Source organism: Hyperoodon ampullatus (genome assembly GCF_949752795.1).
Source record: "Hyperoodon ampullatus genome assembly, chromosome: 19".
Taxonomy (NCBI): Eukaryota; Metazoa; Chordata; class Mammalia; order Artiodactyla; family Ziphiidae; genus Hyperoodon; species Hyperoodon ampullatus.
Window position 1 is genome coordinate 36710059 of NC_136932.1, and position 60948 is coordinate 36771006.

The window sequence follows — 60948 nt, forward strand, 5'->3', positions numbered from 1 at the left end:
TCCCCTTTCCACCCTCCAAGCCCTACTCTCCCACCACCAGTGTCCTCACTCCTAAAACCTGCACTGGTCCTCAATTCCTACAGCCTCCTCCCTCTAACTTCTCACCCTGCTGCCTTAACTCCCCCCTCTATATTTTACTTGGTCTCCAATCACCAGTCACCCTCACACTTTTCCATTAACAGGAGCACATTTGTGACTTTCTTGACCTCAACTTGTCAGTTACCTACAATTCTGAGCTTCCAAATCACTGTTTTTGTTTCACAGAGTGTTGATACAATCTCACTATTACTGTGGGCACAAAACTTTCCCCCTTGAAACGCTGTATTTTCAGTAGTCCATTTTGACAGAAAGTGGCAGAGTGTCAAGGGCCATCTACTACATTTCAATTACTTTAAGTGGACATTTAAATGAAGCCAAAAAGTCATAAACCTAAAGTGTTGAATTTAAACCACATTGGGAAGGAAAAAGGAAAAGCTAGTGGTAACTACCCTTGATAGAAAAAACTCATTTTTTTGAGAATCAAAGAGCAAGATCTTCCCAATTTCCAAGTTCCTTTCTTATATTCAAGTTCCTTTCTTATCAAAACTTAAATGCTTAGAAAGTCCCAACTACTGGCATAGGTATTTCTTGAGAAGTAGAAATTGTAACCATGGTGACCATACTGCAATGAGATACTTAATTAAGTAACTTAAGTAAACATATCACATATTCACAAATGGTGCAGTTGCTATGGAAAACAGTATGGAGGTTCCTCAAAAAATGAAGTCAGGACCTCAAAGATTGTATTTACACTCGCATGTTCATTGCAGTGTTATTCACAATAGCCAAGATGTAGAAACAACCTAAATGTACATCAATGGATAAATGGATAAAGAAAATGTGTTTTATTCATACAACAGAATATTAGTCAGCCTTAAAAAAGAAGGAAACTGTGACACATACTACAACATGGATAAACCTCGAGGACATCATGCTGAGTGAAATAAGTCGCAAAAGGATAAATACTGCATGATTCCTCTTGTATGATGAACCTAAAGTAGTCAAACTCATACAAGCAGAAAGCAAAATGGCGGTTGCCAGGGGGCTGCGAGGAGGGGGATATGGGGAGTTACTCTTCAACAGGTACAACGTTTCAGTCATGCAGGATGAATACGTTCTAGAGATCTGCTGTACACCATCGTGTCTATAGCTAACAGTACTGTATTGTACACTGAAAAAATTATTAAGAGGCTACCCTCATGTTAAATGTTCTAACTACCAAAAAAGAAAAAAACTGACACTCACCAGACTTCTTTGGCTACTGCTGAAAGTCAAACAAACAAATGTCAATGTTTGCTATTTTTCCGATAACTAGATGTGCTAGGGTGAGGATGTGCACTTATGAATAAATGTACGTATACAAACAGCTGGCCTAGCCCCAGAAGCCAGTGCACCGTTAGAGGAAAGGGAACAGGAAAGCGCCAGACAATGGCAACTGCCTCCTAGTCCCCAGTCCCAGCAGAGGCCAGGCAGGGTTAAGGGAGCCCAGGACACTGGGGAAGTGTCCTGTCTACCTCAGTTTGGCCATATGGTCCCCTAGTTTAACAAAGACTTCAGCAGAAACAACTCCCATGACCTTTCAGCCTCCTATCTCTTCCCTTCCAATCCTGCCCTTTCCCATTCCAACCCTCAACTGCTTTTTCTACCCTACCCCAGAAAAAAAGAAAAAAACTATAAAACTGTAGCTATCCACCGATGTTTTAAAAGACAGGTACCATAGCCATAAGCACACGCCCCACCCTCCATTTACATAAGCATACATACGCTGATTGGAATGAATGAAGATAGATGGATATCAGATCTGCATAGATACAAAACAAAAAAGGAAAGAATTAGAACAATGAAAATGAATATATTGATGCTCTATAAAAATATAAAAGTAGATACTGGGAACTAGATACTATTGACATTATTACTAGTATAAAATGAGGTGAAAAGAAAACTGGTTTCTCCAATAATAATCACCTTTAGAAAATAATCACCTTACAAAGCTATTAATAGGTACACTTCGCTCACAGAGCACATTTATAAAGTAGTATCCTAAATCAAATTATTAAGGTCAAGTCCCCACTGTTTGGCCAACATTTTGCTTCTTTGCTCACTCATCATTACTTAATAAAAACTCACGTCCTCTACTTCTCACCAATCTACCAGTTCATTTGACAGATTCTGCTGATGTACCAAAAGAAGAAAATTATGTTTATGAGCAATGCAGATTTTTGCTTAAAGATGTGGTTTTTAGGAGCAAAGCATTTCTGAAATCAGAGTTCTCCAGCAGTGAAATACTCACAGAACCAAGTTAACAGTTTACTCTAAAACTGCCATTATGTTATTTCACAGGCAGACTACTCCTATTTGTTTTCTGTTTTCGTAGCCTCAGATCCAAGCTGAGTTTAAACACTAACAGATTAACACAGAGAAGGGGATGTGGGGTGCAGGTGATGTTCTGTTTTTACCTGGATGCTTACCACCTGGTATATTCAGTTTGTAAAATTTCATCAAGCTATAATCTTATGATATGTTTATTTTTTGTATCTGTGTTATACTTCAATATAAATTATATACAAATACAATATAATACAAATATACAAAAGTTTTGTATATTTGTATTATATTGAGTTTTTAAAAGTAAACATGTTATCTTCATATAAAGATACAGGAGACCTAGACAGCTCCATGGATATGATTTACCAGCAGCCTATCTGGTCAAACTATTGTAATGGAGGTTGCTGCTTTTTTTTTTGGCCGTGTGGCACATCATGCAGGATGTTAGTTCCCTGACCAGGGATCGAAGCCGTGCCCACCCCTGCAGTGGAAGCGTAGAGTCCTAACCACTGGACTGCCAGGGAATTCCCATGGTTGCTGCTTGAAACCAAGAAAGGGTAAGTTCAGGGACCCAATCTTATGCCCTGGAAGTCCATTTTTATTTGTGGGGGCATGTACAAGCATAATAAACAACAACATCTTTTTTCCCCCAGCTTTACTGAGATACAATTGGCATATAACATTGTGTAAGTTTAAGGTATACAATGTGTTGATTTGTTACATTTATGTACCCTAAAATGATTACTTCCATAACCTTAGCTAACCTCTCCATCCTGTCATATAATTACCATTTCTTTTCTGTGGGGAGAACATACAAGATCTACTCCCTTAGCAATTTTCAAGTAGATGATACAGAATCATTAACTATAATCTGTACATTAGATCCCCAGAACTTATTCATCTTACAACTGGAAGTTTAGACGCTTTGAAGAATATCCATTTAATAATAATCCAACAGCTGGGTTTTGCTCTCATGTTGCGTGGGGGTAGGGCTATGGCTAGACCTTGCAGAAGAAAACTGCTCTGTTACCACAGCAATCCCCAGGAGACTCTGCTCAGCCATAACCAGCTGTGCCCATCCAGCTATCACGCAGTTCAAGTTCACGGACGTCAGAGTTAGCTGCTACAACCTACTTACAAAGCCACACACCTGCTGTCTCTCTCTGTCTAAATCCCTTCCCTTCCTCTCCTCCTCCAGGATACCTCAGCTGGACCTCTAGACCCCATTTCACCACTGGTTCTTCCCTTCTGCCTTCAAACAAGCACATATACCCATATTGACTCTATTGACCTTTCAATTGTCTCTGCCCTTATACTTTTGATTGCTTGCCTCTGAATCAGCCAATCTCTTTTGACCCATCCCAATATTCTCCGGTTTTTGTTTGGGTATCTAGACAGTTCCAGGGAAGGTGATTCCCCTCCTGCTACCTCCAGGGATGGATGGGGCACATGGCCTGAGCCAAAGTTGAAGCCATGATCAATTTTTTGTTGTTGTTGATGTACAACTGAAAGAATTTTGAAAAACTGTGTGTCCCCTCACACATTTTTAGGTTGACATCTAAAATCTTTCATTATCAGTTTAGATGACTGCAAAATAAATCTTTTTTTTTTTTTTTTGGCCACACCCCACGACATGGGGAACTTCCTTGACTAGGGATCGAACCCGTGCCCCTGTAGTGGAAGCATGGAGTCTTAACCACTGGACCACCGGGGAAGTCCCAAAGATTTTTTTTTGGGGGGGGTCATGTCACGTGGCATGTGGGATCTTAGTTCCCCAACCAGGGATTGAACCTGTGCCCCGTGCATTGGGAGCCCAGAGTCTTAACCACTGGACCACAGGGAATTCCCCTCGAAAGAAATATTCTTGTGTAATTTTTGACATTTTAAAATAAAATTGTTAATTCATTATTTTATGTGTATACAACAGAATCTAAATACAATGGCAAGTGGTTTCCGACATCTAAAATAGATGAATGAGCTCTTCTATAACAGGCCAAATTTTCCACTATTCTTCTTATCACTTAAAAATTGTATTTCTATCCTATTTCTTCCCCAGAATTTGATCACAATGTAATGTTCTTTTTGCTATTATTAAGTAAACTATTATTCATCTGTGCAATAAAATGTCTATTATTTGAGATTTGTTGTGACTGTAAGGCTTTTCTGCATTGCTATTACTACAATGATTGTTAGTAAAAATTTGATCAAAAAATCTAAATATGTGAAAGGTTTTGATAAACAATGACCAAACATAAATAGTAAAGTTGTATTGGAAAGGTATTTTTTAATGAGATGGATGTGGCTTTTTTATATTTTAATGAGTTCATAAATCCATGGATAAGTATTACTAATTTTGAGAAATAGTTTCCAGAATTAAATCTTTTGTTATTTTTTTATGCAAGTGCTGAAGCTTCATTCATATAAACAGAAGAAAAGGAATTTCATCATAGAAATTAATATTTTATTATTATGTGCACAAGTTATATGCCTAAAATCACACAGTGGTCTATAAAAAACTATTTTTAATGATCGGTTGGTAGGTCAGTTAGAGTTGTTCTTTAATTTTGTTGGAAACAAAGACTTGGAAATCACATGTCCTGCTAATAGGCTTGTTTCCCAGTTAGAGTCATTTACTCTCTCAATTTTGGGGAATTATACCAAAAAGTCTTTACCCAGATAGCAAGTGACTATTAATTATACTAGTTATTCTTTCTCAGAAAGATACTTTTTTAAAACCTGATATACACAGAAAGGGTGTAGAAAATAGTGCTAATTTCGATAAACCATTACCAATATATTTTTTAAATAAAATATTTATCACATGCCTTAAATTTATTTCATAGAAACCTTGGAACAGCAGATTTTACTCACTGAATTTATAGGAAATGTCTGTCATATAATCATGTTGCTTCCTGAACCAAGGTCATGAGTTCCTCTGGGCACTTAAGGTCACAGTGAATTCACCAGATTCCCCTTTTCCCACACAAGTTGTAGGTCACTCTTCCTCCACAAGGTCCCTCTATTAAAGAAAATATTTGTAAAAGGGGCCCAACCCCTTTTCCCCATGCGGTCTCCACCATTTCCCACTGACAGACCTGAAATGTGTCCTTTTAAATCCTTTTTGCGATTGGCACGGTCACTCCACTCTCATGCGTTAATCGTTCCTTAGACTCTCTCAAGTGTTCCACCTTCTGATCAAATCAAATTGAATCTACCTTCTAAAATCTAATATTTTAGATCCTATGACCACTGTACTTATCTAATTAGAGCTGACTGACCTTTTAAGCATTTTTCCCCCAAAGGGGAATCCTTGATGAATTACACTTCTTTTGAATATCTGATCTTCACAAGAAGCTCTAAGTTTGGGTTCCACACATTTAAGAGTTTGTATTATCAGATTAATCAGTAGGAAGAATTAATTATGGGACTGCCCTGGCAGTCCAGGGGTTCAGACTTCCAGTGCAGGGGGCTCAGGTTTGGTCCCTGGTTGGGGAACTAAGATCCCACATGCTGTGCGGTGCAGCCAATAATAATAATAATAATAATAATAATAATAATAATAATAATAATAATAATTGTCCCACTGTTTTCAATAGAACATAAGGGAGAGAAGGAATCATTTTCTTCACATATACAAAGACCATTCAGTCATGAACAATTTAACTAAAAGGAAAACATTAACTTGGGTTTGAAATATGTCATTTCTCTCATTCCTGAAACACAAAGGCCTAGTTCCCTGAGATCAAAACTCAGAATGCCATTTTTCTTGATATTGGTCTATTATATTTTCCATCTTTGTCACCTACATGGGCTTTTTGTTGTTGTTGCTTGTTTTTATCAAAGCACCAGCCTGTAGACTAATATGAAGCTTCAAATTCCTATACTGTCTCTAATCTCAACATAAACCTAAGATTTCAGAGGGTGAGTCAGTGCTTCCCTAGCTCTTGATTTTATTCGTTTTGATTGCCAAAGATTAGCCAGAGGAAGATTACTGTGAAATTTCCTTTGAAGGTCAACCCATTTCTTGGGTGACCTGCTCAAAAGAAGACATATGGATCATTCAAATCCAATAGCTCCCAGAGGAAAGAACTTTTCCATAAAATAGCCTGGTTTTTCAGCAACTATCACACGAACTTTTCCAAGGGAGAAAACCCAATTTACTAAGAATTCTGACAATTTTGAAGGAACAGTTGCCAATGATATAAACTGACATAACTGGACATAAAAGAATGTCTTCTGAAGGTTATCAGATATGCATACAGATGGTTGAGGTTCACAGGTGAGAAGATGACAAGGTGATTTAAAGTGCTGTAATAGTAATCCTGACAAATAGGAAAAATTCTTGAATTCATTCCCCACCCCAGCTAAGGTCTAAATTTTGCTCCTATGACACAATACATTATTTCACAAAATAATAATTTTTAAAATTTTTATAAAAAGCAGAATGATCTCTCAAATCAACAAATATGCTGCATCTGAATTCCCAGGTTCATACTGACAGCCAAGGGGACTGCTCTGAGCACCTTTGAGCTAGCTCTAGACTGTAACTGAGTCAGATATTGCAATGTAAGACTTTCTTTGGTAAGACAGGTATAAGTAGTTACTGGGCTTTCAAGCTATGGATTTAGGTACCAAAGATGAATCAGGAAATGAAGAACATAAACTTTAAAATTCTGCAACTAGGAACCAGAGGAGCGGTGACATTTGTTGTTAGTAATTGGCAGTTTTATCAAAAAGAAGGTGAAGGTGATGATCTCAGTTTTAAAGTGAGATGGGTATCCTGGCAAAGTCTGCACATAACTGGGAGTCCAGGAAGGAAGAGGAGGTGGAGTGGACACAAGCTTTTTGTCTGCCCTGAATCTCTTTAGGCAACTAACCCTCCCCCATTCCCAATCCCCATGATTCAGTAACTAACTCAACTCCCAGGATTCAGGAGTCCACCATCCCCTTGGTCACAAGTGACTGGGGTAGGGATGGGGTTGCCAAGCTTAGCAAGTAAAAATATACAATGCTCGCTTAAGTCTGAATTTCAGAAAAATAAAGGATTAATCGTTTGGTAGAAGCATGTCTCAAATATTGCAGAGGACTTTTAAAATACTTTTAAAATGATTCTTCGTTTATCTGAAATTAAGTTTGAACTGAGAGTCCTATATTTTATCTGGTAACCTTACTTAAGGAAGAAAAGGTGACATAAGCCAGCCAATCAAAATTGGTACTGGGACTCCTGGGCAAAGGTTTTCTTTTTCCTCTGAGCTCTCTAACCAGAAGGACAATAAAAAGCTAGCGCTGTCTCTGGCTACATTTCCCACCACAGAGTGGGAGACTGTCTAGGTATGAAGCCAATACAGAGAAAAGCATAGCCAAGAAAGCAAGAAAAAGGCACATTCCTGGAGGCATCATTTGAATCCCAAAACTGAACCATGCCTGAAGTCAGATTCACTCCCTTAAATTTCTGAATAATACAGACCAACACATTTTTTTTGTTTGTTGACATAAATTAATGCCAAATTAGATTTGCATTTCTTCTACAACTTGACAGCTAAGAGTTCCAACTGAACAAGGCTGGGGATTTTCACAGGCATCTATGTTGATGGGACCTGCCAGTTACGGCAGGTTCTTGAACTGAAGGACCCCCTTGAGCTTCTAGATCTGGGATAGTCACATTTTGGGAGGCTTATGGTTGATCCTGTTATAGCAGGAAAACTACATGTTTCAGGCAGGCTTCTTGTGAAGCCTGAGCATCTGTTTCTCCTCCCTGACTTTATAGCCCTGCTCTGTCTTAACCTCCAGCTTTTGGAGACTTGCCAGCTTCCAACTTCTGACCTGGCTTTGACTTGCTATTTCATCTTGACCTTCTGCCTCAGTATTCCCTGCATATAAACTGTCTTTTCAACTTGCTTCAGATTCCTCTTTCTATTTTTTTCCTTTTCTATTTTTTGCCAGTCTCCTTATCCTGGATCATTGCTGTTTTTTATAAATCCACCATTGCCCATAATCTGATTCTGTGAAGAATACTAGCCCTAATTCAGGGACAGAAAAGGATTCTAGAGGTCCAAGCACTGAAAAAATTAAATGTCCCTTCTATATAATTCAAGATAAAAGGGGAAATAGAGGCCACCTAATACAAGTCTATTCCTTTTTAAGAAGTTTTGTTTTGTTTTGTTTTAAAGATCTTTATTTTATTGTGGGTTTTCTTTTTCTTTTTCTTTTTCTTGGCGGTGCCGCACAGTTTGTGGGATCTTAGTTCCCCGATCAGGGATTGAATCTGGGCCATGGCAGTGAGCACACTGAGTCTTAACCACTGAACCGCCAAGGAATTCCCAAGAAGTATTTTTAAAGGAAGGGTTCACACAGAACTTTTTGAATCCCAGTCTTTAAAGCTGGGCAGCATTGAGCAAGTTACTGAACCTTTCTATGTTCCAGGATCATAGAGCAAAAGTGAAGAAAATAATTCTCCCCCTGCATAGTGAAGATGAGGGGAAATATTGGCCATGAAGAGCCTACTCTCTGGTAGCCATTCAGTAAACGTTAGTTTGACTTCTGTTTCACAACTTGCTTCAGCTCTAATGGTTTTCCTTCATTTAAGTGATTGTTCCTTGCAAAATGTATACATGAGAAAGAACTCAGTACCCAGAAGAGATTAAGAATGCCTACAATTCATTAAGAAAAAACCAAATCACTCAATTTTAAAAAACAGATGAAAGATCTGAATGAGAACTTCCCAAGAGAAGATATCCAAGTGGTCAAGAAGCACGTGAAAATACACTCAACTTCATTAGTCAACAGGGAAATGCAGATTAAAAAAATAATGTGATACTTCTTTACACCTCCTAGTTAGTTAAAATTTAAAAGACTAACAATTTCTAGTGTTTGGGGGATATGGAGAAATTGGAGCTCTTATACCTTACAGGTAAGAGTATAAAAAGGTAAAACCACTTTGAAAAGCTGTTTGGTACTTTATTATGAAGTTAAACATACACCACCCTACAATCTAGTAATTCCACTCTAGGTATTTACACAAAAGAAATAAAAATTCAACTCTGTACAGAGATTTGTAGACATATGCTCATAGAAGCTTTTACTACAATAGTAAAAAAAAAAAAAAAAAAAAAGGAGACAACCCAAATGTCCATCAACAGAATAGATAAGCAACTATTATATTTTTACAAAGATGGATAAATCTCAAAAACATTATGCTGAATTAAGAAGCCAGACACAAGACTACAAACTGAAGGATTCCATTTATATAAAGTTTCAGAACAAACAAAACCAATTTGTGGCGAAAAATAAATCAGAAAGTGGCCACCTTTGTGATTGGGGCTGACTGGGAAGGCACACAAGGAAACTTTCTGAGATGGTGAAAAAGTGTTACATCTTAATCTCCATGTTAGTTACATAGGTGAAATTCCATTGACCTAATTATGCCTCAATTTTTACAAAGTTTAAATACTATGATATAAAAGTCAAAATTTACTTGTGTAAATCTTAAGTAACCTATTTCATCAATACTAAGATACATTTCCCCACATTTTAACATTTCTGAAGTCAGGATGTGCCTTAGACTCAATGGCACAGCATAGTTTATTGGCAGCACGTTTTCTTTCCTACAAATATATAAAACAATGGTACACCTTAGATTCATTGAAAATTGGTAGCTTCTTTCTATATATATATACATATATTTTTTTTTTTGCAAAATTCTTGCTAAAGTCATCAAAATTAAACTTTTCTGGGCTTCCCTGGTGGCGCAGTGGTTGAGAGTCTGCCTGCCGATGCAGGGGACACGGGTTCGTGCCCCGGTCCGGGAAGATCCCACATGCCGCAGAGCGGCTGGGCCCATGAGCCATGGCCGCTGAGCCTGCGCGTCCGGAGCCTGTGCTCCGCAACGGGAGAGGCCACAGCAGTGAGAGGCCCGCATATCACAGAAAAAAAAAAAAAATTTTTTTTTAAACTTTTCTTACAGACTCACTACTTTGGTAGTGCACATACTTACTTTAGTCTATTCAGTAATCTAGAAATGCCCCAATTTTATGTCCTATGAAATGACATCCTTTAAATGTCACCTACTTCTTCAAGTAGTTTGAGGACAAATGACAGAGGTTGCCTGGCTCCAGCCCCATGCGGCTCCAGCATCCACAGCTGGGGCTCCAGCCTCCACTCATAGACTCAGCCATGTCCCAGCCTGAAGGCCTCATCAAGCCGAGGGCAGTAACACATGACCATGGCCATAGCTCAGCAAGCTCAGCTGTTCCTGCTGCCAGCTCCACTCCGTCCTCGTCCAGTCCTGATGACTAGTTTCACAGAATGGAGAGAGGTACCAAGAGAAATTCTTCTCTTCCCAAATTAGTGTGAAAGACACTGTATGATGGCTTACTTAACAACTATGCCCTACCTTATTATTCCACGTAATCCTCTATTACAGAGGTTGGAAAGCCAAACGCTTGCTTTTCCAACTTCCTTTGTTACTTGTGGTAGCCACGTGACATAGTTCTGGCCAATGAAACACATTCAGAAGTCTGCTGGTGCAAGTGAGGGAAGGAGGGGTCTGGGAAAGCTGATTGCTTGCTACTCTGCCTCCCAGTGTCTGGCCTTGAATTTTGATGTGATGGCTGAAGCCAGAGAAGCTCTCTTGCAACTGTTAAACAGCAAGATAAAGAACCACACGCCAAGGAGGGCAGAGTGGGAAAACAGAAACAGCTTCCAAGTTATAGTTACATTTTTAAGAAAGGTTAATGATATTGTGGCTACTTTTCTAGAAGTCCTTATCTTTTAGTGATCCATACTGAAATATTTATACATTAATATTGTGATGTCTATAACTTGCTTCAAAATAGCCCAGTGGGGGCTGCTGGGAAAGTGAGTATAGGTATAGATGAAACAAGATCAATCATGAATAGATAACTATTGAAGACAGACAGACATGCATCTTCTCTCTACTTCTGTGTATGTTTCAAATTCTCCATAATAAAAAGACTGAAGGATTTAGCAGACACTGCTTCTGTGATCAAGTTCAACACTACCAGTTGACAATCACAAGGCTAACACCACCGGGATTAATCACGGTGATACCATGTACCCCCCGATCTGACGCAGTGAGAAGGGCACTCCACCTCAGTGGTATCGTCCCCCAAACCAAAACTTCCAGGCTAAGTATGAGAAAACACCAGCCAAACCATATTGAGGAACATTCTGCAAACTGACTAGTACTCTTCAAAAGGTGTCAGGGTCATGAAAAACAAGTGGAGACTTAGAAAGAGACAAGAGGATCCTAAGGAGACGTGAAGCCTAAATGCAATGTGGTACCCTGGACTGGATTCTGGAACAGGACTAACACATTACTGGGAAAATTGATAAACTTCCAAATTCCAAAAAAGCCTGTAGTTTAGTTAATAGAAATGTACCGATTTCTTACTTTTGACAAATGTTCTTTAGTTATACAAGACATTAATGTTATGAGAAACTGGGGGAAGGGTATGTGAGAACTCTTTGTACTTTCTTTGTGATTTTCCCGTGAATCTAAAATTATTCCAAAGTAAAAGGTTTATTTTTTAAAAAGTCTAAAGGAGTTTGGATTCCCAATGGTATTACTGAAGCAGTGAACCAACACCAGCAATGGCCTACCTCCAGATTTCTTGTTACGTGAGAAAAAGAAAACACATTTTAAAAAGTAAATGTCACTTAACTAGTCTGTTACTTGAGCTGAATAAATATGAACTGATAAAATGTGTTTACTGTTTGTCTGATGCGATTCGCTCTTGAACCCCACAGCTGAGAACAATGGCATTAAGTACCTCACAGCACCTGGGGCCAGTTCCTGACCCTCAGCGATGGCCAGCATCTGTCATTTCAGCAGAATTCACAGCACCAACACCCCACTCCACTCCCATCCCTAGTTTACATAAGGGAAGGACAGGAAGTGAGAGGGAAGGAGTTGTCTCTGGGAACCTGCCTGAAGAAAACAACTAGTAAGACCCTTTAGTAAGTAGTTATGACATAAGATCGACACACAAAAAACAACAGCTTTCTTTTCAACTACATTCATCAACTATAAATGAATCAGTAAATATAATGGAAAACAAATCTCACTAAAGTATCAACAAAAACTCCAAAATATCTAGGAATAAAACTACTAAAAATGAGCAAGATGCATATGAATAAAACTGTAAAACTTCATAGGACATAAAAGAGTTGAATCATTTAAAAAACACTATCCTGTTCCTGGATATAAAGATGCTACATTGTAAAGATCTCAGTGCTTCCTAAATTAATCTATAAATTAAATACATTGCCAATCAAAGTTCCAATGTAAAACCTAAATCATATATACTGCACAAAAAGGATTTGTAACCAGAATATATAAAGAACTCTCAAAACTCAATAGTAAGGAAAAAAAACACCATTTTTAAAATGAGCAGGGCTTCCCTGGTGGCACAGTGGTTAGGAATCTGCCTGCCAATGCGGGGAACACGGGTTCGAGCCCTGGTCTGGGAAGATCCCACATGCCGCGGAGCGGCTAGGCCCGTGAGCCACAACTACTGAGCCTGCGCGTCTGGAGCCTGTGCTCCGCAACGGGAGAGAGCGCGACAGTGAGAGGCCCGCGTACCGCGATGAAGAGTGGCACCCGCTCGCCGCAACTGGAGAAAGCCCTCGCACAGAAACGAAGACCCAACACAGTAAATAAATAAACAAACAAACAAGTAAGTAAGTAAGTAAATAAATAAATTTAAAAGGTACAGACGATTTGAACTCTTTCACCAAAGAGGATATGAGGACGGCCAATACGCACAAGAAAAGATGTTCAACAACATTACTCATGAGAGAAATGCAAACTAAAACCATGATGAGACACCACTACACATTGGTCAGAATGACTAAAACAAAAAGTACTGACAACACCAACTGCTGACGAGGATACGGAAGAACCTGTACTCTCATACATCGCTGGTGGGTATGCAAAATAGGACTGCCGCTGGGGAAAAGAGTTTGGCAGCTTTTACAATTAAACATAAACGCAGCATGCAACCCAGCAATCCCACATCTTGGTATTTAGCCAAGAAAAGTGAAAATTTATGTTCATACAAAAATCCGTACATGAATGTCTAAGATAGCTCTCTTTATAGTGTCCCCAAACTGCAAACAACCTAAATGTCCTTCAGCAGAGGAGAATGAATAAGCTGGGGTACATCCATGCCATGGAATACTACTTAACAGTAACTCAGGAACATGGGTGAATCTCAAAGGCACTATGCTGGGTGAGAGGTCAGTCTCAGAAGGCTACATTCTATATGATTCCATGTATACAACATCCTCAAAAAGACAAAACTATAGTGACAGAGAACAGGCAGTGGTTGTCAGGGGTTATGGCTGGAGAAGGGTCTGACAATAAAAGGGCTGATAAAACTGTTCTGTATCCTGGCTAGGGTGCTGCCTACACAAGTCTACACACATCAACGCTCACAGAACTCTACATTCCCCCCAAAGTTAGTTCTACTATATGTTAATTTTTAAAATTTTCCAATGTAATTTTTAAAATGGAGCTTGAGAAGCTAACACCAAAGCTCAGCCAGAAGAAAAAAACGAACAAGGATAATGAAAACATTTTGAGAACAGTGTTTGAAGACCTGGCCCACCAGATTTGAAAACTTCCTATAAGATTATCCTCACTGTATGACATGGAACGTATGGTTGGTACAGACAAATAGATCTGCAGAAAGACAAATAAATCACCAGAGGAGTCAGAAGCAGGTATATGTGCAAATTTAGCTCAGGATAAAGTTAACGTCTTAGACCAACAGGAACAAGATGGGCTATTCAATAAATGGTTGGGAACGAATGGATATCTATTTCTTTCAAAGTACAGTTACATCACATTATGTATTAAAATAAAATTTAGCTACATTAAATAACAAATTGTATAAAACAAGATTATAAATGTTCTTCAGAAATCTGTATGTGTATGTGTGTGTGTGTGTGTGTGTGTGTACAAGAATGTCTGCTGGGAGGATCATTTGTAACAGCAAAGAGAAACAGTGAGAAAGAAGACAAAGGAAGAAATATCCATCAGAAGTTAAACGATATACATTCATACTATGGAATAGGTGTATCGACATATACTGTGATATGAAAAGATCTGGAAAACGTAGAGCAAAATGTACAGAAAGATGTCTTTATATTGAAGCTGCACGTCAACTGGTCTGGAGGGCGTGCTCCAAGTTACGGGGGGATAGAAGGGACAGGAGGGAGGGCGTGGTTCGTGTTTACTCTGCACACTTCATTTTAAACAGTTTATCGCTCCAGAGAGCGACGTATTATTTACTGTTGAAACAACGAACTTCACCAGCGTGCAGCTGCAGGAGGAAAGAGGTCTGAGAGAAGAGCCTTGGAAGTCTGGAGACAGGCTCATCAAGTCTGCGAGAGGCTGTCACAAGAGAAGGGACGTTTGTGCCAAGGGACAGCCGGATCCTTCCTGGCCAGCAGGACTTTTTGTTCAGGCCAGACCTGTCCCTTTGCCATCCAAGGCCCAGTTCCCCCAGTAAGAAGTAGTTGTCAAGGAATAAGAAGACTCTTCTTGCGAAGATCCAGGGTTAGTAAGTGTTTACTAATTTGCATTTCCCAATACTTTTCACAAGAAAAAGAAAAGCAAGAGAAAGAAAACCAAGGTAGTGTTAAACTGTGAAAAGAATGCTCTATCTTGTGCTCTTCAAGATGAGGACCAGTCATAGTCAGTGTTACTAACTGAGGTTTAGAGAGTGAATAGCAAGTTCTAGACCCACAGAAATCCCTTGATGAGCACCTCCCAAGGGATTTATAAAAGCAAACCATTAAAGAACATTGGCAGAAATAACTTACATGTGTATATTTAATAGTTTACATACATGTAATACGTATGTATACATGTATATACATATATACATATGCATGCACACATACGTACATATAGTGTTATACAGTTTTTTGCCATTTACAAAACCCTCTGCACACAACTTTGTATGTGATCCTTAAAGAAGGACAGGTGTTATTATCCTGACTTGACAGATGAGAAACCAGAAGCTTGAAGAGCTTCATGATCTGACAGTTCTCTCACCAGGTCTCACGGCTGTCCCAGGTGGGTGCCCTGGCATAGGTGAGGCACCTGCACCACCAGAAGGTGCACCTCACAGAACACACCACCGGGGACTTTGAAGCTTCTTGGAAAAACACACAGAAAGGTCTATCTCACCTCAGCAACGGAAAGAAACAGTTTGAAAAACATGGCTCTGAAAAATGCTATTTAGTGATTATATAACACATATATTTATGCAGACACATAAAAACTCCCTTTGGTAGAATTACTGAAGCCTCAAATAATAAGACTAGAACTTGAAATTACTTCAACAGAATAAACAATAATATTCTCAAGGTAAATTCAGCCCTGCCTTGTGTTTTAAACTTATTCTCAGTCACTTTAATTTGATGTGTAAAACACCTTGCCTCAGGAGGGAATTCCTTTAGCTGCCCTCCTAATCTTAAAGTCCTTTAATATTGCTGGAGTAAACTGGAGTCATATTTGGAAGTCATGGTGAGTTTAATTATCACAAGTTCATTGAGTAAAATTTCCTCTTATGACACAGTTTACCACTTGAAGTGAGCTAAATCAGCTTTCTACAAACAATGACAAGAAAATTTTTTTTAATTTTTTTAAATTGAAGTATAGTTGATTTACAACATTGAGTTAGTTTCTGGTGTACAGCAAAGTGATTCAGATATATATATATTAATTTTTTCAGATTCTTTTCCATTATAGGTTATTACAAGATACTGAGTATAGTTCCCTGTGCTATACAGTAGGTCCCTGTTGTTTATTTTATAGATAGTAGTATATATCTGCTAATCCCAAATTCCTAATTTATCCCTCCCTCCCCATCCTTTCCCCTTTGGTAACCATAAGTTTGTTTTCTATGTCTGTGAGTCTGTTTCTGTTTTGTAAATAAGTTCATTTGTATAATTTTTTTATACTCTTTTTTTTTTTTTTTTTTTTTGTGGTATGTGGGCCTCTCACTGCTGTGGCCTCTCCCATTGTGGAGCACAGGCTCCGGACGCGCAGGCCCAGCGGCCACAGCTCACGGGCCCAGCCGCTCCACAGCATGTGGGACCCTCCCAGACCGGGGCACGAACCCGTGTCCTCTGCATCGGCAGGCGGACTCTCAACCACTGCGCCACCAGGGAAGCCCTGTATAATTTTTTTAGACTCTACATATAAGTGATATATGATATTTGTCTTTCTCTGTCTGACTTACTTCACTTAGTATGACCATCTCTAGGTCCATCCATGTTGCTGCAAATGGCATAATTTCATTCTTTTTTATGGCTAACATTCCATTGTATATATAATTTTTTTTTTTTTTTTTTTTTTGCAGTACGCGGGCCTCTCACTGCTGTGGCCTCTCCCGCTGTGGAGCACAGGCTCCGAACGCGCAGGCTCAGCAGCCATGGCTCACGGGCCCAGTCGCTCCGCGGCATGTGGGATCTTCCCGGACTGGGGCACGAACCTGTGTCCCCTGCATCGGCAGGCGGACTCTCAACCACTGCGCCACCAGGGAAGCCCTATAATTCTTTTTGAATTAGAGTTTTCATCTTTTCCAGATATATGACCAGGAGGGGGATTGCTAGATCATATGGTAACTCTATTTTTAGTTTTTTAAGGAACCTCCATACTGTTCTCCACAGCGGCTGCACCAAGAAAAAAAATTTTTGTAATGTATATAGTTTCTTATAAAAACATTCATAGCTTCACAATTATGAGTCAAAGATCCTTGGAACTAGCAAAACACATTTTTAAATATTACAGGAAATCTCTTTGCTCATCTTAATAAAGAGACTTAGACAGAAATTAAACTTCAGCAGGACAATGCAGAGGGACTACTGATTTATCTTAAATCTTATGTAAATATGTGCTGATCTTTTTCTTCTGACAGCATGTGATGACCAGGTGAGAGCTCGTTTTCTCACAGCCCCCCATCCCCTTCAAGTTTTTCTTTAAAACTGCCACCCAGGGTCTGTAGTTTCTGTCTTCAGTTATAGTTTCTAGTTAGGGTTCAATTTAAGAAGACAAAGCTTAAAATGTTCTGTTTACATAACCGCTAATAATTACCACGCATTGTGCTAAGAGCCTTATCTACATTATGTCCTTTAGTCCTCACAGTATTACAGTGAAGGAAGCAACAGAAACTGTCAGAAGTTAAGTAAATGTGGTCAAGGCCACATGGCAGTAAATTTCAGAACCAAGACTTGAACCTCTCAGAGCCATGTGAATCCAGAGTTTGGTGAAAATAAAGACCCAAATGTGGGATCTAACACTTGAAAAGTGGTAACTCACACATTTAACTTTGTATTTTCTTTATAAGCATTTCACTAAAGAAACAGTTATTGTGCCCACCAGGGTCAAGGAAATACCCTAACTGCTGGTCAGATACAGTGGTGGATGAGATTCTTGGAGCTTACGTTCTAGTGTAAAGACACTAGACAATAAACTCACAAACAAGTGAACAGATAAATAAACAAAGAAATACGCTGGATAAGGGCTCTGTGGAGCACTAATGAGGGTGAGGAGGGGTTCTAGTTGTATTCCTGCTCCACCTTCTCTGCTGGGTTTGAGCTTTTGGAGACTAGGAATACATTTCAGATTTCCCTGATTGGTCTTAAACAATGATTTGCACAGAGTAGGATCAACACGTCAGTGACACACTATTTTTTTTGTGTGTGTGACACACTATTTAAAGAGCAAAGTATACTCTCTGACAACCTTTTATTTGAATGTAAATTACGGTTTTTATGGAAAGTATACCCCTTTGTAGCTTTAGTTTATTCTACCTATATCTGAAGGTGGAATGCAGAAGGATTTTCCTCCTTCATTCTATAGGGTACAAAAGCTCATATCATACTCACTGTAGTCAGAAAGATCAGAAAACCCCAGAGAGTTTGAAACGAGCAGGACCCTATGGGGCCTTCCTGGGGAAAAACCCCCACCCTCTGTCCCTCACCTCTTGTTTGTAGAAAACCTTTAGCCTCCTAGGCCTTCCCCTGAGTTCCAGAGAGCAAATTTAATCAGAGAAGTAACAAAATGCAAAAACAAAGGAAAGCAGTCAAGTAAGACAAAACGATAATAGTTTAGCCATAAAACAAAGTCAAGGAATCTTAGTTCCTCCTCAAGGGCTATAGATAAAATCCTGAGCCATATACTTGGGTTGTTTTTACAGAAACCAAACCCCCACCAGATGAAAACTGCTGACCACTAGCACACAGACCTCAGAAAGGTTGGAACCAGAAGGCTGACTGAGATTCCTGAAACATCACCCTGTTACCTCACCATCAACCAATGAGAGAATTGTGCATGAGCTGATCACACACTTGCGACCCCCTCCTTCACACTGTCTTTAAAAACCCTTTCCTGAAAGTCATCAGGGAGTTCAGGTCTTCGAGCATGAGCTGCGCATCCTCCTTGCTTGGTGCCTGCAGTAAGTGCTGTCCTTACCTTCATCACAGCCTGGCATCAGAAGAGTGGCTTTGTTGCACGTCAGGCGATGGACCCAGTTTGGTTTGGTAACAAGCTCAACATGGCAAGTTCTCCTGATAGAAAAAAAATAATGCAAAATTTAATTTAACTTGCTGCACACTTTTAATTTTTAAGTCTTGTTTCTCAAAATTCTCCCACAACTTAAATCAGTAGCTACAACTGTTAGATGAGCCACAAGTGCATCATTTATTAAACAGCTGATGCTGCCCTGCAATAAATGGCAGGGAGAGAATATTCATCTTCCAAAAGGCTTGCTCGACCTAATTTCTATAAAAGCCCCCAGACACTAAGACATACAGCTGTTCATTACTTAATTAGTGGGCTTCAAAAACATCACATTTCTTTCTTTTATTTGACAAATAATTTTGAGTCCTGACCATATGTCAGGCACTGAGACAGGTACTGGAGAAAGAATGGTGAGCAAAACTAAACCGTACCCTTCAGCTCATGGAGTTTACTGAATAATGGTACTTTTTTCATACAGTTTCCTGAATTCCAGCCCATACTTGCTGAATCAGAATCCCTAGGGCAGTGATTCTCAAACTTTAGTGCAAATCAAAATCAGACTGCTGTCCCCTCACCTCCAGAGTTTCTGATTCAGGAGGTTTGGGGTAGGGTTCAAAAATCTGCACTTCTAACAAATTTCCAGGTGATGCTGATGCTGACGCTGCTGGTCTGGGGACCACACTTTGACAACCACTGGCCTAGGGCATAGGCCCCAAGCATCTGCACATAATTCTGATGTGTGTCCAGGTTTGAGAACCACTGGAGTACATCTGCCCATCACCAGGTTGGTTGCTGCTTAAGGAATTTCAAAAGCAGCACAAGTCCGGTCCCTGCTTCCAAGAAACCTACACTGAGATGGGAGAGATAAAACACAAAGTCGAATTTTATGAAGAGCTGCAGTGCCTTGCTGGGTGTTATTGTTTTATTTACACAAAAACTCCAGAAATGTATGTTCTCAGTGGAGGTTGGAATGGGTGAAAAAATCTGCTGGGTCTTGAAAACTAAGTGGTGTTCGGACAGGGAGTCAGAAATTGGCAAGTTAATCATGGAAAATTAACTTAGAGTCCATTTCCTTCAAATATGGTGACAAACCCCACTACTAGTAGCAGTACGTGTGACTTTGTCACCAAAAGAATTTATAGATATTTTCATATCATACTTCAGTGGTTGTAGATATTTCAAAATATTGTTTATAGACATCACCACTTTGAAATTATAAGTTACAGATCTGCCTCTAGATCTTATATGAAGTGCAAATATATTTGCTTCTTTTAGCAACACAGCTTTCAAAATATTTTGATAACTATTTCAGTATAAGTTTCTTTCAAAATTTTACGTATTTCACTGTATGCATTTAAAAACATTCTGAGAAGGGGTCTATGGCATAAAAATAGGTGAAGACAGCATTAGCAAGGCTTGGTGGCTGTGAGAACAGAGCACACACAGAAGACAGGGAAGCAGGGTGTGGAGCTGGGGATAAAAGTAAACTAAGTTTGGACTGGTTGGGTGAGGGCTTAAAAGCCAAGGAGAGAATCCATAAGGTATGGCGGATTGGTTGTCATTAAGACACGTAATCGTCAGCCTCAGTTCTGACTGAACAGCTGCCCTGGGGCTTCTCAAACTTTAGTACAGATAAGAATCCAAGGAGAGTTTATGAAAATATAGATTCCTGGGCCCCACCTGCAGAGATTCTGATCCAGTAGGTCTCGGGGGCGGGGGGGGCAAGTCTGCATTTCTAATTAGTTCCCAGGTGACTCTGACCACATACAGCGGTCTGTCCACACAGACTCCCCTTTGATTACCGCTGATGTAATTAACGACATACACACAGAAAAATCAAGTTCAGGAACAGCTATATGTTGTGTAAATACTTTCTGCCATTAGCAGTATGGTGCAAGTACAAAGTGGGAAGGAAAAAAGTCTCATAGCTAAATAAGTATATGAAAAACTTAGAACAATAAAGTCACACTTATGCTAAGAGCCTTCATCCATGCCAATGTGCACAGTTACTCTTCAGGAGAAGGACATGGAGGGTTTATGTGACCACAAAATCCCTTTCTCTTCAGTCGTGCTGGACTAAGGACACATTTTGAGTAAAGCTGGTTGATGGTACCTTTGGAAGAACTTCCCCACAATACCAGAGATGGTTAAAAGCAGTCTGCAGATAAAGAATTTTTGTTCATAAGCCTTTGCCCACGGGTCCTGAGTAGCTCAACAAAAATCACAAGATTCAACTGAAGACAGTTCCTAGAAGCTCAATTTCCTTATTTCACCTAAATTATTGATTTTCCTGAGTGCTAAGTTAGAATCATTTGTTCTAGTAAAACCTCAGGGGAGAAGGCCTGTCTAAACACCCAGCTACCCTGTGATGCGTCTTGAACAGCTCTCATTCCTGCCTTTTTCCTGACTGCACAGGGCACTTTTTATTAAGCACAGGCATGCATGCTGGGTACATGTAAACACACAATACACCCACGTGTGTACACACACAGCCATCCAATCTTCAATCCATCGTTTCCTCACATAATTTTTACTTTCAGGATTGTTCAAGATTGGCCAGCTAACACGTTCCATGAGGATATGATGTATCTTGGGGGTTTCAATGGTTATTTTTATTCTTATTGCTCAATGGGGAAAAATATAGAACATGAGGCTTCAGTCTCCCATGGGGCAATCAAAACAGAGCAAATGCCCGTGTTCATGGACAGTTTATAAAAGGGACAAAGAATGAGAAAATCCACTCAAACGTCTGCCGTCAAGTTTTTCGGATAGGCCAGAAGAACAACTGAGTCTCCTCCACAGCAGTCGGTCTCTCAGTGCTTGGCCTTTGGCTGCATTCCTTTTGAAGTATGCTTCCCGAGTCCTGCCAAATGCCAGCTTCTGCACAAGACTAGTGCTTTGGATGACATTATCATCCTTTCCTTCAAATAAAAAAACCTTCTACCTCGAGACCTAAAAATACTCCTTAGCCTTGGAGCTCAGCCTTGTTTTCATCAACGCCTGTCCACTGGACCAGTTGCTCAACTGGGACAAGCCAAAAGCAAATAAAAAGCAGCAGTTTTGAGGAAGCTGAATCACATTAGGTTCTCCTTGAAATGTCCAGGTCACAGCAAGAGCAGAAATCTTTCCTCCTCTGACCATGAGAATTCCATTCCCACCCCAAACTCACACTCTTTTTTACATTTTCTTTTTGGGGGATTTTTTTTTTTTTTGAGGGGGATGATCTTGGTAGGACAGAATGGAAATTATTTTGATTGAGCTTTGTTCCTTGCAACTGGTACAAAGGAAAACAAGATTGGGTTAACTGAATACGTTTTCCATTCCTAAAAACTGACTTTAAAAATCTTTTCACAGTCAAATAAAATAAAACTTTCTCAGAGAAACATTGGGTAGATTTTACTTTAAACCATGTGTGAGATGATTTTAGTACTCACTGGTACAGCATTCTAAATTCATGGAGTATTGTTTTAGTTAATAGCCCCATAGTTGGGGGACTAAATATCTATTTTATTCAAGTCAAACTCTTGTGTCTAGCCTTCAAGGCCCCTTGCCGTCACATGCTGTGAGTGGGTTTGAGAAGACAGCGTAGGAGCTGAGTAGTAGTCACAGCTGTTTCCAGCTCTGAGAGGCCTCAGTGGGTGGAAGGGCCGTCCCTAGTCAAGGGAGAGGGTGAGGAGTTAGGTGTCCCAACAGTATAAGCAAGCATGGTCCAGGGAGGAAGAGAGCAAGGGCAGCTCAAGGGCAGAAGGGAGCCCAACAGTGAAAGGCTAGTGTGGTGAGTATGGAAATGGGGGATGGAAAACCAACCACAGCACAGAACTGAATGAAAAATAAGGAAAAGGGGGGGGTGCAGGGGATTAGTGGTCTGGGGACAAAGGCAGAAAGCTCCTGCAGCAGGTGCTCTGGTCAGCCTCATTTACAGTTTGGGATTAAAAGACATTTCATTCTGAATGGGTTAGGCACAGAAACAGCTTCTGACAAAACTAGTCTCAGTTTGTCTCCCTCAACGTCTCCCTTCCACATCTGTGCGGCTGTCATCAGACAAGACAGCTCCCTCGTCCTCAGACAGGCTTCAGGCTTCCCCTCTTCCCGCCTTTGTTCTTTCCGTTTCTGTTCTGGCACCCAGAATTTCTTTCTTCCTGGATCTCCACCTGTCAAATCCTACCCACTCCTTCCTGGACCATCTCAGATGTCAATTCTATGAAGCCTTCCCTCATTCCTCTACCAGATCCCATCCCTGCACTAAAGAAATGTGTGTGTACTGTTACAGTCAGTGCACTAGCTTCCAGGTGACTGAGAGAACAGGGTAGCAAAGGGTTGGGGGCAAGGACTATTCCATCCCATCTCCTCTGGGGGGGCACACTTAAAATTGTCTGCATTCCAGAATAATTACTGGTAAATTTATATTAGTATATCATCTTACCTTCCCCAGAATGTTGTAAGATGTCTGGTGAAGGCTAGCAGTTTACTAACTTACATCCTAATAGTCCACCTAAAGGAGTTAGAGCAGTTCTAGAATGAACAGCAATCAGAGTTACATATATTAGGTATTAAAAGCAATGGAGAGTGGAGCAGGAAATCTTGATCTGAGCTCCACTCTGCTTAGGCAAGCCATTTCACACACCCTCTGAATCGTGGTTCTTCAAATATAAAATGAGGAGAGTTTATCTGCCCCATCCACATGCCAGAGCTTTGAAAGACAAAAGTAAGATAATGCCCATAAGATGTTTACAGGCTGTAAAATGCTATGAACATAGTGGCATTACCAAAGTAATGTTCGTTTATTTTTAATCATTTGACTAACATGAATTGATGTCTACTATTTGATAAACAGGAGAATAATTGAGACCAAAATATACTTATTACAACTCTTAATTGCATAATTAAATTAACCTGATACAAGTTGGTAAGTGAATGTTGAGATGTGCAGAAGTGAATACATTTTTCTCTAATTCCACCATTAAGAAATTATCTTGACTTTCATTCTTTTGTTGTTCTTTTTCCAAACTTCTAGAATGTCCACATACCTATATTACTTTTGTCATTAGGAAAACAAACAAACACTGGTTTCGTCTTAAGGGAGTTAGTTATTCTTCTCTGAAATTTCTCCACGAAGGGTCACCAAACGCCCTTATCCACACACAGATTACATGCTCTGTGCTGGTGGAACTGCTGGGTGTCAGGCACCAAATACAGCCCACCTTCTTCTCTGCTAAGCGCTTAGTAGGATGCTTTGCATACAAGCCTTTGGATTCCTGCGTTTTAGCACAGCACAGTTCCCGCAACTTCCTGAACAATTCTACCCATCAATGCTCACAAATACAAACTTTCCCTCTCCCACACCTATTTTATTTTATTTATTTATTTATTTTTTGCGGTATGCAGGCCTCTCACTGTTGTGGCCTCTCCCGTTGCGGAGCACAGGCTCCGGACGCGCAGGCTCAGCGGCCATGGCTCACGGGCCCAGCCACTCCGCGGCATGTGGGATCTTCCCAGACCGGGGCACGAACCCGTGTCCCCTGCATCGGCAGGCGGACTCTCAACCACTGCGCCACCAGGGAAGCCCTCCCACACCTATTTTAAATTAGGACTAAGTAATGTATTATTTCAAAACTCAATCCCCAACTACTAAAAAGAGCCATGTAATACATGACAAAACCAAATTATAAACGGCTTTTGAATGATCCTCACCATCTCTCTCAGTAACTTTGAATTATGAGCACTCCCATAGGCCTCTTGATAGCCATTTTCTTTTTTCTTTATAAAGCAAATTCTCAGGGAATTCTATGACTAGACACTTGGAAGTGCAGATTTCTACTGATGGGACTTTACACACATGTGGGTTGCTAGTACAAAGGGACCAATCTGAACCAGAAAGCCAACACATTCCTAGAAAACAACCTCAACATCCAGTTTTCAACATGCTGATTGATGGAGTCTAGTCTACAGAAAAGAGAGAGAAGTGGTCACTGGACACTTACCTCTTGGATCTCGACTCCTCTGTCTCTTATCTCTTTAATTCTGTGGTTGCACTTCTTTCAATTACATCCTTTCTTTGTTACATTTTTTAGAGGGATCCTCTTTTGACAAATCATCACTTTTTATTTCTAAAGCAATTAAACATGCACCCACAAAAATTCAAAAGGTATGAAAGGTATAGTGTGAAACCTCAGTCTCCCTTCGGCACTGCTACCAAACGTTAATTTCTCCTCCCGCAGAAAAGCACCAGTTACCCAGTTTCTTGAGCATTCTTTCTTTCATTTCTACCACCAACTCTCTAGACTGGACTCTCATTTCTTCACAACTATCTTAATGTAACAGTTTGTCTCTTTCCAGGCCAAACTACCCTTCCTCTAGCAGGTAGGATAGCTGCAAAAAAAATGTCTGGGTAAGTCCTGAGCTGGATTTTGATTATACATGAGATATGTGAATGATACAAAAGAGAGGCGGACATGCCATGGTGGCAGTGGGGAGCTTACCTAAGAGCCTGGCATATAGGAATTTTCTGAAAATGTTTACTGGGTAGCTGAAATAATCAGTGAAACAAGCATGTCTTGTTCCATACATGAATCAGAAAGGAAACTACTTCACTGCAACAGATAGCTCACAGTAAGAAGTTAACAAAAGATGGGGGCATAGAAATCACAATTGTTAATATCTATGGAATTAATAATGGGTGCCAGACACTGTTCTAAGTTTTAAGGCATTGTATTATTTATTCTTCAAACAGCTTTATGAGGTATCACTTCATTATCCATTTTATAGATCAGGAAATGGAGTCTACTGGGGAGGTTTACTAAATACCCAAGGATACCCAGCTTGTGTGTATTCAAGTCAAATCCAGATTCCAATTTGTTGCTGGGAACAAGAATGATCAGGTTAAAGAAACTTGGAACACTGGGAATTTGTAAGCTGGAATCGGGGGGGGGGCACTTTCTATATGTTTGCACCATTCTAGGTGTTGATGAAGATCACACAGATGCCTAAAATATGGCTCCTTCCCTGCAAATAACTTGTACACTGTACTTTTAAACCTGCAATCACATTGTTTAGAAGGTGACCCAAGCCACTTCACTATGCTTTTTTAGTTTCCCAGCTAAATTATAACCTTCTGAAGACAGTCAGTGGCTGCCATTCCCTTTGGACCTTCTTTAAGTATTCACTCTTGAATTCCTTCTATTCCTGAGCTGTCACTATTCCTAAATGTGACACATATCCCAAGGGGTAAGCAACAGAAAGTCAAAAGCTCCTGACTCATTAGAACAGTGGCCAAAATACTGGTGAAATCAAGAAAAATTCCAGAAGGATATGTGTGTCCTTGACTTGTTTACAGAATGGAAAAGCAGATTATCCTGGCTGACATATTCCCTAAGCCCTAGTTCGCAGAGAACATCTACCAGGAACAAGTCATGAGCCACATAGCAAAGGGAACAGTTAGAAGTATTTCTCAACCAATGGCAATGAGGCTTTGCATTTTCTTCTTTACATTAAAGTATATATGTTAGACACTTCTGTGAATAAATATGGTATCTGCCAAAGGAGTTTACAAACCGAGGAAGCAGAATATATAACCATGACATGACTTAAAAGTGGAGGGCATTTTGTAAACGACATAAGACAGGAAATATTTAATAAAGCATAGAGAGAATGCCCACAGGCATCAGGAATAGAACAAGACATATCAAAATACTGGTCTGAGCAGTAAAAATGGCTGCTTAGTATGGGGAAATAGAACCACAGCTCACCTCAAAGCAGAGCTGCCAGCCAGTGAACCTTAGCATCAAAGAGGTTACCGATGTGCCATGAAATGTTGATCCCATCAGTCACAGGGTGGCTGATGGGCAGAGAGGCCAGTGCCTTGGGAGGTGCTCTCCAGCTGTGAGAAATTAGCCAGGGGTTCCTCAGAGGGTAGCCTGGGCTGACTTAGAGTTTGACAGCGTACTCTACAATCCTCAAAGCAGGCAAGCACAGTGGTGGCATTAAGCATGTGCTGAGTGGAACCAAGAAGGCATGTACTTCAGAAGCCAGCTGAGAGTGTGATGCTGCCAGCTGCAGGCAAGAGACCCCTGGAGTTTCTGGGAAGGCTGATGTTCCAGGATGCCTGGAACAAGGCATGCAGCCAGAGCGCAGCCAGCCCGCGCAGGGGTATAGGAAGGCCAAGTGGATTGTCCTGGTGGAAACAGCTCAGAGTGGTAGCTCCAAATTTGGGCCTTTGACTCTATCAGACACTTCTGTGTATTTGTGGTCGATGTGACCTTTCAGTAGTGACCAACCTGGATGCGGGATGACTCCTCTAACGCGTGGACGTTTTAAAGATTAGGGCTTCATCATCTTTTGAAATATTTGATATAAAAAAGAGTACAAGTGGATTCAAAATTTATTCTCATTATCCTACAAATTTCAGCATTATATTTGTCAATGAAGGAAAAACTATATTTTTTAAAATACAATTTCAACAGTTGTAAAAAATATATATATGGTTTTACATTTTATAGCCTTCTTGGGCAAAGTTTCTCCACAGTGGTAATTATTAAGAATGCACATACTCTATGCCCTCATTTAAAAAATTTCTGATCAGGAAACATGTCATGACTTCAAGTAGAAAGTCAGATATAAATCAGTTTTGTTCATGGCACCTAACTGAAATTTCTCCTTAAAAGATTAAAAAAAGAAAATTGGAAGTTTTAGACACATTCAGTATTTAATATATTCCTTAATGCTATGTATATTATATTTATGTTACATAAAGACATGTTCTCACCAAGGCCTTTATTTATATACATAACCAAATCATGCCCACGTTTGCCCACGTTTTTCTAGCACGCTACACAAAGGTTATCATTTTTTTCCCCAGTGTGCTGATATGAAAAATATTCAAAAGTACTCCCTAAAAGCACCTTTAAATATTCAGCCTTTCTTTTTGCAGGCAAATCAAATGAGTAGGTGGACAGGAAATAGTGTGCTGTGTAAGGACTAGCTTGGGCAAAAGCAAAACAGTGAGAGAGTAAGGGTATTCCCCAAACTACAAGAATACTGGAAGGGAGGACTTTCTTTTTAAATCGCTCAAGGCACATAGCTTAATTTTGCAGGGCTGGAAGAAAAAGATCGACAGGTAAAAATTAACCCTCACAAAATTAAAATAAATATTTGTCCTTTATTTCTATCATTTAATCTGTTAAATATGTAAAGTGATGCAACACAACCCCAAAAGGCATGCCCAGCAAGGCCAGGAGGAATTTATGAGAGAAGCCAGGTATTCTGGCTGCCCAGCCACTGCCTTTAACCACCAGCGTGAACCTTCCTTTCAGATCATCTTCTCAAGTTATCCATAAGAGATTTATCCACATACTCAAAAAGAAAAACATTTCTAATTATATCCAACCATTCTTAACATGAATGAGATTTATGCGGGGATACAAGATTGCCAAGACTTTTTTTGCCAAACAATTCCTTTTGCCTTAAGAAAGAAGAAGCAGCTGCATTGTTTCCATAGCTATCCATATAAAGGAGCCCTTGGAATGAGGCTGACTCGTCCTGCTTTAAAAAGCTCCAAGGTAAGTGGGAACAGGACCGGACTTTCAAGAGGAACACTGGCTAGTTACACTGCCCAGTGTCAGCTGCAGCTGCTGGCTGGGGTACTGCTCTTTCTGATACTGCACATTTTACATCCATGACTTCTGTTGCCTTCTGTTTACAATAGCAATTAATGCCACAAATGGGATTTTTGTTTTGCTTTGTTTTCTTTTTGGTTAACTGATCAAGTACTTTTCCCTTTTCTTTTATAGAACTGTCTCACTTCCAGGCTGCATCTTCTCACTTGCTAACAAGGTAAGATTTGGACTAACCAGTCCCTGGAGGAGAAGGCGAGAGCCTCTAGAACAGATTTGTGTCATTTAGCAACCTTTGAGAAAGTGCTTGTCTCAGTAAATATACCTTAACAACTGTATTTCAGGAAAGGTGTGGGAGAAGGAGACGGAGGACTTGCCTTTTAGAGCAATGCACCTAGTCTTAGGACTCAGGCACTGGTGGGATGACATTTTTGCAAGAGAATAGTTGTTAATAGAATATTATTTTGTTTCTGTAGGAAAAAAAAATCTGCATTAAGATTCCCTAGCTAAAAATCTCAAATTTGATAAAAATGTGTCCTGCTTTTAGAATTCATTTAGCAAACATGATATCTAACAAATAAGAAGTACCTAGGAAAATGCTTCTTTTACTTCTTTAAAGACTTTTAAAAAGTTACTTTATCCAGTGCTGAGTGCTATATGAAACCAAAACACTATGAAACTTTTGTCACATAGATAGTAAAGATATTAGTCTGCTCCACTACTACACACTGCATTTCTAAAGAGAGAGACTGGTGGGAAGATGATTAAAATGAGTTTCAAGTAATTTGATCACGTAATGACTGAAGTAGCATCCTCTGCTAAACCTTTCATTCTACTGATGCCACCGGCAACCTGCTGACAACACAGAATGGGGCAGCCGGAGCCTGCCTCTTTCGGAAGGAAATGTGGAATAGCAGAGGGAGACTTTAATGTGGAAGAATGAGGATAACGTCTGCTGTGGCTTTTATCCTCAATTAGTTTAACTGGGTTAAACTGATTAACTGGATTTAATATGCAAAGAAATTATGTTCGAGAAACTCTACTAAGCACCCAGCTTAAAAAAAAAAATAGTAAACAAAATTATAATCTGACCCCCCACCAAATCCATTGAACATGAGCATTTCTAGCTGAACATCTCACAGAGAAAATAAAGTTCTCTTACATTATACGGCAGGAAATGTAACTCTTTTGCATTATAATAAATGACATTTTATATCTAGTAGCCTCAACTATTTCAACTTGCTTTCTCAGTCATTATTTTAACTTCTCTTTTTCAAAGTGTCTTCACTCTATCTCATGGGTTGTGGATTCAGAAAGGCAATATTATAATCCCTATTCTAAAGATGGAGACACTGAGGCTCAGAAAGATCAAGTGCAACCCAAGATCACAAGCTCCTTAGCAGCATGCGAGGCCACCACCCAGCCCTCTTATTAGAATGTCATTCTTGAAGGATGAAAGAAGATAAAAAGCCACTGTGTACAATGCTGGGTACACAGTGACCCCTGATGCCTTTGAGTCCTTGTAATATGTTTGTTTCAATAACTGTAGCATGGAGTACAGTGCACCTGCCTGATGGAATTTTCAACTGGGCCTATGAAATATCATCAAGATATAGATTTATGGATATAGATGACAATCCGGAATCTCTAGTATGAAATGTTTCATCTCCTTTAGGACCTCTGAGTTCAGCAGCCATGAGTGGAGACCAGGAAATGGCCGTTTTTGGGGAGGCTGCTCCTTACCTCCGAAAGTCTGAAAAGGAGCGCATTGAGGCCCAGAATAGGCCCTTTGACGCCAAGACATCTGTCTTTGTGGCCGAGCCCAAGGAATCCTTTGTCAAAGGGACTATCCAGAGCAGAGAAGGTGGGAAAGTGACAGTGAAGACCGAAGGAGGAGCAGTGAGTAGACTCCCAGGAGCCAACCACATTCTACTGATTATTTTGTTTGGTCACTCAGTTGACAAACAGTTACCCTTCCTGTTTACCAGACTCTGACAGTGAAAGAAGACCAAGTCTACCCCATGAACCCTCCCAAGTTTGACAAGATTGAGGACATGGCCATGATGACCCACCTGAACGAGCCAGGAGTGCTGTACAACCTCAAAGAGCGTTACACAGCCTGGATGATCTACGTGAGTGCCCCCCACCCCCAAAGTGGGCTTTATCACTGGACCCTGTCAGCCCATTATAGTATAAATGGGTTACAAGTAGCGACTCATTGCGCTTTCACTAGTAATGTAACTAGTTAAAAGGTTCACGATTGCTGTTGTAAGGCACAACCCAACAGCTGGCACTTAATCCTTTGTCTTCTCATCCAAAGCCAGGCAAGGCCGTTGTCCACAAGGACTGGGTTTGCCAGAGAGCCCCTGAACAAACGCTGGAGCAGCTACTGTTTATATCTCAACCACATGCTTACATCTCCCCTCATCCCCATTCCTGATGCAGAATCATTCAGAAGGAAAATATAAACTCATGTATTAACACTTAAAAATAATGTTTTTAAAGACCAATTTTCACTCCTCCAAAATAACCACAATTTGTATCTCTGTGTTCTGGTCCCTTCTGTGTGGAATGCCTCTTTGATGAAAACTTTCCAACTTCCCCAGGCAAAGTTGGATGTTGTGTCCTGTTGTTTCTGTCTCTGCAATAACACTGACAATGTTTTTCCACCATCAGTCATTTACATGTCTGTCTCCTACATAGACTGAAAGTTCCTCAAGGAACAACATCTCACTTATGTTTCGTTCTTAGGGCCTTGCAGAGGCTTTGCACATAATACGAACTCAGTAGTACTTTCTAATTGAATCTATTATGTTAGGCTGACATTTCTGTATAGGGTTTTTTTGTTTTTTGTTTTTTGTTTTCTGGCCCTACCATACAGCTTGCAGGATCTTAGTTCCCTGACCAGGGATCAAACCCACGCCCCCTACAACAGGAGCTCAGAGTCCTAACCACTGGACCGTCAGGGAATTCCCGTCATTTCTGTATAGTTTAGCCGCTGCTGCTATTCAGCTGGACAACACCTACACAAGTATACCTGGTGTTTAGAGTCAGCATCCATTCTGATTGGTTGGTACTTATCCTAGACCAGTTGTCAAAGATTTTGGAAATCCATCTGTTGTAATCTTAATGTATTTACATCATTTTGTGTTCTGTATCTTTATAACTCAGTAGTATTTTACAAATATTTCCCCAGTATTGCTGCATACTGGATAAATGACTGGATCATAGTATCTTAAGAAGATTTTCCATAGTTCACCTAACTATTCCATATTGTTGAGTACTTAGGTACCAAATTTATGTTTTCATGAATTTGAATATCTTAATGCTACAAAGGAAATATATGCCCATTTTCTAAACTACAGTAAAAAATGTCTTATACTACATTTAAAAAACTCCAAAACTTTGGAGCTCCTGCTATGTGAAAATCACTGGGACAAATCCCAAAAGGAATAATGAGAAGTCTAAGCTATAGTCCCTTCCCTCAAGGATTCTGCTGTCTTGTTGAACCTTTCAACTAGTTTTCGTGCTGATGCCTTGAAGACATGTGGAGCACTTGATTAAAGTGTTCCTTTTAGTGAAAATTCATTTAATGAGTGAATTGCACAAATCACGGGAAAGGTGTTCGGCTAGTTATTCTTTCTTATTCCCTTGCATAGACCTACTCGGGCCTCTTCTGTGTCACCATCAACCCCTACAAGTGGCTGCCGGTGTACAACCCTGAGGTGGTGGCTGCCTACCGAGGCAAAAAGCGCCAGGAGGCCCCGCCCCACATCTTCTCCATCTCTGACAACGCCTATCAGTTCATGCTGACTGGTGAGTTGGATGTTTTGTGCATCTTTTTGGAACAGAACCATAGGAGAAAGAGACTCTACCCGTCTCAGCCCACTCTTTGAGGTGGTCCCCTAAATGCTATTGCCCTTTGCCCAGAACCAACCTAAACACACTCCAGATTTTAAGGTGTATCTGGTATTAAAACAGTTATACCGTACATCTTATTCCTAGAATATTGTCTCAGCTAAGTCAGTCTAAGGTACAAAGGCACTCTGGGGAAAGGGTTGAAAGATTTCCCCTTCAGAGAGAGTAAAACATCAAAATGAACTTTTACTTCCCCTAAAAATATGACTAAGGCCATGATTATTTCCAAAGCTACCACCTTTACCATATTTACTCTTTCTCACGCACTAAAAGTATCTCTAATGCCTATTGTGCATTACTTCTTGTACCTACAATAAACATGCTACTAACTTGTCATCTAAATCCACCTGAAAACCCAAAAGTCCACTTTCAGTGACTATTTAGTGGTGGAGTATAAAAAGAGAAACTCTGCTGCTTCTTTGCAGCGTTCTGTTTCAATGGCAGCCTGTACACTAATGTGCGGGGGGTGGCACAGGGTGCAGGAGAGAGGGGTTCTGGCAAAGGCGCTAGGCCTAGGGCCACCAAGTCCTCGGGATTGCTGAAAAATACCAAGTCCATGGGGCTTCCCTGGTGGCGCAGTGGTTGAGAGTCTGCCTGACGATGCAGGGGACACGGGTTCGTGGCCCAGTCCGGGAAGATCCCACATGCCGCGGAGCAGCTGGGCCCGTGAGCCATGGCCACTGAGCCTGTGCGTCCGGAGCCTGTGCTCCGCAACGGGAGAAGCCACAACAGTGAGAGGCCCGCATACCGCAAAAAAAAAAAATACTAAGTCCATGTCATTTTATGTACTCTCCATTTACAAATATTGGGTTGGCCAAAATGTTCGTTCAGGTTTTTCCGTAAGATGTTAGGCAGTATTGACCGTCCTTAATTTCTCTTTTGTAGACCGCGAGAATCAGTCAATCCTGATCACGTAAGTAGATTTGATGCTTTCTTTTCATGACTGCAATAGTTACCAGCTTTGGGACCTCTACTGACTTGGTTTTTATTTGACAGTGGAGAATCCGGGGCTGGGAAGACTGTGAACACGAAGCGTGTCATCCAGTACTTTGCAACAATTGCAGTCACTGGGGAGAAGAGGAAGGACGAAGGTACTGCTGGCAAAATGCAGGTGGGTCTGATTGCCACATCCGGATCCAAGCTGTCAAGTAAGAAACTCCCGAGCCCCACATGTAAGGACTGCTCTTGCCTTTGCAGGGGACTCTGGAAGATCAAATCATCAGTGCCAACCCCCTGCTCGAGGCCTTTGGCAACGCCAAGACCGTGAGGAATGATAACTCCTCTCGCTTTGTAAGTCTCTTGGCCACTATTACAGACACTGCTCACTGATCAAAATTTATGGGATGCTTGTGAATATATTCTCTGAGTCTTTTTCATTCCATTCCAATTTCATTATATTATACCATGGTTCTTTCCTTTTCCTCTAAGCATGTAATAACATGGATCCAAGTCCTGTCTAAAAAGATATATGACCCGGGCTTCCCTGGTGGCGCAGTGGTTGAGAGTCCGCCTGCCGATGCAGGGGACACGGGTTTGTGCCCTGGTCCGGGAGGATCCCACATGCCGCGGAGCGGCTGGGCCCGTGAGCCATGGCCGCTGAGCCTGTGCGTCCGGAGCCTGTGCTCCGCGACAGGAGAGGCCACAACAGTGAGAAGCCCGCATACCGCAAAAAAAAAAAAAAAAAAAAAAAAAGATATATGACCCTATATCTGAGTTCATCTTTCACTATTTACAATTATCCACAATTTTTAAATTTTAAAGATAAAATTATTTTACCTAAAAAATAGGAGATACACCTTTTTCTACCTGAAACAAATTGTCTCTGAATTGATTTAATATTAAAATGTTAGCACTTCAAGTGTTGTGAGTTTCTCAAAGATTTGATATGATTCAAAAACAAAGTAGTAATGTTAATTTTTCTTTCAAGGGTAAATTCATTAGAATCCACTTTGGCACTACAGGAAAACTGGCTTCTGCTGACATTGAAACATGTAAGTGCTTGGATATACTTTACAATAATTTCTGTTTCTTATGACCTATAATATTTACTAAAATTTGCATCTCATATGAATTTTTACATTTTTCCTCTTTGTTATTTATTTCCTTCCAGATCTGTTAGAGAAGTCTAGAGTTACTTTCCAGCTTAAGGCTGAAAGGAGCTATCATATTTTTTATCAGATCACATCAAACAAGAAACCAGAACTAATTGGTAAGAAATGTCATAATTCCTTTTCAAAATTACTACACCCGCACCTAGCAATGCCTGGTCCAACTCAGTATTCCATGATGGAATTTTGTCAACTGTACATATTGTCTTGATTTTGAAAACAGTTTTGTAAGTTTGGTAAAAATTTATGTGTGCTCATTATAAAAATTCAAAGGGAAAACTGAAAATAACACCTCCAAATCCTATCACTATGAAAATAATCACTATAAACACTTGGATGAATATCATTCCAGTCATTTTCTGTAGATATATCTTTACAAATAGATACATACATACAGTAACTGGAATCACAGTTACATGCTCTTCCATAATCTCTTTTTTCATTGGGCAGTAATATATCATGGCTTTTTCCATCCTAGTGCCTTAGAATTTGTCTAGAAATCTGTTATTTTAATGAAGAGGATATTTCTGCTTACCTTTGCTCTGTTCCATGTACTTAGAAATGCTTCTGATTACCACCAACCCATTCGATTTCCCATTCGTCAGTCAAGGGGAGATCAGCGTGCCCAGCATTGATGATCAGGAAGAATTGATGGCCACGGATGTAAGTAGAACACAAGAAAATTAGAATGATTATTTGGGATCAGAGCAATGGTCCCGCTAGATAAATACTGTTTCTCATAGAAATCACAAAAGAAGATTCAAAGATGTGCGTGGATGTGCCACCTGGAGTCAAATGAAAAGACTGGGATGTGCCCCTGCAACATCTCACTTTCCCGTGATAGTCTTTTAAAGAGCTATCCTTTCTGAATTTCCCTAAACCATTATTTTATAATCTACTTGCATTAAATCCATACCACCTCTCAAAATAATAAGTTTACTATCCTTGTTCTCTATTTTAAGTTTACTTTTTGCATCTTCAGAGGGTATGTGCCTGTGATTCCAATGCTCTGCACTGGCTTCCAGTTGACTAGCTCCCTAGACACACAATCTAAGGAGTTCCTTGTTCCCATCAGTACTGGTAGTTTCCTCAGTCTGACCAACAAATCAGGAATTATCCAAATGTGAACTATTAATAGTAAACATGTGGATCATAACCTGACAGTTATTCTATTGGTTCTGTTGGCAGAGTGCTATTGATATCTTGGGCTTTACTAATGATGAGAAGGTCTCTATCTACAAGCTCACGGGGGCTGTGATGCATTATGGAAACTTGAAATTCAAGCAAAAGCAGCGTGAGGAGCAAGCGGAGCCAGATGGCACTGAAGGTATCAACTGAGTCATCCACCTGACTTCATGTTTGTTTGAAAATCACACTTTTAAAAAATTTTTATTTATTTATTTATTTATTTTTGGCTGTGTTGGGACTCTGTTGCTGCGTGCGGGCTTTCTCTAGTTGCAGTGAGCAGGGGCTTCTCATTGCGGTGGCTTCTCTTGTTGCAGGGCACAGGCTCTAGGCATGCGGGTAGTTGTGGCACACAGGCTCAGTAGTTGTGGTTCGCGGGCTTAGTTGCTCCGTGGCATGTGGGATCTTCCCGGACCAGGGATCAAACCTGTGTCCCCTGCGTTGGCAGGTGGATTCTTAACTACTGTGCCACCAAGGAAGCCCAAAAATCACATTCTTAACTTGTTACCCTTGAGCTTTCCTGAGAAGACAAATTCATTTCCAAGAATTGCATTTGAAAGTATACCTATATAAGATATGTGCGGCATGGGTATTAGACATATGTCCCTACAATTTCTGAAGTTCTTTAGGGAACACTACCTATAACAAAGGTCTTGAACTTAGTGAAGAAAATGGGCAAGAATACTCAAAAAGATATTCTGAAAACATTGCACAAAATGCCTGTAGCTTAAAAAAAAATTTTTTTTATTTGAGGAAGTGGGTTGCTTTGGGCCACAATAACATCATTCTATCCTTTCTTCCTTTCAGTTGCTGACAAGGCAGCCTACCTCCAGAGTCTGAACTCTGCTGACCTGCTCAAAGCCCTCTGCAACCCCAGGGTCAAGGTCGGCAATGAGTACGTCACCAAAGGCCAGACTGTAGAGCAGGTAGGTGCATAATTCAAGTTCACAGCCAGGGATGTAAGCATTTCAAGGTCCTCTATGAACCTCAAGGGATACACCTTTGTCTTTCAAGGTGTACAATGCAGTGGGCGCCCTGGCCAGAGCTGTCTATGAAAAGATGTTCCTGTGGATGGTCACCCGCATCAACCAGCAGCTGGACACCAAGCAGCCCAGGCAGTACTTCATCGGGGTCTTGGACATCGCTGGCTTTGAGATCTTTGATGTGAGTTGGTAGTACATTGCTAAGGGGTTTTTACAGTAAAGCAATGGAAACATAAATAAGAAGAAATCTGTGAATATTATAACCTTTTATTACCAATGTCAAAAAGTTATGCTAAAATTTAAAAGTCGGTGATTGGGCAGCTAATCATTTATTGTAGTGGCAATCCCACTTCTATGATAAATAAGCTACTTAATGAGGACTCTTTAACTTGCTACATGATCCAAAGGGAGTTAGGAATTAGGTTGTTGTAGTGAGGGGTTTAAAAATCCCACAATGCAAAGTGGAGTTAATATAAAAATATCAAAATAAACCTGTGCAGTGCATAATATGCTCTGAATATGTGGCAGGAAAACCATTCAGAAACACTTAGGCAGATAATAAGAGCTGAGAAAAGGTCAGCAATTTAGAGTCAGCATTAATAAATTCAATGCAAGGAACCCTTAATTCTCATCAATGTGATATGGGATAAAAACTCATATTTGATTATAAGACACATTTTTCCTGCTTATAGTTTTAAAGAAGTTTATCTTTTTCTAATTATAAATGCAAAACCTAGGCATGGCAGAAATTATGGAAAATGAAGGAAAAGGAGTCCATATTAATTCCACTATTTATATCTAGTTAATGTTAACATTTTGGCTTTTAAAAAACTATGAGTGTGTGTTAATATACTGTACATAATATTTGGAATCTTGATTTTTTTCGCTTCACATCAAAGAGCAGGGGTGGTAATTATCGCTCCCTTGCAACACCGGCCATGATGGCTTCCACACAACAGACTCCTCCCAGTCAGCTTCTAATGGGTTTCAAATTAGCTGTTAAATGTGTCAACAGAAAATGCAGAAGATGATGGGAATAAACATGGAATGATTAAGTAGGAACTCAGAAAAGCACCTGAGTCAATTTAAGCAAGTGCAAGAAAAGAGAATTAATAATAATGATGATTTAGGATTTTGTATAAAATGGCAGCAGAGAAAACAGTAGATTTCACAGCCCCCCAAGGATTTTGATACCCATAATCTAAAGGCTATTCTACATTTTTAAATTAAGAAGCCCTGTATCTTAAACTGTTCAATTTGCTAACAGAAAAGTAAACGCATCCGTTTATTTAGTTCAACAGCCTGGAGCAGCTGTGCATCAACTTCACCAATGAGAAGCTGCAGCAGTTCTTCAACCACCACATGTTCGTGCTGGAGCAGGAGGAGTACAAGAAGGAGGGCATCGAGTGGGAGTTCATCGACTTCGGGATGGACCTGGCCGCCTGCATTGAGCTCATCGAGAAGGTCTGTTTCAAGTTTTGGAAACTATGTTCTGTGAGAAATAAATTATTCACTGCACCTTGTTTAATTCTATAGACAAAGAAAAATGCTTACATAGAATTGTAACTTTGTGTTGTGGTCTGCTTTCAGCCGATGGGCATCTTCTCCATCCTGGAAGAGGAGTGCATGTTCCCCAAGGCCACAGACACCTCCTTCAAGAACAAGCTGTATGAACAGCATCTTGGAAAGTCTTCCAACTTCCAAAAACCCAAGGTGGTTAAAGGCAGGCCCGAGGCCCACTTCTCCCTGGTGCACTACGCCGGCATCGTGGACTACAACATTACTGGCTGGCTGGACAAGAACAAGGACCCCCTGAACGAGACAGTGGTAGGGCTGTACCAGAAGTCTGCAATGAAGACTCTAGCTCACCTCTTCTCTAGGGCTCAAAGTACTGATGCAGGTAATGCTCAAAAAAATCCCAACATGTTCTCCTGATGCTACAAAATGCGATGTTAGATTGAGGCTAGTGATATCATAGCCCAGGCTGAAGTGTTGCAGGGCCAAATCTATTGTGCCTCCAAGTCCTGAGTAAGTAGGCTGCATTGTGATTATACATTCACTCCAGCACTGATGGAGGCCCTACTGCAAAGGGTCAGAAAGGAACTTTCAACATCTCCACCAATGAAAAGGCTTGGCTTCTATGATTCTCTCCTGCTTTTTCCTCCATATCTGCTGGTTACTGAGTACCACTGAAAAGTGGATGCAAACTTAGTTGACATATAAGATTCATTCAGGCTCAAACAGAGAGGTCACCTGTGTTGGAAAAATGTTCCATCTGAGCACAGAAGTCAACAGATAAATAGGCAAGAAATAGCCCTGTCAATTCAAAACTATGTTTGAATGACACCTTTTCTTATTTTTTCTCCAGAGGCGGGCGGCGGGTCCAAGAGAGGTGGTAAGAAGAAGGGCTCTTCTTTCCAGACCGTGTCTGCCCTTTTCAGAGTAAGAAAGAAACGGTTTTTGACACTCTCTTGTTATTTTGGGAATTTGTTTTTAAAAGCACAAAGCCTTCTCTCCACAAGTCATTTAGGAAAGGACTGACCTTAACTAAGGGCTTCTGTTCGTCTAGCTTTGAAGAGGAGAGCTTTAAATTACTCAGGAATTATCAGGTCATCTTTCATGCTAAGCCAAATAATAAAAAATATTTTATAGGAAATGTTATAAAACATAATGCTCTGCTCTGCATAATCTAGTTGAGTCGTGGAAATAAGCAATGGCATGTGCTCAGAGACTAAATCACCAGTAGGACTAATGGAAATCTAACAGCTAGGCTTTAAGGAACCTAATATGGTATCCATGTTCATAATCTAGTCAATTCTCAATTTAACTGGTAGGATTGTTCCCCTTATAGATAATCTTTATGCCCTAGAAGTTGACAGAGCTGGAAAGGGGAAGCTGTATTTATGAGAATAAGTCCAAATGTAGTGTAGGCTTGTATTTCCTTCCTGGAGAACCACAGAGTTTGGTAGAAGGGTGACCATCCAGGATGGGAAGGCAATGGCTTTGTAGATGTATGTGGGTGGCCAGGGACAAGGGTAGGAAGGAGGACGGTGCTTGTATACACTGAAAAGAATCACCTGACAGCCTGCTTTATATGTGTAACTCCTGCCAACTCAAGTGGAGAAAGAGGTATTAAGGAGGAAACTGCATGTCAGGAAAAGTTTACCAAGGTGGTACCTTAGGTTAATGTGGTCCAGAAGGATCATTCAACTCAGCCATGGACGTTGATTTTATAGACATCACCAAATGCTCATAACCATGTCTAAATCTCAGATAACAGGATTTTCCCTGATTTTACAGGAGAATCTGAACAAGTTGATGACCAACCTCAGGAGTACCCATCCTCACTTTGTGCGGTGCATCATCCCCAATGAAACAAAAACGCCTGGTAAGAAGTTCTAGAGTGGAAGCACAAAGCATGACTGCCATACCTCCTTTTAACAAAACTCTGCAGTGAAATAAATATGGTGTTTTTTAGGGGCCATGGAGCATGAGCTGGTCCTGCACCAGCTGCGCTGTAACGGTGTGCTGGAGGGTATCCGCATCTGCAGGAAGGGCTTCCCAAGCAGAATCCTGTATGCAGACTTCAAACAGAGGTCAGACTCTCCTAATTATGGTGTTTCCTGGAGTTTAGTACAAATACATGTAGTGCAAGCAAAACTATTTAGTGAAAAATATGCCTTTGTTATTTTTAATTTGCTACAAAAAGAGTAAAAAATTATAAGCCTCAAAACACCTTTAAAACACAGATATACCACATACTAAGCACTCTAGAGACTTTTCACTGGATTTACCATGCTCCTGGCTTAGCTCATAGATGTCTACATTAACTTCAATAATTATGAGAACAACCATTTTTGAGTGCTTAATATGTTTGGATTATTTCATTTAATCCTTCCAAAAACTTAGTAGAGGTAAGTACTATCAATAGCAAATGCATCTAGCAAGGATAATATGTTTTTTTGTTGGTCATCTACACACTAATGTGAACAAAATTGTAGAATACTTTCCTGAGAACAGGGTCTGATGAGGCAGAAAGGAAAGCTGCAACTGCACAGGAAGGTAAAATGGAATAAAAATAGACAGCAGATACTAGATTGACCATCTATGTATACAATGTCCTTCCTGTGAAGAAAGAATAATTGTTTTAAAGCTCTGGGGTTTTTTAATGGATCATTTAATACTTAGCTACTTCTAGTCTCATCAATAAACCAAGTTTTAAAAAACTATATTTACTTTACCAGATACAAGGTATTAAATGCAAGTGCAATCCCTGAAGGACAATTCATTGACAGCAAGAAGGCTTCTGAGAAGCTCCTTGCGTCCATCGACGTTGACCACACCCAGTATAAATTTGGTCACACCAAGGTAATAGTCTCTAAGGCCCACCAGACACCATGCCTGTCCCTTTGGAGCCTATGGAAAGTTTCTGATCTGCAACTCTGCCCATGCACAGGTCTTTTTCAAAGCTGGCCTTCTGGGGCTCCTAGAGGAGATGCGAGATGACAAGCTGGCCCAGCTGATTACTCGAACCCAGGCCAGGTGCAAAGGGTTCTTGGCAAGAGTGGAGTACCAGAAGATGGTGGAGAGGAGGTATACAAACATATTGCTTGTCTAGTCACATCCTTCAGAAGCATATTTGAGGTGGCTTAGAGTTAAGGCTCAGATATGATAAGGCCACCAGAGTAAGAAGGGATGAATAAGAGTCTGATGCTGAAGTGGAGATATACATGTACCAGAAAAGTTAAGGTAGGAATCATCATCACGGAATACATCGAATGCCCGGGTAAAAAATAAAAAAGAGAGAGAAGCATAATAAAAAAGAGATAGAGATGTGTAGGTCTTATCTAACAAGAGAAAACATACCATTGAGTAAGCAGAGACAAAGTGTTGCCCTAGCATTTGGTTCTAATATGAATTTACTGGGTAGATCATTAAATAAGACACACTGAACTGCATAGCAGACAGTATTTTCAACAGTGGTTTTACTCAAGATGCAGAAACACTTCTTCATCTGATCATTTCTATTACTGAATTATTATGATTTAAATTATTAAGGGCAAAATTGGTGAAAAAAAATTTTTCAGTAAGTTAATACAATTTCACCGAGGTACCTGGAGTTTTAGTGATCTAATTTGATGCAGGGACAGAGTTCTAAGACTACGAGTCAGGTGTCTCAAACTGCAGGACGCATATGAACGGGATCCATAGGGAGAAATGCATTTTATATTGCTACCTGTATATCCATGAATACATGCATGTGTGTGTAAATATATAAATAATTTACATGGAACAGATTTTCGATCACCTGTAGTTCTGCTCATATCTTTTACTGTATTCTATTTCATTAAAAATAATAAGTTTGGTCATGAACCTATATATATATTTATATAGATAGATATATGTAGATATATATAGATATATATTGGGGCAATTAATTGCCCATATATGAAGGTAATTAATTTTTAAAAATAATTTAGATTAAAACAAATGTGATGAGATTAGAGTAGAATGCAAAACTCATACAACATCAAAATATAAAACCAGAGATTTTTCAAAGAAATTCTGAGTTTTTAATGAGTCCCTTTATCCCATGCCCCACATCCCTGAGGGGTCTGGTTCCCCCTTCACTGCTCTCAGTGGCATTCACATAGGAAAGTTTGCGAAGCACTAAAGCAGAGCAGTACTTCTCAAAGGGTGGTCCTTGGACCTACACCATCAGCATCTCTTGCAAACTTGTTAAAAATGCAAATTTTAGGCCCCACCTCATATCTGCAGAATCTGACTCTCTGGGGAAAGGGTCCAGGAACCAGTATTTGATGAGTTGAGATCATCAAGACATTAGATGAGGGACTTCCCTGGTGGCACAGTGGTTAAGAATCCGCCTACCAATGCAAGGGACACAGGCTCGATCCCTGGTCTGGGAAGATCCCACATGCCATGGAGCAACTAAGCCCATGCACCACAACTACTGAGCCTGCGCTCTAGAGCCCGCGATCCACAACTACTGAGCCTGCGTGCCACAACTACTGAAGCCCGTGCGCCTAGAACCTGTGCTCTGCAACGAGAGAAGCCACCGCAAGGAGAAGCCTGCACACCGCAACGAAGAGTAGTCCCCACCTGTCACAACTAGAGAAAGCCCACATGCAGCAACGAAGACCCAACACAGCCAAAAAAATAAAATAAATTAAAAAAAAGAAGTTAGATGATTCTTATGCACACCAAAGTTTGAGAAGCACCAACGTAGAGAAAGGAATGATTAATGAGTCCTTGACCACCATCCCCAAATATAATTTCTTTCGTCTGTGCTTTTGAAAGTAGGTGAGGAACATGGTGGAGGGCAGAACCTCCAACTCTCACTGCCAAGATTCCACCTCATTTCATCATCCACACAATATCTAATTTGCATCAATTAAATTTCAGGGAGTCTCTCTTCTGCATCCAGTACAACATCCGAGCCTTCATGAATGTCAAGCACTGGCCCTGGATGAAACTCTTCTTCAAGATCAAGCCCCTGCTGAAGAGTGCGGAGACGGAGAAGGAGATGGCCACCATGAAGGAAGAGTTCGAGAGAACTAAAGAAGAACTCGCCAAGTCAGAGGCAAAAAGGAAGGAACTGGAAGAAAAGATGGTGTCACTGTTGAAAGAAAAAAATGACTTGCAGCTCCAAGTTCAGGCTGTAAGTAGTGGTATCATCCTGTGTACTGCTAATCAGGACGCAAGCACTATGACTCTAGCCACAACTAGAGGCAGTGTGTTGAGTAGTCAGTGTGAGAGACACACACTAGAGGGAGAAGGTTAGAGCGCTCTGATGGTCCTAATGAGTCCTTATTCCTTCATCACCCAAGACGTGCCCCCAAACCAGACCCAGGGCAATGAGCTAGAACTGACCATTTTCTTCCATTCTGTACAATTTCATCAAACTACAGGGTTTACAACTTCTTTTCCCTATGAAGATAGTCCTTGAAAGTGATTTTAACATGAAGCTAGCCCAGATAAAATATTAAGGAGAGGATAGCATGGAGAGAGTGACTTGTTTTCTTTGAAACTTCCCTGAACTTCTAGATGTCTATGGGTCTTAAATCACAGCATGTAGAGCTGACAAATGACAGTATTCTACATCAATTTTTATTGAATTATTGTTTGTTATTGATCTCCAAAACTGAGATTTGCTCCTTCCAATCCATCTCCATAGTCAGTGCCGTAGCACATCACACCCGGGTTGCTGCATCAGTACCTAATTTGCTCTGCCTACCCCCAACTCTCTCCCTCCAACCAGCCTGCTGCTACTCCCAAACCAAGTATTTTAGAATTGCTTCCATCAACTCTGAAATGTAATTTATGAGACTGTCTTTCATTTGGAGTGAACTGAATTGGTCTGGTATAATTCACTCATCACAAAATCGTATGTTTTCCCTGCTGATTAAGATTGGTCTCGGGCCTCCCTGGTGGCGCAGTGGTTGAGAGTCCGCCTGCCGATGCAGGGGATACGGGTTCGTGCCCCGGTCTGGGAGGATCCCATATGCCGCGGAGCGGCTGGGCCCGTGAGCCATGGCTGCTGAGCCTGCGCATCCGGAGCCTGTGCTCCGCAACGGGAGAGGCCACAACAGTGAGAGGCCCGCATACCACAAAAAAAAAAAAAAAAAAAAAAAAAAAAAAAGATTGGTCTCTTCTGTCAAGTTTGGGCAGTGTAATAACTCCTTCTTTTAGATTACAGAAGGGAAAAGAGCTGTTTTTCTGTCCCCACCCCTTTCGAATCTATCCTGAATTCTCTTCTCTTGTCCCTAGAGAATCACTTAGACTCTGTCCTACACCACTATACTCACTACCTGGCTATATGCAGCACATTTTATTCTTTTATATATTCAAAGACTGATATGGAGGCTCACTGATGAATGTATCTATCAATTTCTCTCTCATTTCCTATCCACCCCCAACCCTCTTAAGTAGAAACATAGGTTGCTAGGAATTTCTTGATCACTGTATGCCTCAAATAGAATTTAGAGCATCTTAACCAGGATCATCCGCCAAGACTACAAAGGGAAATAATTCATTGGCAGCTCCATACAGAATTTCTCCCGCTGGAACCCTTTCTCTCCTCCTGATCCTTCCCCCAATAAATTCATTTCTACAAGACCAAATCCTACCCATTCTCAAAGCCCAATTCAAATGCCACTTCATTCATGAAACCATATCTGACACAACTTCTCTGATCTCTTATGTCACTAATTGGTTTCTGAATTAATGGTAGCTTGTTAGGGTTAAGTTTTCTAATCTACTGTAGAATGTACTCTTCTAAAGGAACAGGACAATATCTGATACATTTTGTTTTTCTCACAATGTGGAGCGCCCTGCATCACACACAGCAGGTGGTTCATAAAAGTTTAAGCCAAAGAACCAATAGTGGTGATTTACACCATTATCATTGTGAAATACTTCATTCTTACTTCCCAATTTTGATTTTGTTTCCAATTCAAGGAAGCTGAAGGCTTGGCTGATGCAGAGGAAAGATGTGACCAGCTGATCAAAACCAAAATCCAGCTCGAGGCCAAAATCAAGGAGGTGACTGAGAGAGCTGAGGATGAGGAAGAGATCAATGCTGAGCTGACGGCCAAGAAGAGGAAACTGGAGGACGAATGTTCGGAACTGAAGAAAGACATAGATGACCTTGAGCTGACACTGGCCAAGGTTGAGAAGGAGAAACATGCCACGGAAAATAAGGTAGGAAATGTATACAAGGAAAGTTTACTTTTTTATTATTATTAGGGAATACAAGCATAAAACTGAAGCCACCAAAATAACATGTAATGCAAAGTGTTTTTACTTCCTAAGGTAAAAAACCTCACAGAAGAGATGGCAGGTCTGGATGAAAACATCGCAAAGCTGACCAAGGAGAAGAAGGCCCTCCAGGAGGCCCACCAGCAGACCCTGGATGACCTGCAGGCAGAAGAGGACAAAGTCAACACTCTGACCAAAGCTAAAACCAAGCTAGAGCAGCAAGTGGATGACGTAAGTCGAGGACTACCAAGGAAATTATTTTCTTTGAAAGGAAGCTAAGCAATCCTTTTGACTCAACATTATTTGTATTTAGCTTGAAGGGTCTTTGGAGCAAGAAAAGAAACTTCGCATGGACCTAGAAAGGGCTAAGAGGAAACTTGAAGGTGACCTCAAGTTGGCCCAAGAGTCCATAATGGACATTGAAAATGAAAAACAACAAATTGATGAAAAGCTCAAAAAGTAAGTAAAAAGAATTGCTTATGAACTTGCTTCCAATGTTGCATATGAACTCAACTGCTATCCTTTGCTACTTTTCAAAAAGGAAAGAGTTTGAAATCAGCAATTTGCAAAGCAAGATTGAAGATGAACAAGCACTTGGCATTCAACTGCAGAAGAAGATCAAAGAGCTGCAAGTAAGTTCATATTTCCATCAGTCTGGCTCAAAGAGGCACAGTTATGACATAAAACGGCTAAAATTGAGCTTTTCCCCACTGCCAGGCCCGCATCGAGGAGCTGGAGGAGGAGATCGAGGCAGAGCGGGCCTCCCGCGCCAAAGCAGAGAAGCAGCGCTCGGACCTCTCCCGGGAGCTGGAGGAGATCAGCGAGCGGCTGGAGGAGGCCGGCGGGGCCACTGCGGTCCAGATTGAGATGAACAAGAAGCGGGAGGCCGAGTTCCAGAAAATGCGCAGGGACCTGGAGGAGGCCACCCTGCAGCACGAGGCCACGGCAGCCACGCTGAGGAAGAAGCAGGCGGACAGTGTGGCCGAGCTGGGGGAGCAGATTGACAACCTGCAGAGGGTCAAGCAGAAGCTGGAGAAAGAGAAGAGTGAGATGAAGATGGAGATTGATGACCTTGCTAGCAATGTAGAAACGATCTCTAAAGCCAAGGTACCGCAGTCTGAGAAATTGTCATTAACAACGACCCTTTATGTGCATGTCAGTTTGCACGGGGCCCTTTACACACAACATGTCATTTGTTCTTTGTAGTAATCCAGGAGGTAAGCAAGAAAGATATTAGTATTTGTATTATTTCCACTTAATCATATGAAGAAACTAATATTCAAAGAAGTTAAGCACATTGGCCCCATGACACTACTAACAAATGACAGCACCAGCAGTGAGCATAGGTCGTGAGTGTTCTCTTGTTCTCCAACTGGAGAACACAGCTCTCCAAAATTCTCAATTATCCAATAAGCAAAGTTTCATTGTACATAAAAACAATCAAGTATTTATAAACATGCTTTTAGAAAATGTGCCATTCAATTCTCACAAAATCTTAAATTTAGTATATGATCTTTAAAATTTTTATTATAGGCATACCTCAGAGATACTGCAGGTTTGGTTCCAGACCACCACAATGAAGCAACTATCAAAATAAAGCAATTCACACAAATGTCTTGGTTTCCCAGTGCATATAAAAGTTATGTTTACACTATTCTGTAGCCTATTAAGTGTGCAATAGCATTATGTCTAAAAAAATATACATCCCTTAATTTAAAAATACTTTATTGCTAAAAAAAGTGCTAACCATCATCTGAGCCTTCAACGAGTCATAGTAGTAACATCAAAGATCACTGATCACAGATCACTGTAACAAATATAATAATGAAAAAGTTTGAATATTGTGAGAATTACCAAAATGTGATGCAGAGACATGAAGTGGGCACATGCTATTGGGAAAATGGCGCTGACAGACTTATTGGACACAGGGTTGCCACAAACCTTCAATTTGTAAAAAAAAAAAAAAAAAAAAAAAAAACATGCAGTATCTGTGAAGAGCAGCAAAATGAGGTATGCCTGGAATACTGAACAAAGCTTCACAATTAGCTTTTTAAAAACCCCAATGTATAGTGTCAACTTAGGACAGCAATCATAAAATATATAGAAAAAATTCTAATATATCATATTACATATAAGAAAATTTATTTTATATGTCAAAATAAATATTTTTCTGTTTTAGAAGAAATTGCAGCCATAGCAAAATATTATTAAAATGTCTTCATTTGCTTCTTCTACTTTTTCTCTCACAGGGAAACATAGAGAAGATGTGCCGCACCCTGGAAGACCAAGTGAGTGAGCTGAAATCGAAGGAGGAAGAGCAACAGCGGCTGATCAGTGACCTGACAACCCAGAGGGGACGCCTGCAGACAGAATCTGGTAACTCTCTCCTCTATGAGGCCTAGAAGTGGAGATGATGTGGTCAAAAACAACTGATATGGTGATGTGAGAGCCTAATAAAAGCAACTGAGAACATGTGTGATTCACCGAACAGCTCAGGCTCTCATCCTACAGGCAAGGTCACTTGGGGACAATGCTGGAGATGAAGACTTCCATAGGACTGGGTCAAGCTCTGCCCCACAAACGCCTTGAGGATTTGGTCACATGGAGGGGATGCTTAGGATCAGGAGTCACTCCAGCATGGGTCCAGGGCTCCTGTTTTAGACTAAGCTTCTTTTTATCTAGATCAGAGTGAACCGAATTCCTGAATAGGGCAATGGATAACCCAGTCCCTCAAAAGTCTTATGAAACAGGGACAATGTAGAATTAGAAATTTTAGCTACCTTCTTTGACAGTTATCAACAGGTTTTGCATGATATTATATAACCCTGGAAGAATCAGTTATGGAGAGAACAAAGAGAATTTAAGCTGTATTTATTCATTCAGGTTAATATGTAAGTTTCACCATAAAAATGAGAAATTTGACATTAGCATGAAGGTGTCAACAGAGAATTCAATCATCTGAGTACTCAACTGGAAGGCAGTGTTGAGAGTTTAAACTTATTTCTAATATGGGCTTGCAAAACTTTTTCTTTGCTTTAAAACGTGGTGCCATGTCTTTTGCCTATCAGGTGAACTTTCACGTCAGCTAGATGAAAAAGAATCTTTGGTGTCTCAGTTATCAAGGGGCAAGCAAGCATTTACTCAACAGACTGAGGAATTAAAGAGGCAACTTGAAGAGGAGATAAAGGTAACTATCGTTTTAAGACCCATTTTTCCCCCTAACCTGACCCTAATTGGAGTCCATTACACCAACTTTAAAAAGGTTTTGAAACTTAAGAATTAAACAATTAAATATACGGTAAAAAGAAGGTGTAACTACCTCCACAGGCCAAGAACGCCCTGGCCCACGCCCTGCAGTCAGCCCGCCACGACTGTGACCTGCTACGGGAACAGTATGAGGAGGAGCAGGAATCCAAGGCCGAGATGCAGAGGGCGCTATCCAAGGCCAACAGCGAGGTGGCCCAGTGGAGGACCAAATACGAGACGGACGCCATCCAGCGCACGGAGGAGCTGGAGGAGGCCAAGTATGTGTGCAGATAGGAGAGAATGTGCAGAGAAGGCTGGATGTTGAATCAGAAAGACACAACCTTTGAAGATTCAGTGAATTAGCCCACAAACGTTCATTAATTAGCTCCTATTTGCCAGGCACTATCAGGCCCTGAGAATAAGACATGAATAAAGCAAACACCATCACTACCCTCCTAGCCTCAAATCTAGTTAAGGAAACAAAGAATAACAAGTAATTATAAAGATAACCAGCCTTATTGCTGGTTGTCAAGCACACCAAGCTCACTGCTGCTTCAGGGATTTGCAGTTGTTGGCCCCTCTGTGTCTGGAATATTCTCCCCACCGATCTCCCTCTGGCTCACTCTGACTTCTTTTAGATCTTGACTGAAATGTTACCTCCTCGGAGAGGACTTCCCTGAGTATCTAGAATAGTTGGCCACGCCATATTCCATTTTATTTTCCTTCACTGCACTTATATCTGCAATATGTTGTTATGCATTTTCTCACTTGCTTATTGTTTCTCACTTGTTTGGAAGCTTCACGAGGCAGGGACCTTTTCTGTCCTGTTCACTGCTGTGTACTCAGCATCTGGTTCATAAAAGAAGCTCATCAATATTTGTTGAGTGAATGAATGGATATTTTTAATATGAAGTTCCCCATACTTTTCAGCATGGTAATAGTTCATAATTCTTGGTTTGGTTCACTTCTTTCTACAAACATAATCTTCAAGGAAGAAGCTGGCCCAGCGGCTGCAGGCTGCTGAGGAACATGTAGAAGCTGTGAACGCCAAATGCGCTTCCCTTGAGAAGACAAAGCAGCGGTTACAGAATGAGGTCGAGGACCTCATGCTCGATGTGGAAAGGACAAACGCTGCCTGCGCAGCTCTGGACAAAAAGCAAAGGAACTTCGATAAGGTAGTTTCTACAGCAGCCTCTGCTTTCCACCATTGTCCTCTATCCTTTCCAGGAGGTAACCACTCTCGGTGGGTGTTTCAGGTCCTGGCAGAATGGAAACAGAAGTATGAGGAAACTCATGTCGAGCTCGAGGCCGCTCAGAAGGAGGCCCGCTCTCTTGGCACTGAGCTGTTCAAGATGAAGAACGCCTACGAGGAGTCCTTGGATCAGCTAGAAACTTTGAAACGAGAGAACAAAAACTTGCAGCGTGAGTCCCTTTCACTTTCAATAATTTTCATGCCTTGGAGGAACCTTCCTCTTATGTCCTATGTCTGATCAAACCTCTACCTGTCTTTTACCCAAACAACAGAGGAGATTTCTGACCTCACTGAGCAGATTGCAGAAGGAGGGAAACGTATGCATGAACTGGAGAAAGTAAAGAAACAAGTGGAACAAGAAAAGTCTGAAATTCAGGCTGCCTTAGAAGAAGCAGAGGTACAAGTCAAAAATGTGCATTGTAAACAGATACAAAAAAAAAATTAGGACTAGCCACATATATTGAACAGAAAAAGAAACAGCACAAAATTAGTGGAAGGAACATGTGCAGAAAAACTTCTGAATGCTTCCATTCCCTGCTAATGTCACCCCTTGCTGTCATTAAGGCATCTCTTGAACACGAGGAGGGAAAGATCCTGCGCATCCAGCTGGAGTTGAACCAAGTCAAGTCTGAAGTTGACAGGAAAATTGCTGAAAAAGATGAGGAAATTGACCAGCTGAAGAGGAACCACATTAGAGTCGTGGAGTCCATGCAGAGCACACTGGATGCTGAGATCAGGAGCAGAAATGATGCCATCAGGCTCAAGAAGAAGATGGAGGGAGACCTCAACGAAATGGAAATCCAGCTGAACCACGCCAACCGCACGGCTGCTGAGGCCCTGAAGAACTACAGGAACACCCAAGCCATCCTCAAGGTAAGTGGGCTCAGGAGGTGGTCCCAGGGCAGTTGGGGTGACTGCAGCCCTGAGAACAAGGTGTCTCAATGATCGTTCTTCCACAGGATACCCAGCTCCACCTGGATGATGCTCTCCGGAGCCAAGAGGACCTGAAGGAGCAGCTGGCGATCGTGGAGCGCAGAGCCAACCTGCTGCAGGCCGAGATCGAGGAGCTGCGGGCCACCCTGGAGCAGACGGAGAGGAGCAGGAAGTTGGCAGAGCAGGAGCTCCTGGACGCCAGCGAGCGCGTCCAGCTCCTGCACACCCAGGTGAGTATAACGTAAGAGTCAAAAATACAGTGGACTGAAAATGAAATTCTTGCTCAAATCTTAGTACTATCTAAAAATTTATTCATAATGTTTTATGGAGGTTAAAGTTTAAAAATATGTAATATCTTTGGATTAACAATATTTTTGTTTATATGAACTGTGACATTCAGAGTTGACTGTCTTGTAAAAGTATACTGTCAACTCAGATAATTTATGGAACGAGAAAGGATACTAATTAGTTACCTTAATTAATTAGTTTGTGGGTTCATTAGAACATTGGACATTGTAATTTTGCTCTCATGTACTTAGTATTTCTAAATTTGGTATTTTAACCAGAACACCAGCCTGATCAACACGAAAAAGAAGCTGGAGACTGACATCTCCCAAATCCAGGGAGAGATGGAGGACATTATCCAAGAGGCTCGCAATGCAGAAGAGAAGGCCAAGAAGGCCATCACTGACGTGAGCAGAGGACCACACGGGGGTGGTCAAGTTAGAATCTTGATGGGCTGTCTCAGCTCTCTCTACTGGTTTTGTTTCCTGCTAATTAGGCAGCCATGATGGCCGAGGAGCTGAAGAAGGAGCAGGACACCAGCGCCCACCTGGAGCGGATGAAGAAGAACCTGGAGCAGACGGTGAAGGACCTGCAGCACCGCCTGGACGAGGCTGAGCAGCTGGCCCTGAAGGGCGGGAAGAAGCAGATCCAGAAGCTGGAGGCCAGGGTGGGTCTCTCAATATCTATCTATTTCCATTTGTTCCCAATGCCTTACTGGATCAAAGTTCTTAAGAGCCTACTTATTCGCAGGTGCGTGAGCTGGAAGGAGAGGTCGAGAGTGAGCAAAAGCGTAGTGCGGAAGCTGTCAAGGGTCTTCGGAAACATGAGAGGAGAGTGAAGGAACTCACCTACCAGGTACAGCAACAGTTTTTATCAGCTAAGCACTCTTTGCATATACAGGAAACAGTCACATGAGATGATACAACAGTCATGTGCTTTTGAAGTAAGGCCCTGTGGTTTTTATCATCTTTCAGACGGAAGAAGATCGGAAAAATATACTCAGGCTTCAGGACTTGGTAGATAAACTTCAGGCAAAAGTGAAATCTTACAAGAGACAAGCTGAGGAGGCTGTAAGTATCCTTAAGACAGAGGGAAGGGAGAAGTCCTCTGTTAAGAAAAACTAATAAATAAATAATTAGATTTACTACTTACTTCTTGTAGTAAATAAGCTGTTTGCTTCATAGAAGTCTGTGTACTTCTTAAAAATGTTTGCACATTTTTTAACTTATTGCTTACTATCTGTAATATTAATAGATTGATTTTTAAAGTTAACATTCAACCCACAAAGAAACCTCAAAAAATTTCAAAGCAGAAATAATACAGGCCACATTCTCTAGCCACAGTGTGATAAAGTTGTAAAGTAATGAGAACATATAAACAAAAATTTCCGAGCACTTAAATGTTAAAAAATTAACTTTCCTAAAAAACATTTGGATTAAATTAAATAAAAACATAATTACTGAATAATTTTTAACTGTAAATAAAATTTCAAGGAAGAAGAGACTTTTATAAGTCTAGAATGTAACCAAAGCTGTCCTTGAAGGACAATTCATTGCTTTATATGCTCTCATTATGAATCAAGAATTTTAAAAAATGAAGAAAACTGACAGTCCAATAAAGAAATCATAAATAATAATAAAATAACAAAAGTAAGAGGTGTTGATAAAGATAAAGGTAGAAATTAATGAATTAGAGTATTCTATTTTCTAATTTGATAATCTCACTAACATCTAGGGAATTAATAAAATAAATACACTTATAACTAGATTAATCAAGGAAAAAGTGAGAGAAAATACAAACTCACAACATTACAAATGAGAAATGGGACAAACCATACAGGTAGAAAGGTAATTTTTAAATGTAAAATATAAATCTGTTAAAACAGTTAAAATCTTAAAGAAATAAGAGAATATAAATTACTAAGTTGGCTGAATAAGTTATTTCAGAAATACTTCTGAAAATGGACCTAGGTCCAGATATGTCTTTCAAAATTTCAAGGAACAGATAATCCCTGAGCTATGTAAGCCATTCCAGAGCATGGGAAAAGATGAAAAGATTTCTAAATCATTTTAAGAAGCTTGCATAACCCGCATACCAAAACCTGTCCAAAAGAGAACAGGGGGGAAGACACTAAAGGCAGTTTTATTCATGAGTATAGTTATAGCAACCCTTACTTTTATTAAGGAGACTGTCGGGACTTCCCTGGCGGTCCAGTGGTTAAGACTCTGTGCTCCCAATGCAGGGGTCCTGGGTTCGATCCCTGGTCAGGGAACTAGATCCCACATGCATGCCACAACTAAGAGTTCACATGCCACAACTAAGGAGCTCGCCTGCTGCAACTAAGTCCCTGTGCAACCAAATATAAATAAATAAATAAATATTAAGAAGACTGTCCATCAGTGATTAAATAGGCTTAATTCCTACAAAGTAAGGATTATTTAATATTAAGGAGTCTGTCAATAGAATCGTTACATCCAAAGTAGGAGAAAAAAAGTGATTGCTTTGAAATGTGCCAAAATGATATATGATAAAAATTCAACATTTATTTCAATATAAAGAAGCTATTAAGAAATTTATCCTTAATGATAAAGAATATCTAACTCAAGTGAATAGTCATCTTCCAGCAAGCATTAACAAGCATGATTTTATCCTTGCCTTCTTCTCTGCTCTTATATTTTTCTTACTCAAATTGTAGTACATATCTTTTTCCACCTTTTGGTTGCAAAAGTAGAGTTGCGATTATTTATGAGACACGGAGCCCCAAATAAATCACAAAGTTAATTTCAATGATAAGCAAAATTCAGAAGGTGGTAAGACAATAAGGTTTCCCGCTGGGTATTTTAACTTTTCTGCAGATGGCAAGTTCTTTCTTCCCTTAGGCCTACAGAGTCTAGAAAGATGACCAGTATGGGTACCTTACAATTCCATTTTTATTCTCAGGAGGAACAATCCAATACAAATCTATCTAAATTCCGCAAGCTCCAGCATGAACTGGAGGAGGCCGAGGAAAGAGCTGACATTGCTGAGTCCCAGGTCAACAAGCTGCGGGTGAAGAGCCGGGAGGTTCACACGAAAGTCATAAGTGAAGAGTGATCATGTCCTGACGCTATGGAATGACTGGAGAGAAGCACAAAATGTGAAGTCTTTGGTCATTTCTCTCTGTAATTATTGTCTATCCTGTCCTACTGCAAAAGAAATAAAGAGCATAGGGCACTGTGCAAGCAATATCCTTAGATGGTCTTTTCTTTTCTCTCTCTCTCCTGAAGCGATGTCAAAACTTGAATAATCACAAGACTATCAAACAGTCACATTTGACCTGCCACTAAGAAGGAATTATGTACTTGCTTTTATTTTAGGTCTATAGTAATACTTTAAGACCATAAAGTTGTCACTGATCAGGGAAGCCTGTTCAGATGCACAGAAATACGGAAGTTATTTTTATTTCTAACCTTTCCCTAATAGTGGGGTATAGCAGGATCTTAGAAAGCTCCTGCTTCCCCTAACATGAACCTATTTTCCGGGTCTATACAAAGGATGGCACTAGTTACATTTTCACACAGGGGATGCCTCCTGCACTATATCATTAATTCTCGTTGCTTAATAACTAATACAAATTCAATGGAGTATTACTAGCACAGGAAGATTTTCATCATTAATACATGTGATATATACAATATATTCATAGTATATGCACTGGATAATGGGTACCACATGAAACAGTGAGATGTGACCTTTCTACATATGAAAGCTACAAAGTGGCTATAAAGTCTGGAGACAAAGGAACTATTATTCTATATATTATTATCAATAGGCAAGTATGTTTTCAGACTTCATGGCCCCCTGTAATCAGGTGAAGAGCCAAAATAAATGAATAAAAGTATCGATAAAATATGATCCCCAAATAAATTATTCACATGTATATTAAACCCACATAATGATACATATAAATTTGGTGCAAAACTAGCTATGGTAGCAATCTGAGTTACTCAGAGGAGCTTCCTGAGAGAACCAAGATTTTTAAATTTTTATTTTATTTATTTTTGGCTGCGTTGGGTCTTCGTTGCTGCGCGCAGGCTTTCTCTACTTGTAGCGAGCGGGGGCTACTCTTCGTTGCAGTGCATGGGCTTCTCATCATGGTGGCTTCTCTTGTTGCAAAGCACAGGCTCTAGGCGTGCGGGCTTCAGTAGTTGTGGCGCACAGGTTCAGTAGTTGTGGCTCACAGGCTCTAGAGCACAGTCTCAGTAGTTGTGGCACATGGGCTTAGTTGCTCTGCGGCATGTGGGATCTTCCCAGACCAGGGCCTGAACCCGTGTCCCCTGCATTGGCAGGCGGATTCTTAACCACTGCGCCACCAGGGAAGCCCAAGAATCAAGATTTTTTAACCTGGATTTAGTTGTGATGCATAGCCAAAAAAATAGCCTTCCTGGACAGCGTAAAGGAAAAACTGAATGGTGACTTCCCAACTGGATAGAAAGCAAGAGTATATTGGTTTAAATGGCCCTGCAAGAGAATGACTTAATTAGATGTGTGGAAGTAGGTTCACAGATAATTTGGATTCACACTGGCCTTAGGAAGGGTGTGGAATCGCTCCTCGCTGCACTGGCCCCCTTCACTGCATTCCCACGTCACCTGTAAATGCTTAGGTGCCTCAGAACTTGGTAGTAATAACCAAAACCAACATCTATTCTCTACTTACTGGAGAATCTATCCAGAGCAGTCAAAAGGCTGTCTTAAAATTCCCATCAAATCCTATTGAGAGCATTATTAAAATGTTCTCTTTCTGAGAACACTGTGACATTTTGCAGATGCCTGATAAAGAAAGTGTCTAAGAAAATAAAATGATGTACCTGTGGTTACAAAGCAGGTTAAGAGTTGGCTAGGAAAGCCCCTCTCAGATGCATGTTTCCTGGAAGACCCTTCCTGATGGCTTTAACCTACTGAGGTAGAAGAGTGTTACCAGCAAGCACACTGGACTGCAAGTCAGGTGACCAAGGTTTACACTGCTGTGTGATTTGTGAACTCTCTTCTGTTCTTTGAATCTCAGTTACTTTATTAGTGAAATGAGGAATATGGATTAGATAGGCCCTTACAGCAATAAAATCCTGTGACCATTACAAACAGTATCTCCAGATATCTGCTTTCAGAAGGCAGCCTCTTTCCATTAAATCAACTGAAATACAAGTACAATAATACATGAATGGTTGCAATACAGGGTATATTAAGCAAATTTTGTCTCAGTCTCAGAGAGACAATGCTGACATAAGAGATGCAAGACCACAGAGACAATAAAACAAATATATTTTTAAATTAAACATCAGAATAGAAAATAATGTGCAGGCATTGTTCGTAAGCAAAATGTGAAATATATACCATGGATAACTGATGGAGAAGTCACAGATGCTGCATAATTAGACAAAGAAACACCCTGTTTTCTAGTTTGTTCCTATGTTGAGTTTCATAGAGGAAAAGAGATTTCACAAGCAACTTACATTTAGAAAACAAAAGTGAAAGAAGCAGGACAACCCAGCTCAGCGAAGCCGTGGAATTATTTGACAATGAATCAGAGGCGACTGACTGAAGGAAACGAAAGAAGCTGTCTATCTTTGGCTGCTCTTCATGAAGAAAGTTTTAAAATAAATTTCCGAGCATCCTTGAAAAAGTACAATAAATGGGGGAAAAAAATCATGGTTTCTTGGGAGAAACTAACAACCTTTTTCTGACACTCTGGTAAAGAGCAGAAACTTTCCTCCCTAGTATAATATCTGCAATTGTGCAGGCAGTTGAAAAGACTACACATGGGCAATTCAGTGAAACACAAGAGCAGCAGGCAACAAAGTTCAGGGAACACATATCATAGCTGTCTTTGAAACAACACCTTACATTATTCCAAAGGCAGTCACTTCCAGGTTGCCAACAACTCAAATTATTTATAGTAGATTGATTTATACACTTAACCCAATGTGAGAGGAAATATTTCTAATTATATCCAAACATCTTTAATATGAGGGGAATTATACTTGGGAGACCTTCATTGCCAAAAACACGTTTTGCCAAATATGATTTAAGAAAGAGGAGGAAGCTACGTGCTTTCCATATCTGACCCTATAAAAGTACCCTTGGAATGAGTATGATTTCTCTCTCCTCATAAAGCTTCAAGGTAAGCGTGTGTGAGGACAGGGCTCTGTCTGAAGGGCCAACAGGGATGCCTGGCTACCCGCACGCATGCCACACATCCTGGCCCACACTGCCCATGGCAGCCCTTCCAGGGAATTACCAACTTACTACATGGCAATTTTAATTAGATGTTTTGGTGTTCCAGTCATTTCCTGCTTCTCAATTCATAATCCTTCATGCTATTACTGGGAATTGTTAGCATTTAATAAGAAGAAATTTGCTCATTTTCTTACAGTTCTGACCCACTTCAAGGTTGCATCTCTAAGGTAAGATACTAATTTTTCTCATTCCTCGCACGGCGCAAGAAATCTGCAGTGGCTTGGAGAGTGGTCGGGGGCGGCGGGGGGTGGAGGTTATAAAATAAAAACATTTCAATTTCAGGGCTGTTCATGCTTCCCTTGAAAAACTCTGAGGGAGACTTTAGAAACTGGTTCTCATTAATTTATATCTTTTGCAATAAATGGAACGCTTTCTCAGAATCTTTAGGAGTTTATAGATACAATTTTTTCCATTTCCAGCATTGCAGATTGTATTTTAAATAAGTGAATTACAACATACAATACAAAATTTTACAGTGTTACTGTTCATTTACAGAGAATGTATTGCATTGGCCAAAAAGTTCGTTCGGGTTTTTTCCCAGAACTTTTTTTTTTTTTTTTTTGGCTGTGTTGGGTCTTCGTTTCTTTTTTTTTTTTTTCATTTTAATGCAATTAGATTTGTATTATTGCTTTCAAATGATCCTTTCAAAAAATAGAGTATTAACATTCTCAAATATAACAAAAGATATAGGAAATAATTTTTAAGATTATAATTATATTTTACATTCAGATATAAGAGAAATAACACTGGCTTTAGGGTAAAAAATTAAATTTGTGTTGTATTTCTAAAATAAAACAACCATGTATTCATATTGAGCCAGTAAATATCCATTGTAGAAAGTTAGAAAGTAAATGCAACAGCAACAAAATTAATATTCTCCCTATCCAAAACTTAAGTAGTATATTGACTTCCAGATCTTGAGATCTTACTGTACATAGTCTTTTTTTTTTTTTTTTCTGTAGTAGGTCTGTGTCTTTATTCCTGTCTTACCCCTATGTTCTTCATGACATTTTTTTTTCTTAAATTCCATGTATATGTGTCAGCATATGGTATTTGTTTTTCTCTTTCTGACTTACTTCACTCTGTATGACAGACTCTAGGTCCATCCACCTCATTACAAATAGCTCAATTTCATTTCTTTTTATGGCTGAGTAATATTTCATTGTATATATGTGCCACATCTTCTTTACCCATTCATCCGATGATGGACACTTAGGTTGTTTCCATCTCTGGGCTATTGTAAATAGGGCTGCTATGAACATTTTGGTACATGTCTCTTTTTGAATTATGGTTTTCTCAGGGTATATGCCCATTAGTGGGATTGCTGGGTCATATGGTAGTTCTATTTGTAGTTTTTTAAGGAACCTCCATACCGTTCTCCATAGTGGCTGTACCAATTCACATTCCCACCAGCAGTGCAAGAGTGTTCCCTTTTCTCCACACCCTCTCCAGCATTTATTGTTTCTAGATTTTTTGATGATGGCCATTCTGACTGGTGTGAGATGATATCCCACTGTAGTTTTGATTTGCATTTCTCTAATGAGTAAAGATGTTGAGCATCCTTTCATGTGTTTGTTGGCAGTCTGTATATCTTCTTTGGAGAAATGTCTATTTAGGTCTTCTGCCCATTTTTGGATTGGGTTGTTTGTTTTTTTGTTATTGAGCTGCATGAGCTGCTTATAAGTTTTGGAGATTAATCCTTTGTCAGTTGCTTCATTTGCAAATATTTTCTCCCATTCTGAGGGTTGTCTTTTGGTCTTGTTTATGGTTTCCTTTGCTGTGCAAAAGCTTTGAAGTTTCATTAGGTCCCATGTGTTTATTTTTGTCTTTATTTCCATTTCTCTAGGAGGTGAGTCAAAAAGGATCTTGCTGTGATTTATGTCATAGAGTGTTCTGCCTATGTTTTCCTCTAAGAGTTTGATAGTTTCTGGCCTTACATTTAGGTCTTTAATCCATTTTGAGCTTATTTTTGTGTATGGTGTTAGGGAGTGATCTAATCTCATACTTTTACATGTCCCTATCCAGTTTTCCCAGCACCACTTATTGAAGAGACTGTCCTTTCTCCACTGTACATTCCTGCCTCCTTTATCAAAGATAACGTGACCATATGTCCGTGGGTTTATCTCTGGGCTTTCTATCCTGTTCCATTGATCTATCTTTCTGTTTTTGTGCCAGTACCATACTGTCTTGATTACTGTAGCTTTGTAGTATAGTCTGAAGTCAGGGAGCCTGATTCCTCCAGCTCCATTTTTCATTCTCAAGATTGCTTTGGCTATTCGGGGTCTTTTGTGTTTCCATACAAATTGTGAAATTTTTTGCTCTAGTTCTGTGAAAAATGCCAGTGGTAGTTTGATAGGGATTGCATTGAATCTGTAGATTGCTTTGGGTAGTAGAGTCATTTTCACAATGTTGATTCTTCCAATCCAAGAACATGGTACATCTCTCCATCTATTTGTATCATCTTTAATTTCTTTCATCAGTGTCTTATAATTTTCTGCATACAGGTCTTTTGTCTCCTTAGGTAGGTTTATTCCTAGATATTTTATTCTTTTTGTTGCAATGGTAAATGGGAGTGTTTCCTTGATTTCATTTTCAGATTTTTCATCATTAGTATATAGGAATGCCAGAGATTTCTGTGCATTAATTTTGTATCCTGCTACTTTACCAAATTCATTGATTAGCTCTAGTAGTTTTCTGTTAGCATCTTTAGGATTCTCTATGTATAGTATCATGTCATCTGCAAACAGTGACAGCTTTACTTCTTCTTTTCCGATTTGGATTGCTTTTATTTCCTTTTCTTCTCTGATTGCTGTGGCTAAAACTTCCAAAACTATGTTGAATAAGAGTGGTGAGAGTGGGCAACCTTGTCTTGTTCCTGATCTTAGTGGAAATGGTTTCAGTTTTTCACCATTGAGAACGATGTTTGCTGTGGGTTTGTCATATATGGCCTTTATTATGTTGAGGAAAGTTCCCTCTATGCCTACTTTCTGCAGGGTTTTTTATCATAAATGGGTGTTGAATTTTGTCGAAAGCTTTCTCTGCATCTATTGAGATGATCATATGGTTTTTCTCCTTCAATTTGTTAATATGATGTATCACGTTGATTGATTTGCATATATTGAAGAATCCTTGCATTCCTGGAATAAACCCCACTTGATCATGGTGTATGATCCTTTTAATGTGCTGTTGGATTCTGTTTGCTAGTATTTTGTTGAGGATTTTTGCATCTATGTTCATCAGTGATATTGGCCTGTAGTTTTCTTTCTTTGTGACATCCTTGTCTGGTTTTGGTATCAAGGTGATGGTGGCCTCGTAGAATGAGTTTGGGAGTGTTCCTCCCTCTGCTATATTTTGGAAGAGTTTGAGAAGGATAGGTGTTAGCTCTTCTCTAAATGCTTGATGGAATTCGCCTGTGAAGCCATCTGGTCCTGGGCTTTTGTTTGTTGGAAGATTTTTG

At 40.2% G+C, this 60948-nt stretch overlaps 1 protein-coding gene across 2 annotated transcripts; it reads left to right on the forward strand.

Annotated features, from left to right (window-relative positions):
- Positions 1–30225: 30225 nt before the first annotated feature.
- On the forward strand, positions 30226–54311 carry LOC307067305 (myosin-2; the record flags this gene model as incomplete). Of its 2 annotated transcripts, none has more annotated exons than XM_079724754.1 (38): positions 30226–30429; positions 30519–30662; positions 32190–32346; positions 33334–33361; positions 33445–33559; positions 33646–33738; positions 34376–34439; positions 34559–34657; positions 35116–35219; positions 35745–35883; positions 36549–36667; positions 36756–36905; positions 38018–38188; positions 38315–38624; positions 39093–39166; positions 40025–40112; positions 40203–40320; positions 40969–41092; positions 41181–41317; positions 43148–43403; positions 45203–45445; positions 45557–45733; positions 45816–45961; positions 46044–46134; positions 46220–46609; positions 47752–47878; positions 48571–48689; positions 48830–49026; positions 49740–49923; positions 50005–50170; positions 50273–50397; positions 50565–50873; positions 50960–51163; positions 51500–51625; positions 51715–51885; positions 51969–52073; positions 52193–52288; positions 54159–54311. In XM_079724754.1, the coding sequence occupies 38 exons, from the start codon at positions 30226–30228 to the stop codon at positions 54309–54311; spliced, it is 5823 nt and encodes a 1940-aa protein (XP_079580880.1). The 2 variants fall into 2 exon arrangements, with proteins under 2 accessions (XP_079580880.1, XP_079580881.1); XM_079724755.1 differs by having other exon boundaries at positions 38315–38612.
- Between the last annotated feature and the right edge of the window lie 6637 nt (positions 54312–60948).